The 53433-nt window shown below is 36.8% G+C and overlaps 3 protein-coding genes across 9 annotated transcripts in view; all 3 read right to left on the reverse strand.

Moving 5' to 3' along the window:
• Positions 1–1809: 1809 nt before the first annotated feature.
• On the reverse strand, positions 1810–30399 carry LOC107090016 (DNA repair-scaffolding protein-like; the record flags this gene model as incomplete). The annotated part of the gene is made up of 10 exons (XM_015383150.1): positions 30225–30399; positions 29855–30001; positions 29689–29752; positions 27278–27484; positions 24783–24925; positions 22116–22351; positions 20313–20422; positions 16986–17196; positions 3439–3643; positions 1810–2039 (listed from the first exon to the last, which is right to left on the reverse strand). Coding segments are annotated over exons 1-10 (1568 nt in total), but the record flags the coding sequence as incomplete, so codon positions are not given.
• Positions 30400–32945: 2546 nt separating this feature from the next.
• On the reverse strand, positions 32946–49310 carry mapre2 (microtubule associated protein RP/EB family member 2). Of its 2 annotated transcripts, none has more exons than XM_015383191.1 (7): positions 49210–49310; positions 38954–39081; positions 38411–38556; positions 38110–38326; positions 37326–37471; positions 35182–35340; positions 32946–34274 (listed from the first exon to the last, which is right to left on the reverse strand). In XM_015383191.1, the coding sequence occupies exons 2-7, from the start codon at positions 39072–39074 to the stop codon at positions 34176–34178; spliced, it is 888 nt and encodes a 295-aa protein (XP_015238677.1). In that variant the 5' UTR covers positions 39075–39081; positions 49210–49310; the 3' UTR covers positions 32946–34175. The 2 variants fall into 2 exon arrangements, with proteins under 2 accessions (XP_015238677.1, XP_015238676.1); XM_015383190.1 differs by lacking the exon at positions 49210–49310 and adding an exon at positions 42891–43161.
• A 3452-nt stretch (positions 49311–52762) lies between these two features.
• dtna (dystrobrevin alpha) overlaps positions 52763–53433 on the reverse strand; it is a 27427-nt gene continuing 26756 nt past the window's right edge. For all 6 annotated transcript variants that reach the window (XM_015383182.1, XM_015383180.1, XM_015383184.1 and 3 more), the window contains one exon: positions 52763–53198. The gene's annotated coding sequence lies outside the window, so the exon portion shown is untranslated. The remainder of the gene's footprint in view (positions 53199–53433) is intronic.

Below are 53433 nucleotides of genomic sequence, written 5' to 3' on the forward strand. Positions count from 1 at the left end.
GAAAGGAATGTATTTGGGCATTTGGGCAAAGCCTTTTTAACTTTTCTATTTTTTTGCAAGGAAATGTCTCCTTAATAAATACAGACTTCCAAGAGATGATATGAGCTGTTTGAATCGTTTGAACATTAAAGAAAGAAGGATCAGCTCTGGTTTTATTTTGCAACCAAATAAAGAAAGCATTGTTCTAAAGTAAGCCCCTACAATCATGAACATTTATAAAGTCATCTTACCACAAACAGGGTAGAAAAAACTATGACAAAATGTAGCTCAGTTTCCAAATATTCCAGTTCATGTTTAAATAAACACATGCTTGGATTTCTCTCGCACGGCGCTAGGTTTGCTTAACCGCTTTCTTGAATACGTGATTCCAACTTTGTTATTCCACAACTGTCAATTTAGGTCCAATTAAAAAGTGGAGGCTTAGAGTGATGTGTGGTGGTTTTATTTTTGTAGCAATGTAGCATTCTTCCATGCAAAATTTTCAGATCACCTATAAATATATGTATGTATTACAGCAGCTCTAGAATGTGGAGAGTTGAAAGGGACAAAATCAAATAAACAAATATATCATTAAATAAACAAATGAACAATTAAATCAATTAATTACCTATTATTCATTAGTAGTAGTATTTTGCATCTTCAAAAAGTCTCTGTATTTATTCAGGGTGAGGACATCTCTTATCTACTGCTCTCTTTATCTTTTCAAGATTTAAGCAATAATAAAAAGTTTCCCTTCATCCTGGGCTTTTTTTTCTTTCTTTTTTTACATACAGCTTAGTGTTTTTGGCCAAACCTGACTTGAATTTATCCACCATGACAAAAACCGTGACTCGTTTATTCTGGCTGCAGCATGTGGAAGGACCAACCTGTACACCAGAGATCAGCTGCAACTATTGACATTTGTAAACACCAATTAAAAACTTATAAACTTGGGCTGAATTGTTTTGACTTCATTCATTTGATCTTATTTTTATATTATTAACTTTATCTGTTCATGATTTTTTAAGTAAGTTTAAGTTTGTTTTATTCCATTTCACTACAATCTCAAAAAACCTATTTTGGAAAACAAATGTGTGGCACTATTAGATATTTCTGACTAATTCATTGTAAGTTAATACTTCATCTTTACTATCTTCTGACAAATAAATGTAAATGCTTTCCCTCACTTATGTAATTCATACTGTTAGCCTTATAGCTGTCTAGTAATATTTTACTTTTACCCAAGATTTTTTAATTGTTCTTTGATGTTTTGCTTCTTTTTTATCATATCTTAAGTCACTGTGTTACATGTGATTATATAAGAAGAGCTCGATCAGTAGTCGAATGGACTGAAATGAATAAAAAAAGAAACAATGGGACTCCATTTAAGCAAGACTAGTTCACAAGTTTGCTGGTGCACAAAACTGTATGAACGTACTGCTCTATTTCCTGAGAAATCGGCAGGAACAATAAGAGAAAGACTGGATTCAATTAAAAATGTTTGTGTCCTTTGTCAAGGAATGCCATATGGCTGGAGACAGCAAGAGCACTCTGTGGGGCCTGCTCCTCCGTGAACAATAGCTCGACCACTGAGACACATCATGTCACGAAGGACAAACATATGGGGTCTGAAAAAAAAAGTCAGCATGCACATCCAACCCAAAAAATAAATTTAATTGCAGCAAATGATTAAAATAGAAGAATATGGGGGGGGTGTGTGTATCGTTTTTGGCACAAACGATAACACCAATCCACCAACCCCCCCCCAACCCCCACGCACACAAACACACACACACTTGGATCACTAATTATCGGGCTGTTTAGCAGTACCTGGTTTTTCCTTTCTCTGCTGGAGGAGGAGCAGTGGAGGACCGAAGGGAGGCTTTGTGCTTGCGAAAGGACAGAGGAGAACAATCTGCCATAGGGATGGAGTAAACTCTTTGGACAACCACATCCACATCCTGATCCACATGGCCAGCCTGGCCAAGTCCTTCAATGGCCTCCAGAAGAGAGAGACAGTGTCTTGTCCTAAAACTGCAGAGAACATTCGATCCTTCAAGCTGTAAGCGAAAAGAACCAGAATAACATAAAATGAACACGTTAGATTTATCTCTGGCATATTTATTTGTAAAAAAGCTTCATTGCATCTCAAAGTGAATATTTATGCCAGTTCCTCTTCTTAAATTCATGTCCTGCTAATTTGTAGGTATTGCTTGTGCTACACATTTGAATAAGCATAAATAAAATAAAATATGTTTACTTAACAGACTCTTTAGTGTGACTACATGGAGTAATCCAATTGTTTTTGTTCCTTTAGTTTTCTCCTGCATTCTAAAGAACAGGGGACATAGCTCCACTTGGTCTCTATCTAGACACCCTTAAAAGACAACTGCTAAATTTGTACATCACATGTAGCTGCAGAATGCCACGGTTATACGGCTGGACTGATGGTTTGTGCGTTTTTATCATCATCATCTATCCCATCAACCTCTCTTGCAGGTCTAGTAGATGACTGCTTATACTCTGGCTCTAAATGAGCTATTTTTCTTCTGTTAACTGGAGACTCTTTCTTTCCACTATGCCCTCATGCATGCTAAGGAAGAAGGATTGCTGCAAAGTCAGCGGGTCACTGCAATCAGCTGGACCTCTTAGATAAAAATTACCATTTGAATTGCCTAAAAAAACCTAAACTTATTTTACTATAAAAGTTATTCAAATTGGACAGTATGTTATAGAATCTTAAACTTAATAAAAGAATGGATTAGACTGCAACAAGCTGATCTGATGTTTTAATAATATTGGACATGCCTGTTTATGCAATTGCTGGGAAATCTAAATTCAAGTCAGTTGACACTTTACAAAAGGAAAACTTTTGTTTTCCTTTTGCAAATCTTGACAAATGAGGAGGTAGGATTGATAGTAGCAGCTAAAACACTTCTTAAAAGATGCCATAAAAATAATCCAGTATTTATACTTGCTTTAATATTTCAAGTACATAAAAGTACAAGTAAATTCATCATATATGACACCTCTAGAGTACACAAGGAGAACACATTTAATCGTGCTGACTAAAGTGCTCCACCATGGGTATTTGTAATTCTTTATGCTCATTATTGTTAAGACATTGCGATGAACCCTGAGGCAATGAACCACAATCTGTAAATTTACAGCTGTAATTTTGTAAATATGAGCTCATAAATATTACTAACATGAGCCTTTTGAACTCTTGTTCTTGTGCACAATAACCAAACCTGAGCAGAACCTCGGGGTTTTTAGCCAAACTGCTGCAAACATAGTATACAGCTGCTGTCATTACATGTTCCAAGTGATCAATTCTCTGCCTGCTTCAACTTTTTTTCCATTAATTGATGCTTAATAAATCGGTTTATTAACCATTTAGACGTTTGTCAATTTAGAGCTTTAAATATATTTCTTGTTTGAGGGTCAATGTATTCATACCTGCGTTGCATTGCTTTCATCTTTGGGCTTGCATTCATCCAGTAGTCCAAATATTTTCCCCAAAAAATAAGGGGCATGTCTCTCAGCAGAGAGCCAAATCTTTGTTGAGGAACTATTATCTGGCTTGGAAGCAGAGGAGACCTTCTGGCTAAAGTGTGTGTTCAGGATAAGCGGACAGCTGAAGCCTTCAATAGACAGACTCTGCCTGAAAAGAGAAAATGATCAGAGATGCTGTATAGATTCTTAAACACGGTGCCTTAACAATGGTTTCAGCTTCTAAAAATTTCCACATATTTCAAAATATTTTGCTGGGAAATTTTATACAAATGTAACATTGCTTCAATACATTTAAATATAAAAATCAAATTTCTCCCCAAACCACTGAAGTTGGTGCCTTCTAGAACTGCTTTCCATCTAGACCAATTTTGTGTATGTAGAGTGATTTTCTATCTTATTCTTCTTTGCCAAAGCAGCTATTAAGATTGGATCGTGAGGGTCTATAAACATCAATATTCAGGCATTCCCACTGATTCTCTGTTAGATCTTGACCTTGAGCTACAAATGACAAATGAGCATTTTATTCATCGTAGCTAATGCTGGTAGTTGATACTGCTCTGGGATCCGATTTTCAAAAGCAGGATTAAGAAATCCAGAATCTCTGATGAAACAAGGATTAAAGATTAAAAGAATATTTTGCAGACTGGTAGTATCTGGATAAAAAATTGACTACAACGTACAAATGACTTAGAAGGTGCCTGCACACATGTTTGATCCTCCTCCTTATTTTTGGTTTTAAATAAGGCTCAGGTGTCTGGCACTGGAGGGGACCCACCATTCCCAGAATCAGGCCAGCAGAAAAGTTGGCCCTCAATTCAAACAAAGAAAGGTCTCATTTAGAAGAGATCCATGGAGGTATAGGTTCTGGAGTCATGGACTCCAGGCTAATTTGCCCCAATGTCACTGAAGATGGAGAAAGCAGAATTTGCATAGTTGTGTCCCAACTTAGTGTTGGTATTTTTTGTAATGTGCCAATGCGCTCCAGAAGGTAATTTATCTGCATGTTTGTGCAGTCTACTACAAGTATAGCATTAGGGGATCCTGAATTTAAAACAAACAAACAAACAAACAAAAAAAAACAATCAAAACAACTGAACCGGGCCGTGCTAAACTGGTACTAGTTCATCAGTAGGGCTCGGCGTGGTTCAGCTCTGGCTCAGTTCTGAGATAACAAAGAGTGCATGAGCAGACTGTGTCCTCTCCTTATAGTCAGCCTCTGTAATCATGAAATTTCAGACATTTATAAAAATACCAACTTCCGTACTGTGCCACACGATTTTCAGCGATGATTCTGCTTAAGTGTGATGAAACTCAACATCCGTCATTGTTTCCTGCATCTGTAAACCCTGATTTAACTATCACTTGTCGTTTCCACTTCCCAAAAGCCGACTCTGTCAAGTAAATTCACCAAAGGCTGCCTTCTTCGCCTGACTCCGCAAGCTTCCTGAATGTTATGGGCACCACCATGTTGATTTTCTTGTTTACCTCTAGAAAGCAGCAGTACCCTAGATGGACACTAGGAGGCGAGGAACCATGCTAGTATGATGTGTACTGTAAATGGTCTTAAGGAACAGGGCTTGGCACGGTTAACTGATCCTAGCTCGGCACGGATCGTTTTTCAGAGGGTGGTATAAATGGGGCTATAGTCTTATTAATGTCAATATTTAATATTGTAGAATCGCTCCTTGAGGTAGGTGAACCTTCTGTGGCCAATAAGGTTATAAAGATTTGCGTATATCCTTTTAAGGTCAAATGCAAACCACTGCCTGGTTCTGCTGGAGGTTTCTTCCTGCTAAAAGGGAGTTTTTCCTCTCCACTGTCGCTACACGCATGCTTAGTGTGAGGGATTGCATTCGAGTCAATGAGTCGATGCAATCAACTGGTTTTCCGTAGATGGAAAACTTTGAATCAATTTGACTGTATGATCTGGTGAACTGTAAAGTGCCTTGAGATTACATGTGTTGTAAATTGGCGCTACATAAATAAATTGAATTGAAATTCCATTGAATTTAAGGTAAAGCAAATATTAGCTTTGCTAAGATTCTTAGTATCTACTACTACACACAGATCACCTGTGTAATGTCAAAGGCATGCCCCCTCTGACCACAGCCTCCACGTGTGGCTGATGCAATCCACAGAAAAGCGAGTGGAACCTGTCTCCTCAGCTACTATGCAATTCAGACATTGACGCGGCATTGTAAAGGAAGACCCACAGGTGTGTATGTACTTTTATGGCCTCACTTTATAGAAAACATCTTTGCTTCTTTATCAGATGTTTTTCCTAATCCCCTCGACAAAAGCAATAGTCTATCAAAGAGCTTTCTGTCAAACCTAGTCTTAAAAAGAAAAAAGAAAATAATCAGTTACAATGACCACGTGGTTAATGGTATAGCCCACCATAATAATGCTTCAATTATTAAAGTACTTCACTGAATGCCTTCACATATCAGGGGTATTTTAAAATTTGCTGAAATAAAAAGACCAAAAAATGGGATCAATGACAAAACTTGTTGATGTGTGATCAATGTGACACTGACTGAACAGATAAGGCAGCAGGGTTAAGTAGGTTGATTATCTGATGGTCTGGAGCAGGCCAGCCTCACAGAATAACCAGCCCTGGTAATTAAGGTCTGCAATCTTGGTTTTGTAAAAAAAAAAAAAAAAAAAAGGCTGCAGATGGAAGGTAAACATCTGCTACAGTCTGAGTTGTTTTTAATCATCTTTAAAGTTTTCAGATTCCTCTGCATTTATAACAATCCACCCATCCTATGAACTATTTGGACCAACTCCTCCATCCTTGCTAAAGAAACACGTGCTGCCACAGCGTCATGTCAAGGGTAACAGGCAGTGTTCATTTTATAACAACAATGAGTTTTGTAAATAGGCCAATGTTTCCAGGTTTGATCTCAGATTCAGGAAAAAAAGTTTTAATGTCAAGTAACTTTCCATTCATACAAGGAATTTGCTTTGGTGATGAGATGCTACATATAGAAAAACGAACATAGAGTTGACATATATAGATTTGGAGTGCAAGTTCTATGCAAGCTCACATGCAACATAACTTCTAAGTCATAACTTACTCTCTCAAAAAGTTGTTGTACTCTGGGTTTGGATGATGGATCTCATAGTGCTAAATAAAATGCCCAAACCTTAGAATACTAGCAAGTAAACCTGCTTTAAATATCTCCACGACTTTTCCACTGCTCTTTCTGTTTTGTTCTTTGACAAAACTCAGACCCCTTCATACAACACCTGTATTAAGACTATATACAGGTGGATTGGTTTATATTTAGGGTAATCCAAATAAATCGGAGCAAATGTATGCTACAATCCTTTTTTTCTGAAAAGCAATAAATATCTAAAAAAAAAAAAAAAAAAAACAGTAAATCAAAACCGGAGATGCATCGACCCAATAACTGGATCGACTATCAGTTCTGATATCAGATAATGGGGATCCAATCCAGTCTACTTTACATGGAACTGTTATTTCTCTGTTTTTGCTGCTTACGCGTTAACAAATAATATAATATACATTTATATCTATATTATTTTTTTGTTACCTTTTATTTCTTTTACATTTGCGCCAAGGCTAAAGCGTTCACTAATATGGCAAGATATATGGTTAATTAATTCAATAGTTTAAGCGGTTCGGTATTAGATATTGGCCGATACATTCAGCCTAGTAGGAGTCGGTATCTGATTGGAGTGGAAATAACTGGATCGGTGCTCTAATCTCTAATCAAAACACTGCATTAGTATACGATATATAGAGCGGTTTAGTTTTTATATGAAAGTTCTAATATCAAGAGAAAAAAAAAAAATCAAAACATTAATGGCCTTGTGTGAAAAAGTGATTAGCAACAAAAAAAACCTTGATTAAGAGATTGCTATAACTTAAGTGTTTTACAGCGCTGTGGAGGAATTAATCCAGAATGGAAGGTTTTCTACCTCCAATCTCTTGTCTTGAACAGCCTTTTTAATGTCATGCCGCAACATCTTTGTAGGATTCAGATCAGGACTTTGACTAGGCCAACCAGATAACTTTATTTTCCCTCAGCCATTCAGAGGTAGACTTGGTGGTGGGTTTTAGATCACTGCCCTGCTGCTGAATCCATAATTCCTACCAGCTTGAGGTCACATACAGATGGTCGGATATTCATCTTTAGGATTTTTTGTTAGACAGCAGAATTAATGGTTCCAGTTATCACAGCAAGCCTTCCCTTTCCAGAAGAAGCAAAAGAAAAAAAAAAAGAAAAGAAAAGAAAAAATCCCCAGACCGTCAGACTACCACCACTATATTCTGCAGTTGGTGTGATGTATGATGTTCTTTCTCAGAAATGAGGGGTTACTTTTACGGCAGATGTGAGAGAGGCCTTTCCAAAAGTTCCGCTTTTGTTTCATCAGCCAACAGAACACTTTCCCAAACGTCTCATGGATCAACAAAAAGTTTTCTGGGAGTGCAACAGCGATGCAGGGGTGAAGCGCTTGGTCCATGTACAGAGGCTTTGGTCCTTGATATGGCCATCACAGGTTCGATTCCCAGCCTGGTGACCTTTGCTGCAGGTCTTTCTCTATTCCAATTTCCTACTTTCAAAAATGAAGGCTATTAGAGCCTGGAACTAATCTTAAAAAAAAATTCCTGTAAAAAATTAACATGAGCCTTAATATTACTGTTTTAGTGTCTTGGAACTCTTTTATTCCCAGTCTCTTTCTTATGATGGAAGCATTCTTTGAATGTTGTTTTGAGGTCTTTGCTGCCTTTCTTGGGGCATTTTGGCCAGCTGGTCAATCCTAGAAAGGCTCACAGCTGTTCATGATTGATAGATTTGAATCCCTTTCTTTCTCATTTGCTTCTGAATCTCTTTGGATCTCATTGTGATGTCAGGCTTAGAGGATCTTTTGCTGTAGGCCTACTTCGCCTTTTCCGGAAGATCTTATTTAGTCGATTTGATGATTGATCAAAGGTGTGGCTTTAATACGGTGAACTCAGGTGTTATAAACCATAGTTATGTTTTAACAAGGGGGCTTGTTTTAACAACAGTCAATTAATCCCTTTTACAAATGGCCATGTAGCTTTGTACTCATTATAATAAAGCAATTCATTTAAAAACTGAATGTTGCGTTTACTTCTGTTGTCTTTGTGTGATATTTAAACTGGTTACATAAACACTTCAGTGTGAGAAATAAAGAATGAAAAAACACTTTCTTACACAACTGAAGCAGCTTTTAAAATGAAATAAATGTAACCAGCTTCAACATGTTGAGCAAGAAAAACAAATTCTGCAAAAAAATTATGTTAAAAAAGAAAAGAAAATCTCTGAATTACATAGAATAGACTGCTCCATGAACCAAGGGGGCTGACAGCTTGAGACAGTTTGAATGTCAAACGTGGGTTCGGTCCCAGCCACCTCCACAGGACTGTTTAAGTGTGCACCACTACAGATAAGCTCACCTTCATCAATGCATGTTGCAAACACAAAAGACATCTTTCAACAAGACAAAACAAAAAAAAGCACTTTTCAAATGTGATGTCGTCTGTGGAAAAACACGTTTTGGTTCCAAGCAAGAATAAGCTAAAAGATGCTGATGGAAAAAACAGAGTGGAATGTAAGATTTGGTGCAAGCTTTTATATTGAAAGGAAATGTTTCAGATTCGTTACAAAGCTCCCGCACCTAAGTGACACCTATACTTGGAATTGGAGCAGGAGAATAACGGTCATTCAGTTCTCCCACATGCTCCACGGATAATGATGGGATGATGGTTTACCACTGACTCAGAGCCAAAAGTGCACTTTGTGACTGAAACTACGGGCATGTTGAGGCGTGTTAAAGACGCATGCTGATTGTAGATGACGAGAAATTGGATACGCAGATGAGTGGGAAAAATGAGTTGACGTCGTGGGAATTTTTTTTACCCACCCCCAAACAGGCAGGCAGAGGATTTTTTTTTTTTTGTTTCCCATAATTTTGACAAAACTCACATCAAAGAACCATAGTTCAAAGAAATCAAATAAACTCCAGGTACTGCAGAACCTGACCTGCAAAGGGGAGAACACAATGGCCTTTTTGCTCAAAAAAAAAAAATCGAGAAATCATCAATATTTATTCATGATAAATATTGCACAAAAAAAAACAGATGCAACTAATGATTATTTTTGCTATATCTATTAATCTGTAGATTATTTTGTCGATATGTAATCAGATAGCAAAAGGTTTCTTAAAGAAGATTTTTTGCAGAATTAAATAAAATAGGTGAAACTACGGTAGAACTTTTCCCCTTGAGGAGTTCTGGGTAGAGCATACTAAAAATAATTTAGCTTTATTCATCTCACATTGGAGAAATTTACCTCTGCATTTAAGCCATCCCCTTGGGGAGCAGAGGGCTGCCATTGTGTGGCACCCGGGAAACAGTGTGGGGTTAAGGGTTTTGCTCATAGACCCAGAAGGGAGGCTGTGGGGATTAAATCGGGTACTTGCAACCTTCTCAGAGCACAAGCACACTGCTCTAACCACTTGGCCAACACTCCCCAGCATCGACGGACAAAAAAGTATTTTTATCTTAATAACTGCTCAGAGTGGGTGGCTCTGTCAGCTAGAGGCATGTTTTCGAGTCTTTATAAGATTAATCGATTACTAAATTAGTTGATGATTATTTTAATAATTGATTATTTACAATTTATCCAATTAATTGTTCCAGCATTAAACAAAACTACAAAAAAATTGTGTCAAATTTAGGGTTTAAAGTTCCAGGTCCTAACTGAGTTATGGCATGTTTTCAACATAGCCTGAAATGTTTTAAAAATAAAACAGGTCTTCCAACGTCATTATTTATTAAACAAAGATGACGCCAAAGTGGGAAAAGCCGAGCTGACTACGTTCGTTCTGTGTCCATGGGATTTATAAAACAAAGTATCAGACACTTGCTGCCACTCACAAGCACTTCGTGAACTGATCTTCAGGCAGGGTAAAAGCAGGTGTTGGCGGTTCATGTAAACACAACAGTAAAACAGCAAAACATGAGCAATGAGCTCAGATATTCATCTGCAATCTGGGAAGGGTTTTAAGGACCCATCCAAACAAGTTAATCCCAAGATGTTATTGTCAATTATTCATAAGTCCAAAGGGTTTGAAACACGTGGCAACTCTCTAGAGTTCAATACTCAAATACTTTCACATTTTCAGTTCATGTTCACAAGGCCTCATTTTGTATGTTAAATTATTAATAAAAGTACAACTAAAACACTCAGCAATCATGCTCCATAATTGGAGAGCCTAATGTGGGAAAGTCTCTTCTATCTAAAACGAATATGGTGGGATGATAGTCTTAAAAAGTTGTCTTTATTGAACCATGAGACATCTAGAACTAGAGGGCTTGACTCAGCCATGACCCCCTCTGTAAACCAACTGAAGCCCACATTTAAATGTAAAACTAACAGCCAACGGTTGGCTGAGGTGAGTTCAATGCTAGAAAGAAGAGTGGGCTAAAAGTCCTCCATGGAAACGGTGTGAAACAAACCCCAACTAAATAAACCCTTTAAGATTAAATGGATAGAAATTAAGAGTTAATGCCAAGTTTTTTTTTTTACTAGCGGCATATGTTACAACTAAGAACATAATTAATCTCACAAACTAAAAGTTTTTAGGAGAACTACATATATAGCTTTTATCAACCTTGTAAAAGGATTGCAGCACACAGTCTTACTCACTGTAGATGGCACTAACAGATTTGGCCTTGTTACAGTCGCTGGCACTTTATGCCCTCAAGCGAGACAATTACTACCAACAATATTATGTGCTTGACACATTTTGTACAAGTTGCTTTTAAGTATGTGGGACAAACACCTGGATGACTCATTCAGTGTTATTATAGAAATGTTTTTCTCATATGATCATAAAAAAATAACAAGCGCAACGTGTTCTTTTTTTTTTTTTTTTTTTTTTTTTTTACAGTACAGGCTCTTCATTAAAATAAGGATTCTATGCTTTTGTTACATATGAGGTTAAAAACAATTTGACCTAAAAATTTTCTAAAATTATATAAAACACTTTACATGACAAATCAAAAAGAATATTTTTTGGTACATCATGCAATTGCAGAACAAGTAATTACAATAGGCCCCAAGTAAAAAGATAATAAAAAATCTTTTAGATCATATGCTGTGTCAGTGAGGAAAATAAAAATTTGATCACCCTGCTATTTTGCAAGTTCTGCCACTTTGAAATCATGGAGGGGTCAGAAATTGTCATTGTAGGTTAATGTCCAATGTGAGAGACATTTTCACAATTTATTATTTTTTTTAAACTATTTATTTGTATGATACAGCTGCAAATAAGTATTTTAAAAACTGAGAAAATGAATGTTAATAATTGGTACACTAGCCTTTCTTTGCAATTTCAGAGGTCAATTGCAAATAGTTTTTCACAAGGTTTGAACACTCTGCAGGAGGGATTTTGGCCCACTCCTCAACACAGATCTTCTCTAGATCAGTCAGGTTTCTGGGCTATCACTGAGAAACGAGTTTGAGCCCTCTCCAAAGATTGTCTATTGGGTTTAAGTTTGGAGACTGGCTAGGCCATGCCAGAACCTTGATATGTTTCTAACTGAACCACTCCTTGGTTATCCTGGCTGTGTGCTAATCATTCTTCCTCCACAGTTAGTGGAATTCTGACCAAAAAGTTCTGATTTGGTCTCATTAGACCACATGACTTTCTCCCATGACTCCTCTGGATCATCCAAATGTCATTGACAGACTTCAGATGGGTCTTGACATGTGCTGGTTTAAGCAGGGGAACCTTTGTGCCATGCATGATTTCAAACCATGACGTCTTAATCTATTATCAACAGTAACCTTGCAAACGGTGGTCCCAGCTCTTTTCAGGTCATTGACCAGCTCCTCCCGTGTAGTTCTGGGCAGATTTCTCACCTTTCTTAAAATTATTGAGACCCCATGAGGTGAGATCTTGCATGGAGCCCCAATCTAAGGGAGATTGACAGTCATGTTTAGCTTCTTCCATTTTCTAATAATTGCTCCAACAGTGGACATTTTTTCACCAAGCTGCTTGGCAATTTCCCAATAGTCCTTCCCAGCCTTGTACAATTTTGTTTCTAGTGTCTTTGGGAAGCTCTTTGGTCTCGGCCATGTCAGTAGTTGGATTCTTACCGATTGTATGGGGTGGACAGGTGTCGTTATGCAGCTAACGACCTCAAACAGGTGCCTCTCATTTAGGATAATAAATGGAGTGGAGGTGGACTTTTGAAGGTAGACTAAGGCCCCGTCCACACGAAAAAGCTGCATCATACAGATAATTTCAGGCCCCTCTATGATTTCAAAGTGGGAGTACTTGCAAAATAGGGGGGTGTTTAAGTACTTATTTTTCTAACTGTAAATATTACCTCCTGTTAAGTTTCATAAGCAGCAGATTTTCATTGCAATCGTTCCTTCTGGGTGACCACCACTGCTGTTCAGGTCGCACTTATTCATTTTGAGATTACTATAGTGGTCAGTCATTGAAATTGTGTATTGGGCTTTTATTAATCTTTTTGTTTTATTTTCTCCTTTTTACTAGTGGCATATGGACCTTAAAATGTAACTAAGTAAAATAATTTTATAAATAATCATTACAACCTAAACAAAAAAAATCCCTAAAAATGTTTTAATTCAAAACATGGATAAAAATCATCCCCTTATAGTAATGCAAGTTAATATAATTTGTTGAATTAACTTCTCAATTTTACAGCAGAAAACATTCAGCTGTAAAAAAGCAACAATAGAATTGTGCTCTAAACATTAAATGTACAGTTTGTCCCTTACATAAATTGAAATAATGCTACCCAATGTACTTTATTGCTCCATAACCAATGAGTCATTCTCTTAATTTTGTTATTTTTATAGTCACACTGAACAACTGTGCAAGATAAACCATAATAAGAGAACATATTCAAACTGCAGGTGATGTAAAACCTTCTTAACAACTCTCAGCAGTTTTCAGTGATGCACTTAAAGGAAGTCATTGTAAAATAATTTCCGGTCAATTAAGTAATACATGAGTAACTATTTTACTGCTGCCAAACTTTACATTGGCTTGCTTCTCTCATAAAGTCCTAAAACAAACATTCATGCTACAACACAGTCAGGATGTGACGCTTATCAGACCAACATCTCAGCTAAGATTGTTAGTCATAAAACATTGTTTTTAATCTTTTCAGAGCAGAACGTGCTGTTCATGAGAACCGCCACAAACCTGACAGGAAGTGTTGAGCCATTGTCAACAGGTGAGTGGGCAGCTGTCATCATCAGACAGGTAGCTCGGTTAAGGAGTGGCCCTGGCTGCTGCCGTCACAGTTAGTCGGTGAATAATGCCTGCAGGTATTTCCGCTCAGGGCTCGGCCCACTCACAAGAAGGCGCGGGCGATGAGAGGAGCCAACCTTCTCTGCAGGAATGATGTGGGAGGTTAACCCTCCATGTGACACAGGAAACTGATAGGAAGAATTTTACAAGATGTGCTGATGCTTTCATCTCTGGTTTTTTTCCATTTTGGCCTGTTCTGCGACTATGAAAGGTGGACTAATAGACATCAGGATATTTTAAGCTAGACAGCAGATTTTTTTGGCTTATGAAGCACTCCTGAAAATCACTTTTTCTTTAAACAAAATGTTAATTTATTCAAAAATAGAAACCTAAGGTTTAAGGTATATATTGCTTCAACAAAAAAAAAATGGCAACTGACAAAATGCTCAATGCAAAATTGCATAAAAAAGTTATTTGAGTTCTTTCCTTTTACTATGAGTTTTTACTCTACAACAAATAAGTTGCAGGCACAGAGAGGCGTTTAAGTCAGAGATACTTTCAAACCACCATGTGTTTTCAATCTCAGCGCTCTGGCTCTTTTCACTCTCCAACTCCCAAATGCTCCAGAAAATAATCCAACTGTGTTTTTTCTCCAGTTTTCTGGAAATGACCTAACTACTGCCAGGAAGAGGAATGTGAAGAATTCCCTGGAGCTGGGAGTGACGTCAGAACACTGAGGAGGCCCCTTTGCATCCGCCAGCCTGGATATTCCAGAGTACACTCAAACCCAAACTCCCAACAGCTGGAGTCAACTGCTGCCTTGCTCCAGCTCCAAAAACACTCCCTGAAAACACCTCCACCCCCCACCACCATCTGAGAGACAGCTCCCCACATCTGTACTTCGTGTTCTTACTAGTATGGCTTAGAATAGTAAAGTATATCACAATTAAAAGACAATAAGCAGTTCAAAATAACTTTTTCTAACAAGAAATTGAGTAGTATTTGAAAACACCTCAGAGAGATGTTTTTTTTGTTTTTTTATTTTCTTTTTTTACTTCTTGAGGTATTTTAAGTTTTGCATTGAGTAACTTTTTTCTGTGTATTCTTTGAGCACTGGCCAAGAAATCATTTAGAAAGAAAACACACACTGATTCTGTAACCAACTCTCACCCTCCCCTATTTCTGTAGCTATTTTAGAAACACAATTCATCTTAGTTAGTAAAGCAAAAGCTAAAACAAGAAATTACTTTGGCTGCAGGTGCAAAGTTTTTAACTGTCTGATATAATTGATAATTTTATATTTTAATTGAAAGCACATCAAATCCCAAGATAAAACATTTGGATTTTAAAATTTGGTGTGATATTTTTACCTCCCACATTTGGAAGAGAAGAACTTTGAAAAGAAAACCCAAATAACTGTCTATAGAATTGCAATAATTGCTCACACATATATAACATATCAAATCCACTAAGCGACTATTCACTGGAAAAAAATATCATTAAACATTTCCTTGTAAATCATTTCCAAAAGCTTAAGCCTGACTAATTTTCTGGGAAGCTGTTCAGTGACAGAATTGAGCACAACCATAGAATTTTTCCTGCCCTCTCTGATTGGTTACACCTTTATCTGTTTGTGTAGTTACATTTACAGATATCTATTAACTTCACTGAATGTTAACGCAAGTAAAACCGAACTCTCCAAAAAGGGAAATAAAGGCTTTATCTGCAGGACCAACGTTTACAGAAACAATATAGTGTGTATTGCAAAGTTAACTGTTTTGATTTCCCTTCTATGTAGGTGAGGATGTTCTACAGCGTGGAAACAAAATCAGAAAACATAGGGGGTCCTTGATGGGAATAATGAATGGGTATGAAAGGAAGGAAGGAAGTTCAACAGCTGGGAGCTGGTGCAGAAACATTAGCCTGCTAAATGACTAAAGCATGGGCAATGTAAACAATACAAAGGAGATAAACATAATCTTTCAAACTGAGCCTCAACTCCTCAACATGAGCAAGCATTTAGTACAGATCTCAGATAGCATTAGAATCCTGGAAAACTGCAGATCTCTGATGACCTCATCTGGCTGACTGACACCACATGGATCGAGTAACAGGCCGAGTAGAGGCTGCACTTTATGAGGAAAGTGAAACAAGCATTGTCCCCCAACCTGCATCCGGAACACATTCTAGAAATTCAGCTGCAATAGAGCAAAGAAGAAAGCCCAGGGCATAGCAGCAGCTGCAGAAATATGGCCATTAAGGGTCATGCAAATTTTTTTTTAAAACTAATATTACGATTTTATGTTGAATTTCTTCTGCTGTAACCGCAAAAATGTTCATGTTTGGGTACAAAGTGCCACTATGTTCATGGTTTCAGATTTAAGAGCCCATTTACTTCTAGCTTCCCTTCCTGCTGCAGCCAGGCTTTGAACCTGGGTCTTTTTGTTACAGTCAAATAGTTTAAATGTCACATGTTTAAGTCAAGCTTTCTCTTGGATGAACTTAACCTGATCTTTTTGCCCACAAATAATAAATTCATTTGAACAAAATGGAAGAATTAAGAAGTGGTGCCTCTCTGGTATTGGAAAAGAAAAAATAAATTGATTAAATATGTCAAATTTTCAAAATAACTTGCAGCCCTAGTTTCATCTGTGTTTTAGTTTGCCTTTTAATATTTTCTCTCTTTTTTGTGTCCTGTTTTGCCTGTTATGGTAATATCTGTCCCAGAGCTAGATGATAGCCCAACAGCTTTGCTTTTACAAGCAGACCATGACTGTTGCCCTAAGGTTCCACTTGGTACTTGCATATGAAACTCATGAAAATGATTTAGGGAGAAAGATTGTATACAATGGAGATTTAAATGATGGAGGTGAGAAAGATAGAGGGGATAAGAATTAAGGGGAGAGAGAAAGAGTGTGTGAAAAGAGGGAAAAATCAAACAAAGCAAAGCTAAGTATCTATTTAATGAGCTTCGTCTTAAAAGTCTATTAGATCAAAGACAAACTGTCAAGTTTAGTTATTAAAAATCAGTTGAGAATAACAACACTCCTGCAAAGACAGATTACGCTCGATTATTCAAATTTGGGCACTCAGCACATTTCAACATTCACAGTTGACACTGCAAAATGTGAAACTGCTGATGTTTTAAATAGCAAAGCCCAAACAATAGATAGACGTGACTTTATGGTGTTAACTCTCACCAAGGAGGGAATATGTGGATGACATCTCCTGGTGCAGGAATCAGCTGAGCTGCTGTCTCTCTGTTGAATAACACCAACATCCGAGTCGTTTCCCCGGAGACGGCGTTTCCATACTGGTGGCCATCTCTGGGGGGCTCACAGTGGGCCAGTTGCATGCTACACTCTTCATGGACCTCCAGCACCTCGAGCACAAGCACACCAGGCCGGTCCACTGGAGAGCACAGCAACAAAAACACAGATGTTGAGTGAATGTTAGGTGGTGTGTGTATCTGTGTACAGAGTGTACCAAGGCTCTCTGAGTCTCCTGCTCCTGCGGGATTCAATTAGGTTTTACAACAAGAATTTGCATTCAGAATAAGAAAAATCTGCACTTCATAACTGGTTGAATTGGAAAAGAAACAGAAAATCCCAGAAGGAGTTGGTTTAAATATATTTGGTATTTTACCACATTGCTTTGTGTGTTTTAGCCTAAATTGAGAGAGTGTAAAGAGATAAACAGGTGGGGCAAACTGTGGTAAAGCCCTACAGGCATGCAATAAGTCAAACTAAGACAAGAAAGCAATTGTCTGTAAACTTGACAGCTCCAAGTAAAAAAAAAAAAAAAAAACTAACGGCAGAGGGAGGGGGTAGCAGAACATTGCATTGTGTGGATATGCTAATGGCCAGAGGGGGAATTTAAAATAATAGTCATAAATCACACCAGAGAGACTGCTGCAGCAACTGCAGTTACTTTTTTACACGCACCTTCCCTAACAGGACAAATACTGTACATATTAACACTAAAGCTAGGTTTAAAATGACAAGATTTTCCAGAAGAGTCACTGTTCTTAGACCAAAGGCTTTTAAAGCTCTTAAACTGATTTATATTAGCCATTCTCTGTGGAAGTGGATGGGGATGATCCCTTTTCACGTTTTAGGTAACACTATATATTTTTATTTTTTTCCCCAGCTTTTATTGTCATTACACTGTCACAAGTAAAGAGCAACGAAATTAACCCTCTGCATTTAACCCATCCCCTTGGGGAGCAGTGGGCTGCCATTGTGCGACGCCTGAGCAGCAGTGTGGGGTTAAGGCTCTTTTGCTTAGGGACCCAGAGGGTCAGTCCCCAGGAGTGGGGCTCGTATTCAGAACTTTGCCTCATTCTCAGTATTTCTTTTCCCTCCAAACAGTTTTTTTCCAGAAATGCACTTTACCTGGCTCCTCTTTAAATCAACTCTGATTAGCTTTTTCTTCGAATCCTGCCATTAAGACCACATTTGTCGGCCAATTACGTTGCAGTGTGGTGCCGTGCCCTGTTTGGATTTGAAAACTACTTTGTATGTGGCGGACAAATGCAGTGCAGTTGAAAGGACAGATCTGGTTATATCCTTTCTAGCCTAAGGTATCCCATGAATTATTGCAATTCCTAGCAAAGCGGCTGCTCCATCCTCAGAGGAAAATGCAACGAACATTGGTGATAATAGTGGAAGTGCAAATATGTGCATATTTTTGTCTTAAATTGATGAAAATTGTTCATTTAAATGGGTGGTGAGTGAGATATGTCGCAGGTAATATTGGTTTATTGAAAGGTTTTATGTCTTTGTCAGCCAAATAGGTTTGGTACCTCTGCAGATGCTTCTCGAAAATTAAATGTGCACACAGAACAGGAGTTAGAAGTTCTGTATTGATTCTTTGCCTGCTTTGTGCATCAACTTACATTGTTATTGAGCGACAGAGCTTCCTCTGAGCTAGTGGCGGTGACAGCCGTAGAAGGCTGGACCTGTTCGAATCTATAGCCTTTGGTGGATCCGGTATACCTGGACTGAGTTCTTCAGAGGACGTAACCACCGAATTTGAACACACCCGTGATTTCCCATCACTGCTGAACTCCCTACAGCAGCCATCCTCAATTCCAGTCCAGGGGGTTTCCTGCTTCTTATAGCTGTGTCTCTGCTTTTTCATTGTGTGTTCATTTTCTGTGTAAAATAATCAGGTCATCAGCAGGACTCTGGAGAACCTGACTGAAACTGAGTAATTTAGACATTTATTCAGGTGTGGAAGGTGAGACACATCTAAACGGGGCAACACAACAGAGAACTGGAATCGAGAACCTCTGCTCTATAGCATTATGCTGCCATCACAATGCTTTACCATAAATAACATGCAGTGCTCATTTTTTGTCACACAAAGAATGCTTCATGAAGGCTAGAAAGCTTCATTCTAATCTCTGAGTAACTTCTTCAAAATTGTTGCAGCAAACTGGTTTCTTCTTTCCAATACAGCAGAGATCTGTGGAATGCGCCACTAATAGCTGATCTTTCAACAGGTGGTTGACTTTTCTGTCAATTTTCAAAGGAAAATACAAGACTAAATAAAATTACCGGTAGTGCTCCTTAAGATATTAAAATCTTGAAGTACTGGTTTAAAATCTAAAGTACTTTAAACTTTAAGGGTAGTATTAATGTAAAAAGAATGTCCAACTGTTTAGGGAGCATGAAGAGTTCTGCAAGACACAGTGCCTAAGCCTTTATGTTACATAGAGACACAATAAATTATGAAATACTCTTATTTATGTGTGTATGCAACTCTGCATATGCTAAAACACAAGCATTTTACAGCAACTATAAACAGATATTCTCTACCAAGATGGTCCAGCTGGGTTAAATTGCTGTTTTTGTTAAATATGAGTCAGTGAGTGAGTCAGATGAAAGCGATCAAACTGTAAAAAAAAAAAAGAAAAAAGAAAGTGTTATATGCAGAAGTTTATATTCTAAATCGTCCTGTTAGCCAAGTGACTTCAGCTGTGTGAAAGCTCCACAAAAACAGATTAAATCAAATGCTGATAATGCTTCGAAATGAGGTCAGGTAAAAGTAAACCAACACATATTTCATCCTCTGTGACTGCCCACGAACTCAAAGTTGTATCCGAGGGGCTGTTTTGTTTTTCCATAGTCAACTGTCACCTTAGAGTAAGCCTGTGTCCTAAAATGAGGAGGTACTTAAGAACCTGAACACACTAGTGGTTTAGTATACCACGGAAAGGAAAAAGGAAAAAAAAAAAACATGAACTAGGCAAGCAGTTTCCTGTCACCTACATAGTGAGTTCACAGCTTAGAGTCACAGTAATCAAACTGCAGCCAGTGCTTCCTTCAAGCGGCCCCTCCATATTATCACATTTGAGGAAGGAAAAAGAAGAAGTGTTCACATAAAAAAATTAAAAAATTCAAAGTGACGGACTTCATTGTACTCAGGAATCAGAGTTCAGTACTGAACTTATTAAGAGACATACACCTTCAAGATCCTGATGAGATTTGTTTGACTATGCAGGTTTGTTTGACACGGTTCACCTGTTGTGGTTGTTGCTGTTGAGGACTCAGAGATGGACTTGTGCCTCCAGAAACTGATAGCTGACCTCTGCCTGCACTGGAGTATGTTCAGCCTCTCTGCCAGACCTCCACTGTGGAACACACACACACATAGGGAGATGATGTAATGTGATAAAACTTGCACAGAACATATGACCTAACCAATGCTAGAGTAGATCTGCTTGTTTCAAAGTTAAATAAAAGCCTTTCTGATGTAGGCAAATAAGTCTGCAGATAGCCATCTGTCAGATTGTAGGGCTTAAACGACATTTAGCACCCACATGATGACACCAGGTGTCCCTTTCATCATCCCTTCTGCAGTGGAAACATCGCAATCAAAGTTTGACTTTCACCTGGCAGAAAGCAACATGTCTCGCCTTTCTTTGTAGAATTTGCTTGTTCCTATCATGAAGCAATACACTGTAGCAGTTTATACAGTAAATGGCTTTGTTTAAGGTGATATCATTATTTTCATTTCCTTAATATATTCTGTTGATTATACGAGTTAAATCAAAACAAACAGCTCATAACTGTGAAGCAGAAGGTAGATAGTGGTTTAAAGTTTTTCCCCTCAATATTAAAATCAAAACATGTGACTTCCTTTGCATTAAGCCCTCTTTACTTTTACTTTCTTAAAAACCGTTCTAACCACTTGCCTTCAGAAATCTAACAAGCAATCAGAGTAAATCTGCAGGCAATCTAAAGTGAACAGATAATATAGTGGCTATGTGAGGGCTTCAAGAGTTTAGTATAAATGAAGTCATCACAGACAGGTCAGAGGTCACCCAAACCCGACAGGCTGGAAGGGCAGAGCTTTAAACCCAGAAGCAGCCAAGAGGCTCATATTTACTCTGGAGGAACAGCAGAGATCCACACCTAAGATGAAGGAATTCTTTAATAACTAATAAAAAAAAAAGGAAAAAAAAAAAGGAAAAGCTTCACAAGTCTGCTTTCTAAAATAAAGAATGGTAAGCAGAAAGCCATTGTAAAGGTAATAAGGAAATCTGTATTTTGCCTTTAACCACAAGCCATAAAAAAGACAGAAAATCTTTGACCTAGAGACCCAGAGAAAGGTATGTGTAGCACTGCGTATACACTATGCCCGCCATGAAACGCAGCTGTGCTGTGGGGGTTCTTCACTTCAACTGGAACAGGAAAGCGGGTCATAACTGATTGGGCGACGGATGGACCTAAATAATGGGCAATCCTAGGAGAAAACCAGTTCTAGTGTGAAAAAGCTTCACATTGCTGTTCAAAAGGATTACCTTTCTGCAGAAAAAAAAAACTAAAAATACATGGAATGGTTTAGATCAGCCTGTATTGGTCTGTTCGTTTAGGCTGTCAAAGTCAAGATAAAATTAAAGATAAAAATTAAGAAACTGGAGCAAAACCTAAAAACTCCCATTTAAAGAAATCATTAATACAATCTATGCTAAGGGGAACAGGCCAAAGGTTTTGTCATTAGACATGCAAAGCTGATAGAGACATGCCCCAAAGACCTGAAGATATAATGGCAAAGAAAAAAGAAGAAAAAAAAAGTTTTAGATTTCTTTCACTTCACAATGGTGCTTTGTGTTTATTACATAATTCCCACAGCAACACAAGTCTGTGGCTGCAAGGCGACAAAACATGAAAAAAAATTCTAACCAATATTTCTTCCACTTTGTGAATATTTTAGATTCTTCAAACTTTCAGAGACATCAAACCGAGTCTGACAGAAATCACATCAGAGTCATATTCACATTGTAGAATATCTTATAAAACAATAAAACACACAAGTCACACCTTTTAAACTTCCTTCTCTTTTTGGTAGAGTCTTCTGGGGTCTTGGATTGCCTTTCAGCAGTTTTTTGAGGTGTCTGCAGCATTGCCTGCGCAGATCTTAGCCAGTCATGGACAGACCTTTTGCTGCCCTCTCCAGTTTGGAGAGGAAAGACCTCAGAGTCCAGTTTGCTTGATGGGAGCGTGCCACGAACATCATCTCCATCAGAAACATAACCAGAGATCTCTGGCTCTGTCATCTAAGAATAGAATACAGGATGTGAAATTCTTCATGACTCAGCAAAGCAAAATGAACTGCATTAAACAGTTTATACAGACATGTTTCGGCTGATAGTAGGGCTTACATCGAAAAACATCTTCAAATACAGAAGAGGTGGATATGGTACACTGAAATACTGACAAATCCTGAAGATAACAAAACAAACTTCTTTTTTTTTTTGCTGCATCACTGCTTGGCACACCTGAGGAAATCTGTTCACATGGAAAAATCCACAAGCACCTGAGTTCCTGTCATGTGCAGACAAGACCAGCATACCAGGCAATGTCAGCCAATCTGTTCTCTTATTTGAATCAACTTGACCCTGGTGGGCAAAGTGCCAGCAGACGTCACACTCTAACCAGCTACAGGGAAGAAGGAACAAGATGTTCCTGGCCTAAGCTCAAAAATGTTTTCACCCAGCACTGAAAGCATTGTAAGTGCACAGCTCCACTTGCAGGCTTTTTTAAATACTAGAACAAACAGCAGTAAAACTACACTTGTAGTTCCTATGCTCTGGGTGGATGGAAGGGGGAGGATTTTGACCTCTTTGTATGCAGCGGTTTTAGGAGTCAGAACCATCAAAAAGCTTAATCTGGGAAGCAGCCTCCCTTGTAAAATTCCCTTCACATGCCAAGTCTCCTGCATGGCTCCGCTTGTCTGCTTTCAGCAGCAAATACAATAGCAACAAGTGTGACCGGCGAACACAGCCACTAAGAGCCATCAACTTTGTCCTGTATTAGGATCTTCCCTCTTTGTTTCCTGTCGGATCCAGCTTGATTTTCTAATCTTTCATGCACAAGGAATTCTATCTTAAAAAAGGTGCAGGTCAGTTTGTGCATAATTGTGCCGCAAATTAAATCAATATACATTTTCCATTTGTTAAACATGCTAAAACGGTTTAATATACACACTTAAAAAGGGTCTACATATGAATAACTAGAACCTTAAAGAGTCCATGCTCTGACCACAAACCTCCTGTGAGGTGATCTTTTTGACCCCGTAAAGCTGATAGCAGCAAACGAAAATTGTGACGAGAGGAAGTAGCTAAGGTCTGCGGGAGCGATGTTAATCTGTTGACGGCTTCCTCTTAACATGCAGCCTCCAGACTAAAAAAAATTAGCACAAGTTACAGGGGTGCATGAGTTCATTTATTTATTGTCAACAGGCCTAAAGCAGCTAATCCAGCAATCGCTGATAAAACATAAAAAAATAAACGTAATTAAACTAACTACAAAAAGGAAGTAATCAACCAAAATGTTCCAAACTAAATATAAGTAAAGGCTAAAATTAGATCAGGTTGAACCATCAATAGGTGAGTGTTTGCTTAAACCTGAGTCCGAACCATGTCCACTCCTTGTAAATTCCCTCCATGCCAGCCCTGCCTTTAACAAACATCTCCTGTGAATGATTTCTGAGAAAAACAAATCAGCTCCAATCTTCAATCCTACAAAGAGGGACTTTGGTAAAACTTAAATGTTTTTGCTTAAAAAGAAATAATAATTTGGGCACAGAGAGAAAACTTCTTATTAATTAGACCTGAAGCAATCATTAGAGCATTGACGGGGGGGAATTAATCAGAGGTGACATTAAAGCATTGACAAAGAGTGTTACCATAACAAAATGATTATTTATTATTTAAATCAAAGGGTAACCTAACATAACGCAGACTTTTTTTTAAGGGCGAGCAGCTTAAGGTTTAGCGCTTCTTTAAATAGATAGCAGCATTTTAATCATATGAATCTTTGACTTTTAGATTTTTAAACATTTATACAAATAACTAATTTGAATGATTGTATGGTTAGAAAATATACTCCCTCCAAGCAAGATTTTTTTTTCTTTTCTTGCTACCTCAGCTGTTAAACTTTGACACATTATAACCTGGGCTATAAAGTTAACACTGTAGCCTCATGGTCTAATAAGAACATAAGACTCCACCTAGTGGTGTCACAACGGAACAATCGCCAACAAAGAAAGCCAACAAAACAGGACTGACATAAAAACTTCACCTGAACCAGAACAGGAAATTTAACTCTTTTACTTTGAAATTTACAGCATTTTACTCTTTATCTGCCAGTAAAGCTCAATGCAATCTGTCATAATATGTAACAGCAAAGGATATGCATTCAGTTCCCTTATGTGCTCTATTATACATCAGGATGCAAAAACATACTCGCATAAGTCCTGTTGTTGTTGGGGATGACTCTGTGACTAAAAACAGCTAGAGGAAGCTAAAGCAGGCTGTTAGCTCCATCTAGTGTCCTTTTGCACAAACGACAAATTTTAAAGTGATCAAATCTCGCCCATCAAAAATAGTGCTGTACTTTCCCAAATAGTGTGAACCTGTGAGCCTTATATATATAAAGGAATTTGAACTGCCTTATAATGTTAATTCTGATGTGTAATAACCTCACATGTTCAGAACTGAGAGGACAAAGAACGGGGTTTTCTTCAGGAGAGTCCGACCCACAGTCTGAAATGTGTTGCCCGCCGTCCTGTTCAGCATCTTCCTGGGACTGATCCGGATCGCTGTCTGTTTCTATAGCAGGAAGATCATCTGCAGAGACAAAAAGAAAGAGCTAACTTTTTACAAAGCTGCAAACAGTATTAAAAATCTTTATTAGTAGACACAGAGACAATCCTTCAGCTATTATCAAGGATCAACAATTTATTCAGTAAATCAGCTAGATGACAGAAAGTTCTAGAAAGACTGCTGCCTGCATAAATAAACAAACCAAGAAAAAAAAACATTTTCATTAAGAAGATGCAGCATTTACATGCTTTTTACCTTGCCTGGTACAAAGAATAGCTCCTTATTTCATCAGCATATTTCTTAAGTAATGATATGTAATGAAGCTATGATCATGTAGAAAGGATTACATGTTTATTGATGTCAAATAATTTGTTTTCATAGTGAAAATATTTTTTTTAGAATTATAACTGGATTGTACAGACCAGCAGATATTTAAAAATCTGGTGGATGATATTTAATGGGAATTTTATGCCAGAGACCCACACAAAGTAATACAGAATTTGAAAACTTAGGAAAGTAATAACCAGTTCTCTTTTTACTTTTTTTAAATTTCTAAAATGTAAAATGTGTGAAGTACTTTATAACAGAAGTCTCAGAGAGGCATGTTTCTACCAGCTTTGCTCACATAGAAAACCAAATCTATCCCCATTCCTTTTTGCTAAATTAGTGAAGCTTGTTTGTGTTGGGCAGAGAGCGTCTTATGAGCAATTTTAGATTATTGCCATATATTCAAAGGTGGATATATGTCTGGACTTTGAACGCTCCATTTCAAACCAGGAATATGCTCCGACTCATACAGCAGCTCTGTCACTCCTGGACTTTCTTTTGAAGGGAAGGCTATTTCAGTATTTTCAAGTTATTGCATCCATCCATCCTCTAACCATATCTTCATTATGTCTCGGAAGAACTGGATTCCCACAGCATTAAATTACACACTGGTCCACCCCATTCATTTGTTCTGTTTATTCTTAATGTATTAAAGGAAAAAGGAATACATGTGCAAACAATGCTTTTGATTTTTTGTTAAAAAACAATAAACATTTTTTCCAACCATTTTACAATTTTGCACTACTTTGTGTTGGTTTATAATATAACACGCAAAAAAAAATGAAATTTGTAGTTATTGCATGACAGCTTTGCAAAGTATTGCATAAAACTATGGATCCAAACTAGCTGTGATGTGGGCTTGCTTCAATCTGCAAAGTCATGATAAAAGAGAAAATATGAGCAAAGAAATTAGATTACTTTCTAAAAATTCTTTATTGCCACTTTATTCACTCGTGTAAAGTCGGGCACCACCCGGGAGAATTCGGAATTGTAACCGTTGGAACTGCCGCTTCCCTACGACTTTAAAAGGCCTTCCCTCTCAGGAGCGGGTACAAGGTTGTGCATGTGCTCCTTTTTTCTAAGTACAGAGAGCGGGTCTTTGTGAAAATCCTCCACAATACCTTTAATTAGGCTGGTGGATTTAACACCATTATGCAGCCTAAAACTCTCAAAACATTAAATCAAAACTCTTTGGAAAAATGCTATAGTTCTGTACACAATTCACAAACATTAGCAAACAAAAACATCTTACTTTTAACATAATGGTGCTTGACAAAGCAATCCAAGACTTTTCTAAAAGGCTGATTGCTTAGTTTGGCTAAAAAACGTCAGCTGATTTCAAAGGAGAGTCAAGGTTTCCACACACTGCTGTAATCAGCATGTTCCAGAAGTTTACGCTATTTTATAAACAGCCTTTCAAACTAGAATAAATGAAATGGAATGAGATGAAACTGTTAGAGCAAGTGTTAAAGATGAATTAAGTTTGAGGAAAATAATTGTAATGTTGGAGCGCATTACACGACTTTATTATTATTTTTTGTTTATTATTATTATTTAAAAAAAAACTTAATTTCTTTTTCTAGAAAATGACATATCAACTTTGTGCTGGTTCAGCACAAAGCTGGTATCATTACATTACATCCATGTATTGCTAAAGTTATCATAAACAAGTTACCTCCTCTTAATGGGTCAAAAGACGATTTGAATGCTTAAGTTCAGAAAAAATATTGTCAGACTTAAATCTTCATCAAGTCGATGCAGAATGCAATTTGAAGGTCAAAACATCTGATCTTGTGCAGTTTAAGTTAACACAGTGTATGGTTGGTACATCCATATTTTCCTTAAAACAGGGATTGTTTTACAGACTAAATTCCATCAAAAAGAAGACAGTAGAGACACATTACAACTTTTCTTTCTAAAATTCTTTCAAAAACAACTATGGCTCTCTTGACTAAAATATAATAGAAAAACACCTACAGTCTAAAAAGATGAAATGCAAATGTGTAAAAATTCCTCTGCCCAACAGGTCTAGGAAGCTCTTTGGCTTACCTTTGTCAGCAGTGAGCATTTTGAGAACAGCTGAGTAGGACTGAATCAGAGTGTTCGGTCTTCGTGGCCTTTGAGCTGGTGCTCGCTGTTGAGAAACAGCTTTGGAGTGATTGTGTACTCGATTCTCATCATCAGATGGTTCAGTATCACTAGAGCTCCAGGCGATATCCACTGGGTCCTCATCAAGGCTATAAGAACTGCTCTGCACTGGGAAATCAAAAAGATATAGGAAAAAAAAGTCAAAATACAGGAAACAGCAATATAACAACTAATAACTGGCAGAGAATCAGATTTTTTTTTTTTTAATTATTAATCTGATCAGATTTATATCTGATCAGACATCTGAGACAAAACCTTTGATACTTTAGATACACTCCAGTAAGACCAAGAAAAATGAAATATGTCAGGGTTTCTTACTTGTCAAATCATGTCAATACATGTCAAATCCCTTTACCCTCACATCTAATTATAAGAACACTTTATTTTCTTCCTGGAAAGCAGTAATGGAGTAAACAAACTATATAATGATCTGATACTGTTTAATTTACAGAGAGATCCTAACAATTTAATAGGTCAAACCTACTATTGAGCAGTTCAGTGTTGTTCTGTCTATCAAACATGGGTTATTTGCACTTCTTTTTTTAAAATGGGAATTGTAATGTATTATATGTTTTAATTCCATATTATAATGTATAATGTATTAAGGAGAGGGGCCAGGGTTTATTTTACAGGGGCACAGAACAAAAAGAATAACACAAAAAAAACAAACAGGGCAAGAGTACATCATTAAGTTTTCAAGAGATGAAAACTGTGATCTAATCTTGATAAGACTGTAGCTAAAAGTTAACTGCAGGTTTAAAAATAATTGTTCAAGTAAACCGCAAAATAAAAATATTCAGTTGGTCAAAACAGACACATCAGTAATGACTTTCTATGTCAGGGCATAACGATTTTACGAAAGGGATTTAGTGCTACACTGAAAAAACTGATGTAAAAGTTACATTTTTTAGTGTAGTGTAGTTTTTTAAGTGCATTTCCCTTTAGTTCAAGCAGGTAAATAAGATGATCTTCCATAGGAATCAGTATGTATGCTCTAAAAAATAAAATAATTAAAACATCATTAAGTTCTACTTACATCATGGATATTTTCAACTTAAATCATCATATACCGTTGGTACACTGTCAACCTAACCTGCTCAAATGCAAGGCTGTCAACTCTCACCCATTGGGAGTGAGACTCATCCATATCAGCGTCTTCACACACCCTCACTCTATATTCCCAATATCTCACACTAAAAAATGACAGACATTAAAACTCAACTTTGTTCCACTTATTTATTTATAAAAATACCATGGTGGACATCAAATTATTTGTTTTCTCTTTAACAGAACAACTCACTTATCCAGGAGTCATAGAGGAGGAACCAGAGGGATGTTCTCATTTTATAATTTCGTATCTTATTTTGTATTCCTTATTTTGGTCCATTGAATATGTTTACTTAATTTCCATCACATTTTCCAAACGAAACATCCACAGAAATGCTGTCTTGTGTCACTGTGAGTTTTTATAAAATCTACAGCCTCATGGAAAGTCTGAATTCTTTAGCTGTTTTGTCAACTGTAAGAAAAACTAATGACGCAATAAATGAAGATTTTTAATAGTTTGAATGATTTTCGATTCCACTGGTTCCTGTATTAGTGTCAGTAATCCAGTAATAACTTATTAGTTCCCCAGTGTTTATTTTACTTGAACTGCAGAGAATAATCAATAAATAAAGTGTGCAGAGAATAATCAATAAATAAAGTGTGCAGAGAATAATCAATAAATAAAGTTGTGAAATTCTTAGTTTACAGCATATTTAAGATGCAAGTATTTTAGTGGGGGCCTATACTTCTTTACTTCAATTCTCTAAAAATCAATAGAATATAAAATATAATATATATTGTAAGAAAATGTTTCCACATAACCATGGATCACTTGTTGTTCAGTAACATTTACTGTGCTATAAATATTTTGCCGCTTAGTTTCAGTTGAATGCTCTGAAAACCTCCAAACTCAGCCTTTTGATCGAAGCCTCACAGGGTTTCCTGTCCAAACTAATACAAAATTTAACCCCAAGGTTTGGTGAAAAGTTGGCAGCCCTGCAAATGGCAAATAGTTTCTCCAGTTGACTTATGTACCTTTTAATTTTTGTACTGTATGTTTTCAGCACTCTCGCCTCTAGTCAGCTGGAGATAGGCACCAGCACCCCTCGCGACCCCATTTGGGATTTAAGCGTGTAAGAAAATGGATGGATGGATGTTTTCAGTACAGGGGCCAGGACCAGTTCTACGGGGGTCACTGGCCCCTGCTGGCCCCTGTCTAGAAGCGCCCATGTCAGAGCAAAAGCTGTGGATTCTGGATGCATTACCTAAAGCAGGTCCATGTGCCAACTTCCTCACAACAGACAGCTTTTTCCCTGAAGACTTTAAGCTCTGCAACAAAAGTATAAAAACCACAGGGACAGACAGTTAGATAACAATCATGCTAACAAGGGAATATAGTCTGGTTAATGGATTGGTGGGAAGATTTGTCACCGGGCTGTCCAAAAAACTGTCCCCACAGGTTGCCCAGCTCCTGGCGGATAAGAGTGATGCAGTTTTCCTCTCTATTTTCTGGGGAGCACTTTCAACAGCATTCGGAAAGGAGAGACACTTCATGTCTTTGGAGGACAACCTTTTACGCTGGCAAAGATAGACAGAGATTAAACGACATAGCTGACAATACAAAACTTATTTGTGAACTTACTTTGTGTTTTCAGTATTTAATGAATAGTTTTATTAATAACTAAATACTAAATATGTTTTTACTACTTGGCAGGCAGGTAAACTCCTCTAACGTGTCAAGAGAAGCCGGTTGCTAAAGCAAGTGAAGCTCGGCTACCAAGCTAGTTAGCATCCTTCTTACCTTCCTAGAAGACATGGTAGCAAAATACTGTAGACCTGCAGCGTAGAAATCTTGTTTCTATACACGTCTTTTAGTATCGTGATTCTATAGCATATTTTTAAACAGTTTCTGATGTTTGCAGCCTGACAGGTGTGCGGAAGAAGCTAACAGAAAAGTTTAGTTGTTCCGTTAGCTCAACGGCTAATAAAAGTGTTTCATTTATGGGCAGCGTGTCCCGGAGGCGGGCGGAGTCTTCTTGAGTTGCACAACCAGGTCCTGGTTAATCCAAAGGTGGTCTGTTTACTGTAGCTTAATAGTAAATTGATTTAAGATGTAGATTTTATTAATTCCTTTCTTAAAATAAGATTTATTCTAAAAAATAAAACTTCCACTTTCTTTACTCTATGAGATAAACAGAATATTTCTATTGATGTGATTTTTTTCCCTCCATTTAATAACAGTTCAGTCTAGTAACCAATTTATTATAATGACTTTCTTGGAAATCATAGTAAAATCATTATTTATTAGGACACATTAAGTTAATGTTTTGCTTTTTGTTCCTACTGGGAGGACTTCTACATTATTTCATAATTTCACATGCATAGCCTACATGGTTTTAACATTTTATTCTTTTTTAAACATTTCAGAAGTCACACAGGTTCATGGTCAGCACAACTAAGTCAGTACTTGAACCATTTTCTGCTGCAGTTGCCTCTGCATGTTTTTTTGAGGTATGTCTTCCTACTTTGAACACCTAGACAATCATCTTTTTTCACATTTTGTTTCCAGGTCTTTCTTTGAATTATTTATGCAAATCAAAGATAATTAACCATAACTGCTTCCAACAAAGTCAACGTATTTTTTATCACTGCTGTTTTGTAGACAGTTGGTGTTTGTTATACATATAGACACTTTGCATATTTCTTTTAAATGTTCATTGTCAGTTGCACACTTCTTTCCATATTTTCACTATGATTTGTCTTAATGACTGATTACTGTGCAGAGTAAAATGTTTCTAGTTTTTTTTCCCCTACTTTAAAGTCTTATCATTTATTTCTATATTTCTTTTCCAGGTGTTTATCTGCATGGTTCCATGAGACTTTTTACTTTATTGTTGATGTGATTTTTCCATCGGAGTGACATTAAAGGTAAAGTAAATATGTTTAGGTCTGGAGTTAAACTGGGCCAATTTTAAACAAACACAACTATGCTTTCATAGAAACCCTTCCATCAGCTGTGCAGTTGAAGGGAGAAACTCCACCCCAGGCTCTTAAATGTTTGTTTTTTTAATAGCATTTAGCTTCATCTATCTTTACACCAGTAGTGATGAGTTTCTACATGGCATGATGGTGCCACCTACATATTTTGCTGTTTAGATGCCACTTTAGAACAAGTCGATGACGAAAAGTGCCATTTTGCTCTCATAGCAAGTCTCTACCTTGTACAGTTCTATCACAGAGGCTTGGACTGGTAATCTGTGATACTGGGGATTTGGGCCAGTCCTACTTTCAGCATGCGAGGGCTGGCCCTCCTTAAATCATACCGGCCCCGACATTTACTCTCTGTCCTACTTGTGACAGTAAATAAACTCAAGAAGCTCAACAAGTAATACAATGTTAACTACCTATATGATGCATGCAGTATATACGTATAGCCCTTCCTTGTCATGCACATGCTTGTGACGGTTGGCGTATGCTGTAATTTTGTATTTCTTCAAACTGTAAAATCGTTGCAACAAACTAAATTATAATAAAACTAAAACGCTTTCTTTAAACCAAACTACGATGTTCCTATTATATTTGGCAAATTAATGTGAAATGAATATTTTTCAAAAATATGTTGCGGTGCATGATGGGGTTTCACATATAAAGGCTAACGTTTCCCGCCTTACATGCATTGTTGCCAGGTTGGGATGTTTCCCAATCTGGCAGTAAGCGGGCCGGTGTAGATGGAAAAATGCCAGAGCTGAAAATCGTTCCCAGTCCAAGCCTGCTATGACATAACACTCCAAAAAAATATAAAGGAAATTTTGGTTTAAATTATAAAATATGGAAAGATTTAAAGGGTAAAATACTCAGATCAAACAAATACAGTAAATACCATATTTTCTGTACTACCGTATAAGGCACTTTGTTTTTTTTGCCCGCGCTTAAAACTATGCGGCTTATAAGAAGGTGCTGCTTTTCTGTGGATTTTTCCTAACCGCCAGAAGGGGAAGTCAAAAATGGAAATGAAAGAATAAGGGCTAATTTTCATTTATACCAAAAGAACATGCTAGCAGCTAGCACAACGGAGAACAAATATCCCCAATTAACCATTTTTTACATTTGCCACATTAAAGCTGTCAAAGCAATGAAGTGACTGAGCTCAACTCCAGCACAGCTGAAATAAAGAGCCAACAAAACGAAGCCCCATCTTTCAGTAGAACATCTTACTGCTGCTAGCCAACAAGCTTATCAGAGCTAGCATTATCCTTTGTCCCTACTCTAGGGGCTATATGTAGAGCTCCCCCTACAGGTTTAGTGGGAGACCGTACAGTAGATATTAGCAGCTTAGGTTGGCGCGGCCTATATATGTACGTTTACAATTCTTCAAAAAAAATGTAGTGGCTGCAGCTTCGGTTCACTCTTTAGTCTGCAAAATACAGTGATTGCAGCTGTGAGTAATGTCACGTTCTGTTTAAAGCTACAGGACACCTCTTCTGTGGACTCAAAATGTAATTTTATTACAGCACATCCACTCAAATTGTTATATCTTTCAGACAGCAAGTTCAACATACACAAGCTGACTTAACATATCTGTTTTTTATTAAATATGTAAAAAGCAGGTCAAGTTATTCACAAATAAAATGCAAACATGCAACACATTTCTGGGGGAATGCATAACGAATGGGACATGGAAGAAGAAAAAAACAAAAAACATTTAACCATTCATTAATTATTGACAGTACATGTTTACATTCCTTTTTCATTTACACAATAGTATAGAACTAAAGCATCATGTGTGCTGCTCAGCTCAATATTAGTAAATACAATATTAAGAAAGGGTACACAATGTACTAACTGGAATATAATGAGGCAACCTGCTCAGTGAACTGACTCATCTTTCTAAGACCTGTGGTTTAAAAAAGAAAAACTCTAAAAATACAAACTGAGCGCTGAGATTGAGAACCTAAAAAAGAGGCTGCTTTATCATAAGACTAATTCTAGTCAGGTTCTAGCTGTTCTGCTCCAATAAAACATCGTTCGACACACGGATTATCTGAAATCTTGTAATTGTGAGGACAGCTGTTGTGTCAAACAGTCACAAGTTGGCATTTTACTACATTTTATTCATAACTCTGTAACAGAATAGCCCTCCTTCATGAGGATGCAATGCAGAGTTTTGCTCTTTCTAAGGCTTAATAATAATAATAAATACGATGAGAATCTATGGACAGATTGTCCAGAACAGAGTCAATGTCAGTGCAACAAATGGGAGAAGGTTAAATAAGAGCTACTACGAGCCCTTCCAGGGCTTTGCTTATTGCATTCTTGTGGTTAATATTGATATGCAGAATGACACTGAAATAAAAAAAGTAAAATAGAGTTCAACACTTGTAATGACAGGTAGAGTTTACCTGCTTAAACTTCAGCATATTATCACATCTACTGCAGGAATTGAAAGGATTTTTCACCCACACAGTCTGTGAAAATTTCTGTGATGGTCTGAGCTTGTCTGCTAGCGGAGGTCATGGGCGCAGACCTGCCACAAAAGTTCACAAAAGAGTCACAGAAACACAGAACAGTGAGCAGAGAAACAAAAACTGAAAATTCAAAACCCTGTCATGGTACTTTTATCCAGAAGGTTGCTTCATGTGCTCATTCTTGGAGAGAACAACAAAAATAAACAGCGAGGAGAAATAAAAAAATCTTTGACAGTTCTCACATAATAAAAAGAGGAGTTTTTGATTGCGGTGGGGGACGATGGCAGTCAGTATTCGTCTTGTTCTTCTTGCGGATCTTGTGATGTTCCCTCAAGGGCTTGCTGGTCCGCTTCCTGCCCGTCACCCTCAGCCAGCTCCACCCGATCCTAAAAAAGGAGATGCTGAAGCTGAATAACTGTTTGATGCAACCTCATGCGACTTATCTCATCAAAAAGGACAAAAACGTTATCTGATTTTTTTTTACCTACCAAGAAGGAGCATCCTAAAAAAACGATTTCAACTTGTTATTTGGATTTCCATATTTCTCTAAACTCAGATTTTTAGATCCCTACTTTTTTTTTTTTTTTAGTTTCTACGGCACTAGTGGTCCGTTTTGTGGACAGTAAGCTGACAGGAAAGGGGATATGAGAGAGCGGGAGAGACATGCATGAAAGGACCACAGGCCAGATTCGCCCCCAGATGCCTACTTTTTAGCCATTTTTAAAGCATGAGTAAAAAATTTTAATTTTGTGGTAAGAGAAGAATGACTATCACTTTTGATTATGGTCAGATTTCAAATATGGTATAAAAATCTAAAGGCAGTAAAGAGATGAAATAGACATTTCAATATTTCACTAATACAATTGGAAATCACATTTGAAAAGCATTTTCTGAATGGAAATTTTTACTTATTTTGAAGACTGCAGGTCCAATCCAACCTGAATCTAAAGTTCTCTTATATTCAAAAAGCATTTTTCTGGGGAATTTATTTCTTAATGATTTTGCATTTAGCCGGGAAATCAAAAACAAAATGCGGTTGGATAAAACATTAATCAAGGTGTGATATGACAAATTAAAGGATTAATCACATTATTTAAAAATAAAATAAAATTTTTTATATATATATATATATATATATATACAAACTATTTCTTTTAGGCAAACCGTTCAAAGCCTGGAAAATCTACATAAAATTCCATAGTTTTCCACACTTTTCAAGACGGTATGAACCACCTATTTACAGGAAAAAACATGTTAAAACAGTAAAACAAAGTGGTCTACACTGAAGCTGACCTGTTCGTCTGAAGCATAGAGGACCTCCATTAGCCGCTCGACAAACGGACCGTTTTCTTCCCCCTGTTCCTGGCACAGCATCTCCACTTCTCGCAGCTTGCTGAAGTAGTAGTCCCGCTCTTTCTCAACCCCTTCCAGTGCCAACTTTAACGTGTTCATCTAAAAATAGACAAAAAAAATAAGGATGAAAACAGAAGTTTGAATCAGAAAGCAGAAGGACATCGATCAGCAGAGCTGCAATGAAAATTCTTAATTAATTAAAGAAGCACAAGCTTCACTAAAAAGTTGAAAAAAGAACAACAAAACAAATATTCCAAAACACTATATAGATTTGAATCAAAAAAAAGGTGTCTAATATTTAATATTTAATTTCACCACTGGCTTAATCAGATTAAATTAAGTTTGCAACTTGATAGGGTGATTGGAAACCCATAAAATACCCATCTCTGAATATCCTTCAGATAAAAAAGAACAACCAACTATTCATGTTGTAAAAGATTATGATGGATGGCCAGCTTGTTGGAAATGTATACTACAAAAAAATCATTAATAAAGCAGGTATGACACTGAGAGTGTCGCTTCCCCACAAAACTTAGGCTTTGACAACTTTTATTGTCATTTTGTATACACAGAGTGAATACAAAACTTCGTATTGTACAGCACTCATGACATTTCCATTTCTTAAAGTGCAGCAGTGATCAAATGTAAACTGTGTGGAAGAAAAAACCTGGTGCAAAAAAACACATTGATATGGAAGTTCAGAGCATTAAAGTCGCAGGGAAGCGGCTGTTCCAACTGTTGCATTTCCGAATTCTCCCGAGTGGTGCATAACTTTACACAACTGAATGAAGTGAATGAGATTTGTCGATTATCAAGGGGGCGGGATTGTTATGGCAGAAGGTTTGCAAGCAAGTTTGGTTGTGGCCGGTGTCTCAGAAGCATCTTGCTAACCAGTTAGCAACTTAGTGCTGGTAGGTTCCCAATGGTAAATTACATTGGGACCAAGTAGGACTTAGAAACGACACTGTCAAGGAACGCTATGGACAGCGGAAACATGCAGGAGGAGGAGATTTCTTTTTATGTCAGAGGTCGTGGATGAGTCTCCTCCGTCATGCATTTTTTATTTAGAGGAGGAAAGTCGGGATGAAGATGTTATGGAAGAGGATGCCAGGGTGGCAGAAGCTTGGTTTGGTATAGAAGGCTTACAGCCGTACATGTTTGAGCCTAGGGTTGTAAATAATAATCGTTTTGTATCGATGTATCGCTCCAACAGCTGACGATCCGATGCATCATTAGTCCGCAGGAGAATCGATTCCTGCTTTTTTTTCTCCCTCCGGTCTATTTTTATCCATTTGCTCCTGGACGTAATTCTCCCTCCCGTGCTCTGGTGTATTCTTGAGTATCGAAAATAATTGAATCGTTCGGTCAGGAAACCGATACTGAATCGAATCGCCATGATGGGTGTGATTTACACCCCTATTTGAGCCCTTGCCTCGCAACGCTGCCAGTTCTGTTAGCTCTACGCCTGCCGAAGACACAGACGTCCGTCCCAGTGTAAATAATAGCGCAAAGAAAATGATAAAGTTAATTATTCTTATTTCTTATTTCAACTGTTGCGTATATTAGCTGCGACATGCTATGACCAGAAAAATTTGATTGACAGATGACCGTTGATATATGATTGGCCGAATTAAGGTGTACAAGCTGACGTATAATTAACTGGCCTGCATAAGATAACAAAAAAAACAAACAAAGATTTTAAGACAGGATTTTCTTTTTAAATAGAAATTTTCTAACTTTTGGGACAATATTGTTTGATAAAGCCATTTATATACATGTTTAAGCCACAATGATTTGACATTTAGATATGACTTCCCTACGACTTTAAATATATATGGTGCAATTATAAAACTCTAATCACATCAAGTTTTACAGCAGGCCAGCATGTTTGTCAATTCTAGTCTGAATTAAGTCATTAAAAGGAACGATTTTGACAGAATTACCTTTCCTGAACAACCAAATATCCAATTCAGCATACGTATCAAACAACAGGAAAAAAGAAGTCTCTCTGAAGTTTTAGAGTATGAGAAACTAAGTAAACCTGACAAAAAAAGAGGGGTTGGGGTCTAGAGATGACCATGTACCTGCTCAGTAAGATGTGTGACCTGTGCTTCCAGTTCTTTCTCTCCTTTGGCAGGAGTTGATACAGCTGCAGGAATCTTTTTGGCTGAAGACGGTCTGGATGTTGGTGTTGAAGCCTTGGGGGTAGTGGAGCTAAACCTGGATGTTCCTGCAGCACATTTTGATCAAATTCCAGAGAAAAATCATTGTGATTAAAGAGACACTGAGGGAGATTTTGTTCAGTTAGTTTCCCCATCATTGTCAAACACAGAGAAGGTGAAAAATGAAGAACAAAACAAAAAAAGCTTTAGTAGGAACACAGTCACTGATTTTTATCATTTCCCTTCCAATTCACATGATGCGGTACAAATGTTGGTGTAATATATAAACTCTTAATCAATTACTCTGAAAGTTGTAGTTTTAATATGGCCAAATGTATAAATGTGGTATGAGTAATTTTGCAAGATACTGAATAAAAAAATAAAACTATGAACCCAGTTTATCTGGCTGGCCACTCAGAATCCTCTCCAGATAGCTTACAGACATCTTTTCCCTTGGCGAGATCAAAATGAAATTGGGCTAAACAAAACTGGGAACGGGTTTGATTACGATGTTATAAACAGAATCAAGCAAACAAATGTGTGAATGGAATAAAAGCTCCCAATAGTCTGGTTTAAATGAAGAATAAAACAAACAGGCTCAGGACTCTGTGCCCTGAGGTAAACATGAACAATCTTCCAGATGTTGATGTCTAAGTCCGCCAAATTAAAACTAGCTGACGGTTTTCATGTTGCAGCTAAAGTTTACCTGCAGTGGGGGAACTGGCTGCATGGTGAGACTTCTTGGGCAGGTTGAAGATCTGCTCGCCAGGATCAGGTGGGGGAATGGCATCCTGACCCTGTCTGGCTTCCACCGGGTCATACTCTTTACCATCGTAGTTGGCGTCAAAGAACTTCTTAAACCACTGGATGAAATCCAGGTTGTCCTGGAATCTGCCTTTCACCAGTTTCTCCACTGGAATGATCTATATAGTAGAAACACAGACGTAAAGCTTGTGTTAGAACAAGCCAGCGTCGGATCAGATTAAAGGGCCGTTCAGGAGACCCACCTTGTCCACATTCATCCTTTTGAAGGAGGCCTGCAGCAGTTTGAAATTGTGAATGTACTCATGCTCCAGTTTGGCTTGAAATTTGACCTTTTTCAGACTGATGCAGCCAGGGAAGAGCAGATCCATGAACTGGCAATAAGCAGCTCCTGAAGAAAGAATAAAAAGGTGAGATTTAGTAAATTCTTCCATCATACATCCACAGGCAGTCTGATATTTTTTATGCTATCAATTGAAAAAGATCAGGAGATCCCTTATTATGTAGGCCAAATCTCATCTAACACTCATTAGAAGACACATAAGACGTAATCAACCAATTAGCCTCCCCCTTAAGAAAAGGGTAGAATCTGTGTGTGTGTTTGAAATTGGATTACTCTGCCACAGCGGAACGAGGCTTCAGGTTTATTTTTAGCTAACTCTCAGATAGAAAGAGGTGAGCGTGTTTCCATAGTCTGCTTCCTTAAACAGCCCTCCATGCATTACACATCAAAGATTAAATCTGCACGTATCAAACAGCAGGACGCATGCAGGAGGAAAAGATCTTACCTGAGGAGAGCTGCTCCACTTTTGTGTAGTTTAGGCAGACAATATCATTCACCCAGGCAATGATGTCATGCCTGCTCATAGTCTCCTGGGTTATTGAGGTAGAATATACGTTGACCGCCATCCCCCAGCTGAAACAGAAAGCGGAATAAGTCTCAGTGACAAAAAGCAAAACAAACAAACAAACAAACAAACAAAAAAAGAGCCCTTAAAAGAAAAGAAAAAAACAAACAAACAAACAGGAGAAGCCTGTAGCTTGTTGTTTAAAATCAATTTACCGTAAATATTTGATGTTTCTTCCTATATGTGCAGGCTAACTTTCTGGCTGCTGGACGCGGCCGGCAGCAGCTGCCATTTATGCATCAAAGATGGGCTGCTTACACCGATCAGCAGATAAGCAAGAGTTTAAAAAGCTAGACTTTCAAACCCAATAAGAACTTAAATGATTTCACTCCCTCAGTTAGGAGCTTTGGATTAGATGCCAGAGCAATTAGATGTTTCTTTAAACATTTAGAGCCTAGAATGGAGCAGTTCTACCCCTCCCCCACCTGCCTTTTAACTAGATCAATAAGCTTTTTTTCAAATTGTTTGAACAGACTTTTTTTTGGCTATATGTGACAAAAATTTGACAATTTTGTAAATTCAAATATAAAAAACAATTAATAATATAATAAATATAATAAACGTTTTGTTAATTCAAACTTGGGACTTAAAAGTCTTTATATCAACCAATGCAAAAGACTATATGTAGATCATAGATTGTATTAGGTTGAAATTAATTGGATAGCTAACTATCCACCATTAGAAAATGGTGGGTAGTTAATTTGGATAGAAATACTATTAGTGCCGCGCATGAAATGTATAAACTATTCAATGGATGAAAATGCACTTCAAAGTTTCTCTTCTAGAAAATAATATAAAAATATTTTTTGGAAATCAACGAAGAAATATTTTTTTTTTCCAGTAGCAGACTACTTTTCTACATGTATCCCATTATCACAAAACAGGTTGTTGTTTTTTTTTTTTTAGGATAATAACCTTCAACCTAGTCTGGTTGCAAAACCTACCATATGGAGTCTAATCCTGCAGAGCAAACGGTTACAGACTAACAGTATCTGCAAACTCAAACTTTGATCCTTAATCTACAGATTAGAGAGTTAAACGAGCTGTCCAAATGATTACCAATCAGTGCAAAGAAATACAGCAGATAACTCAGAGACTTAAAGGAACATGCTTTAATCTGCTGATCATGAGCGCTGGAGGCAAAAAAGCAGTTTCCTAAGAGCTGCGGCGGTTCTGCAGGTCCATCAGCAGGAGAGAGAGTTACTCCAGTTCTGTTACATACTAATAAATCTTTACTTTAAAACTGTTGAATTGGTCTGACATTTAGGTAGAGCTAGAAATCTTTGAAACATCAAAAAAATAAATGTTTATTCTTACCAAACTCTTTATCCCCTGCACTTCTCATGAAAAGCAAAATTGGATGCATCTAATAAAAGCATCTTTTAATAAACAAATACAGGCAATTGGTCTGAATCTATGTAAGGAAAATGACTTTCTCACTGTATGCATATGAGTAAAAAGGGATTAAAATACTGTCTTGTTTAATCATTTAGAATATCATTTAAAAGTTCATTTATTTCAGTAACATCATACTTTTTTTGAAGCACATTCCAGATGTATTTATTACACACACACTGATGTTTTCAAGCCTTTATTTATGTTGTTTAGGATGACTTTACTTTGCTTAAACTAACTGAAAACATTATATTTAATATTTAAGTATTACATCAGTCAAATAAAAACAACCTTAATGTGAAATGTGGGTTTAATACCTATGCAAAGGTTGCTATGCAGATGTATTTTAAATGACACAAACGAGCCTCAGATCTGATGTGAAGCCTCAGAGACTCTGAATGTGACTACATGTTTTGATTCATTAGAACCTGCTGACAATTTGCATGAAGCAGAGGGAAAGTGACAGCTTGGTATACAAAGAGAAAACTGTAGGTTGCTGTGCAGTGACAACTTCCAGGAGCAAAAGTTTTTTGGTTTTGTTTTTTATTCTTAACCTTAGTAATATAGTATCTTAAACTAAAATACAACCATTTTAAGTATATAATATAAAATATAAGATGATAAGTAGTAATAAAGGGTTATTACTATAATTACTGCTGATATTTTTTTTTGTCATTATACCCTTAATCTAATTTTTAGGATTCTTCTTTATTCAAATAAAATGACATAAAAAAAAAGAATGTTACCATATGAATGGCAGTAAATCAGGGTGTTTAACTACAAATTTAATAATTTTTTGTATATCTGTCTATTTCGACAAGATTAAACCGTATATGGAATGGCACATTTCTTCATTTTTTGCAAATGTATAATAGAGTAAATAAAATGCTGTAATTGTTTGTTTTTATGTATTCTTTATGGATTCCTCTGTACCATGACCTGGCAGATTTTCAGGAAGGCTGAGAAATGTAGCTCTAAGCGTGAACTCATTGTTTTGTTTAACCACATTTTATTTTTAAAGAAAGTTTAATATTCAATGCAAGCAACTTATTAAGGTGTCATAATTGTTATTTTTTTCTATAGAGAACCTTTTACAAGCAGATCAGAGGTATGTAAAAATTGGTGATCAGAAATCAGACAAAAGAAACTGACTCCCTCCTGCATGTTTACCCTCATTAAAAGATTATGTAAAGTTAATAAAGCATTAATACTTGTGGTTATGTATCCTCAACAATTCATCAATTAAATATTTTGTATAGTCAACAATTCATCAATTAAATATTTTGTATTTCACAAGATTAGTCATGTCTATTCTTCACATTGGCCAAAATGTTTTTCCAAAAATACCCACGCAAAGAACCTGTGTAGTGTGGACCAACATAGAAACATTAACAAAAGTACGGCTGAAACTAACCATTACTTTGTAAAAAATGAATCTGTCTATTATTTTTTCACTTAATCGATTAATAATCGGGTAGTGAAATGGTTCCTTAAAGAAAACTTGAGGAGTTCCATAGAGCATATTGACAGACAAGAAAAAAAAATCTTTTAATTTTAAATGCAAAATTTTTACACATTTTTTTTTTTGGTATAATCACTGCTCTAAGTGGGTCACTCTGTCAGATAAACCTAGTCTCAACATGATCAATCGATTACCAATTTCAATAATCGATTAATAACAATTATTCTGATTATTTCAGCCCTAAACAAAACCCTCTCATATTTTTCCAATGGGTAATAACCCGTTAATACAGTAGTATTCATTAATAATAATCCTTTAAAAACAGAGAACCAAATAAAAGCTATAAATTGAGCTGTGGATGAGTAGAAGGTCTCCCAGGCCACAGGAAGGAAACTGTGCCAGCCTGTCATGTCAACAAAGCGCTGCTGTTAGCATGCTTTGTTAGCCACACAGAGCTAACCGGACAGATCCCTGAATCCTATACATCATATCTACACATGACTGTATCCGTTAACAGAAAAAACACCAAACATCCTTGAATCACAGCAGTAATGACTGATCGTCATGTATCGATGGGAATGTTCTAGCTTCTCTGGGAGGCTCCGTTTGATTCAACAAGCCGCTCCGGGTCAACCCTCCCGCTAAAAATGAATAAAAATGTTCCTGAACCGATGCAGAATAAAACATTGAAGCTTCCGCTGCTACCTGCGAGGGTTTAGGTATAATTCACTGAGCATAAATGTGTGCCTTTAGGCTGATATTGGAGTGTTTTGCGCCACTGTGAGCTAAGAGGATCTGACAGTGGGAGGAAAAAAATAGCGGAACGCTGCAAAGCAAAGAGGAGCCGCCGAGGAGGAGGAGGAGGCCGGGACAGAGCAGGGGTCTCGGGGTTTTTTTTTGGCTTCATTTTATGGCCATTTTCCTCTGACATTAAAGAAAAGCGGCATTGCACTGGTTTACCTGTAGGCGCGCTCTCCCCGCACAGTATTTTTCCTGTAAGGGATGATGTTGGTTCCGTTGTCCTGGACGATGTCGTTGTTATTCTCTCCATTTGGGGACAGGGCTTGGGTGGGACCGGGCATTTGGGTTTCTGAAATGTTGAACAGATACTCTGTTCTTGCTCTCCGGTCGGGTGTGGGAGGGAACGGAGGCGGCAGGGACGGTTGAAAAGCTGTGAAAGTGGCGCACCTCCAGAGCTCCCTGCTTCAGTCTGCTCCCAATCTCTGCCCTGGTGTTGACGTCAGCGCAACCTGAATCACGTGACCAGCAGAGCTGCTGCTGGGTCAGTGCGCCAACATGCGATAACTGCTCAATCTGTTTAGCGCTTTTCATTCAGGCCAATCTAATAGTTTCCGGTAATATCGAAAATTATATTTCATCTAATTAATTTAAAAAGTTAAACTCACTGCAAACCACTTCCGGTAGCTCTTAGGAACGTGGCTTGCAGCTTGAATTTTTCAATTCAGTTTATTTCTATGGTGTCAATTCACAACACATGTCATACCAAGGCACTTTACAGTTCATCAGATCATGCAGTCAAATTGATTCATAGTTTTCTATCTAAGGAAAACCAGTTGATTGCCTCGACTCACTGACTTGAATACAACCCCTAACACTAAGTATGCTTGTAGCAACAGTGGAGAGGAAAAACTCCCTTTTAACAGAAAGAAACCTCCAGCAGACCCAGGCTTAGTGTGAGCAGCCATCTGCCGAGGCTAGCTGGGGTTCAAGGAGAAAAAATTTAAAATTAAAGAGTTTCCCCTAAAAAAACTAATTAAGGAATGCAGCAGCCTATGCACTTATGCACTCTCCACTCTAGTTGCATAACAGGAAGGGACAGGTATCGTATGCATTTGGTGCTAATGAGAATAAATTCATATCACTTGTTTAACAACCGTGTAAGTACAGAGGCGTACACACTGTTGACAATAATCAAATGTAAGCTTATGACTGCCTTCCTGTTGCCAAATCACAATTTAGGAAAATCATCGCAGGTTAAACATACACGTGTGCTTATGTCTCTTATTTTGAAGGGTTGCTAATAGAAATGTGCCCCTGAGTCATATCACATTTATGTTAGAATGGAAAAAGGGAAGTTATCGGTTACAAATTATGATGATTTTGTGACCCTAATGTGAAGCACTTTGGTCACCTTTGCTGGATCTTTTAAATCAAGGTTCTTCAAAGTTTTCCAGGCCAAATACCCCCAAACTGATGGCGAGATGGAGCGGGGACCCCCTAATTATATACATTGTATGAATTTGTGGTATATCAAACTGGTCCTATAGTCACTCTATTACAGATGGTGTCATGTAAGGAAAGTAATTTCGCCCTGGGATTATTAAAGTATTTCTGATTCTGATTCCTGGTTTATGAGACAGGTGTTGTGAATGAAACGGTGTCCAGCTTGAAAGAGCTCCTGTGTGTCGCTGAATGTGTGCATTGATGACCGAAAGATATCTTCTACCTCCATTTATCTGTTTATTGCAATGTTTTCAGTTCATGTTCATGTGTATTTAAAGACATTTCATTTAGTAGAAAAAATTGCAGGGAAAAAAAAAAGTCAAATCAACCAAAACTTTCCCGACCCCCATGCAGTACCTCCGTTTTAAGTGTTGTACAAATCAATAAATGGATTAATTAAATGCTCCACAAGCTTCTGATCAACTTTAAAAAGCTAAATATACAGTAGAATTCTTTCAGTTATATTTCATAGCAATTACTATCAGTGCAACTGGTGTGACCAATGATTTTGTAAATAAAAATATAGAGACTTTTTTAATCGTACATATCTCTATCAGGGTTGCCAGTAAAGAGTCAGAACTTTAAGTAACAAATAGCAAGTAACTGTCAAAGTTATGATTAAATACAGAAGGGTAACATAGTATAATATAAGTATAATATAAACACAACCTACTATTATTAGAAAATAATAATATATCAAACCAATATCGTTAGTAAGCAAACAATATATAAAGATTGTTTTTTATGTTAAAATCTCACTGCATTCATCAGACAAATAATAGAAAACCAATGATGCCTCTGCAGCTGCAAACCACAAGACCTTTGACCTTTAGGTGCAGGACTCTCATGTCAGTGGTAAGTTTTCAAACACCATCCATAAAGTTTTTCTTTTTTTTTTTTCTATCAGTGTTTACCAATTATTCAAGAAAAAACCTCCATTAGAATTTGAAATCAATACAGCAATCGATCAAACATCACTCCCACTTTAAAGGTCAACTGATACAGAAGCCTGAATTTTTACTAATGTCAGCTTGTTGTTTTCTTTCTTTCCTAATTAATTAGATATAGACTACTAGCCTCTGACTTGTTAAATATGTTGCTAAGTGAAATATTTTAACCTAATCGTGAGACCGTGAAACTGATTTAGGGTTTATATTATTACAGAAAAAAAAAATCCACCTTCAAATCTGCACACATACTTAATCTTCCAGCGCCCCCTTCAGGCCATGGTTAGTATAACCAACAAGAAAACACCCAAACATAATTCAATGGGATAATTTGGGTTTACTTTTGTTTTCTTTTTTAAGTAAAGGAACATTTATTTGACATTTTTTTCACATTCAGCTCTTTGTGCTTGAACTTTATAACTTGATCTAAAGTAATTCTCTTCACTTTTCTACAAACCTGGATACAACACTTTGGTTTTCAAAACAGAAAAAAACATCAAACAAAAATCTTGTTTTTCCTTTGACATTTTTTACTGTAATGCTCCCTGATATTTTTTTTATATAATTTCCTTTATGTAAATTCCCTATTCGAATTGTCTGTTTGGTTTTCAGTATTTTATCCAGGTTCACTCTGTGGTTTGCATGTCACCAGAGTGGATGGATGTTTCAAATGGCTATTATTTCATTAATTTATCATCATTTAAATCTGCACTATTACTGAAAGAATTGCTCAATAATATTAATTAAGAAATATAAAAGGCAAGGCATGCATTAAACTGAGATACATCTATATCTTTTTTCCCCTGTATTTTGTTGGGATGCTTCTTAAATAAATGAAAGGTTTTAAAAGAATGTGGGACACGTATGCATGTCAATACTTTGTAGTTCCACTTTAAGTTATGTTGGAAAATATCTTCAAAAATCCATTTTTAGGTCTACTATCTACACACTGCTACTTGGATGTAGTTCTGGACTTTGACTGGGCCATTGTAAAAGACAATATGCTTTGATCTAAACTGTTCAATTATAGCTCTGTTTGTACGTTTATGGTCGTTATCCCAGTCAAAGGTGACTCCTAAATCCAGGTCATTTAGCTGCATCCATCTTCCACTCAGTTCTGATCAGCTTCTCTTTCCATTCTAAAAGGAAAAGTGTGTTTAGAGTAATTTACAGAGTGGCCTTAAAGAGCATGGTCTCCTCTGACCAGAGCATCTTCTTTCACAATTTATATCAACTAAAACTTTCACTATAACAGCTGATGTATGGGTATCTGCTGCTCCTGATACTCTTTTTGTAAGGCACATCTGGTTTGGGTGGGTCGGCAGATTCTTCGCGATTATGGATTGAAAAGAACTCATTTAGACAATTAAAGCTTGTTTAACATTTTATAAGCCAGCCCTGCTTTAAACATCTCCAAAAACTTAATTGTTGACCTTTTTGTTTATGTCTTCATCTTCATTAAACGGTGCGACCTCTACTGTTAATCTGTAACCTACATGAGGCCTTCACTGAACAGTTCTTTGTATAACTAATTAAAATAACACACAGATGGATTCTGTTTTTCTGTTTTATTTAGAGGCACATCATCCTTTCAAATTTGAATTTCTATAATATTCTGAAAATCACGGATACTTCTGCTCCAACTTTCTTGCTAAGCTCAACCTCATGCTGCTCCATCATTTACAGATTTCAATACAAATCATTGCAGATTGTTACTAAAAGTAAATGTAAGGAAGGCCAGCTCTGATTGGATACCCTCTGGACTCAGTGCAGGAGGTGGGAAACAAAAGGATCCTAACAAAATTAACTTCTCTGTTGGATAATGTCTCCCACCTAGGGATGGGAATCGAAATCCGGTTCCTGTTCAGAACCGGTTCTGTGTGTTCCAATTCCATGGCACCGTTTGGCAGCTCGCTTAACGGTTTTCTTAACGGTTTCAGGCAGCACCAGAGCCTAGCGCTGGGCAGCACGACTTACGTCACGTTTTTTACAAAAGTTATGCACACGGCATTAAGTAAGCAAGTACGACGTGACCAGGCTTAAGTCTAGGAAAGCAAAACAAAAGCGGACAAAGTGATCGAAAGATTGGCTTCATTGTAAGAAAGAGAAAGATGGCAACAAGGCGCTTTGCAATCATTGCAAAGTGGCAGTTACATCCACGGGAGGAAATAAATCCAACATGCAGAAACACCTACGCATACAACGTGGCATACATTTTAACAAATGCTGTGTTTTTGATGCTTTCGGACAAAAGCTAAAGTTACGACAATCATGGAATGCAACTCTGGTGGTAAGCAGCTAGTTTTATATCACTGGCTGTGCTTAATGTGGTTCCTAGTAAATTATATGCCATTTCTGGAAATAAACCATTTCCTACCTCTCTTTGGGGTTATTAAACATGCTATGAAGTTGCTCCGCAGTTCAGGGAGAGAGAGAAAGGTGACGCACTTTTATTTAAATCAGGAGGAGATGAGTTTATTTCCTGAAATTGTACAGTAATGCTCTTTCATTAAACGGATGCCTTCTCCTTTAGATTTAGAATACTGTGACGAGACGAGTAGCCTGACTGTCTCAGACTCTGGCAGCTCCCGTTCACTATCTTCTGTTTTCGCCGAGGCAGGCAGAAATAGAACGTCCCAGGAGAAGGTAGACGAATAACACTGTGCACTTACCAAGTTCATTGTTTTACAGAATCGATAAGAGAATCGATAAGAGAATCGAATCGTTTCACAGAATTGATGAGGGAATCGGAATTGTGAAAATCTTATCAATTCCCAAACCTACGTCCACCCCATGCATGAAGCTGTTGCAGAACTGGAGAGCTCCTTCAGTGACAGACTGCTGCACCTAAATGCACCAGGGAGCATTATCACAGATCCTTCCTCCCAGCAGCTGTAAGACTTTATAAACCACTGTTCCCAACAACCTCAAGAAGTTGTTATAATCATGCTGATTTTGCACAGTTTCTACCTTAGTCAGTTAAATAACACGCTGCTGTCATTTTGCATCTCTCTGATGTTGTTGCTATTTTCAAATATCCATTACTGTAAAAATCCACAGCCATATATTGATTATTTATTCTCCAAGTGCACAGTTTTACTATTGTAGAAACACTTTACAGTAAAGTATTTTTATTATTTATCTTTTAACTCCTCACTATAATGTTATTCTTATACATGTTTCTAAGGTCCATATTTGTGTGACCATTTTTCCTATAATCATTTTGCTGCTGTAAACACCAGAATTTCCTCATTCTGGGACAATAAAGAGATTTTCTATTCTATTCTATTTTTTTAAATATATTTTAAACAAAACACTGCAATAGAAGCTAGGAAAACAGACATTACTAAGAGGATGCCTTTTGTTTATGTCCAGTCATGGGACTGTAACAGGCTGGATGTTTTACAGTAAGCAGTATAACGATTTAATCTATTATCTCGATGTTCTGTAGTGCTCCAGCTAACTTCAGCTTCAGATTTATCTTGGACAAGACGCCTCGCTACCCAGAGTGAATCTGTTTGATTCAAGACACTCCTTATCTTCTGAAGAGTTTGCAGCTCTAATGTGTTAGCATTTCAATAAATGAACGAATAAATCAAAAATCTTTGCGATGCAACAGAGGATTTCGACATTTCTTAAAGCTGTAAGATCGTTCATTCACTGCTGTTATCTCTCAGTGGAAACATCGCTGCTGCTAATTGACGTGGTTTTTAAGGCAAACGTGTCACCGAGCAGCTAAAGTCAGTCTGCTGAGTAAGGCTAAACTCTGTCCTTTTTTTAATTAGCGACGTTTACAAAAAGCTAAAAAAATATATATATAATACTTTAACCGAGAGAATTAGATTTTCTTAAATGAGCCACGGAACATTTAAAGCAAAAGTGAGACATTTTGTTTAACTAACAGCCAAGTTACAGTATGCTAATGTTGCCTTCACTGACTGTCGACATATGCTCTGACCCTGTGGAACATCTCCGCGAGCACGAGCTCCTATAAAACCAGGCTGTGGATAAGAAAACAGGCGAATCATCCTGCGATTCAAGAAGAAACCAAAATTTCACATTTTCAGAATGGAACAAATCTGACTTACCGCTTAACTGTGATCCACAGATTACAATGTGTTAAAAAAGAAAGCTGTTTTCCGGCTGAGCAGCCCCACCCTCAACCGCTCGTAAACCCGAGAGCGCAGAGCTGAAAACTGATTGGACATCGTTTCATCGGCGTCACAGCTGATTGGTCAGCAAGTAACATCTGTTGTTGAATCCACCAATGGCGTTCTGATGCGTTGATCATTCACAACATATGACATGTCGGTAAGATGTATTACTGTATTATTCTAAAAAAAAAAAAAAAAAAAAAAATATATATATATATATATATATATATATATATATATAAAATGTTTACAAAACAAGAAAAGTCCAAGGGGAATATAAAGAAGTATTTAAATAGATCAACTTCCTTTTAAAAGATTTTACAATGTAAAGGTACAATATAAAGCTATAACAGAGCAAATTAAAATTACACTTTACGATAACTAATATTACAATTAGTTATATTTCAAATCAATAATAATAATCAATATAAAAACATTATTTAATTACTTATCTAATGCACAATATTAACGCAGGATCATCATATAACAACTACTAAAAGACAAATATCTGCAGGGAGATCTGAGAAATGCAAAAGAACATAAACGGAATAACCATGATTATTCAAAAAGCAATAATCAACATCAGAATAAGGTTATTATAATGAATAATAACAGTTTGTTATGTTGAGATAAAATAACTGTTTGCGTAATTATCCTAAGCTGATTATAAGGGTAACCATAGTTAGAAAGTTGCTCAAAATATCTGTTTTCAATTCTGATCTCCTTTGTTAGTTTGGTATCTGTGAGTTAAAGCACAAAAAGGGCCCCGATAATGTTTCGTGTTCTTGAAATGCACACACACACACACACACACCCCATAATATATATACATATATATAAATCTTGTCAACTGAAATAATGTTACTTTACATTAACTGATCATAAGAAAATAATTAAGTAAACCGGCTCTTCTAGATAAATCATGTAACTGAACAGTAGCACCCCCCTAAGTCACCAGTAGGGGGCAGTGTTGCTCTGTAATGTAAAGAAAGAAACTCGTACGTTTTTAGTTACGTTCCAGCTGCCATAGTGAGGCAACATATTGTTAAACCATATTATATATCAATGTGTTAAAAACCGCAGTGAAAAAAGATAATTGAGTATATTTTAAGTATTTAAACTTTTAATTTCCCTAAGTTCTTTACTTTGAAATATACAAATTCAATTGACATGGACAAAAAAATGAATTGCATATTTCATTGCTGCCCAATTCAAGGGGATAAAAATTCTATATATTCACAGAGCTATGAGATCCTGTTTCATATGACTGCATTTATGTTTCCTCACACGGTGAGACTTGGTGATGAATTATAGACAATAGGTTGAGGGCAGCCAACGGTGCATTTACGACAGATAATAAATGTGCTGAGCCAAACTGAGCCAATTGAAGTGTGCCATTCTGAAATGGAAAAGGAGAAAGGAGAGTTCATAGGCAAAAAATGTGATATTGTGTCAACACTTTATTATGCACCACCACCATGCAAAAATCACTGCTATGAACTTGCTTGAAAGATAAAAAAAAAAAAGGCTATATATATTTTACACATTTATGATCTCAGATGGGCCTACCACTTTTTCTAAGGTGACAGGTAAAAGTTTTTTTACACTCGCAGAGCATTGAGAATGTGTGTTTGTGTGCGACCCAGCCACATAGAGTAATCTCATTACTTGAGAAAGGGACTAATGTATGATTAATGCTTGACTAACTTTAATTGATCTAATAACACTGAGTTAATTTGGAAGCATTTTGAAGTAGCTCCTTCTACCCTGCAATCATTTGCTTAAACAATAACTTTAAGGTTTTTTTATATAAATCAATATGGATTGTTTTAGTGTTTGCTGCTGGTACCTGTTTTCATGAGTTAATAATAGCAACACATTCAATTGAAAGTCGCCTTTTAAGTCAGTCAAGGTGCCAGGTCACAGAAAAAAACTGTCAACCATATGCAGAACTCAGCTGATTGAGCTTTCTAAAGCTAAAACACAGCTAATGCCAAGCATAAGACCTCAAATCTGCAAGGAGTTAAAGGGGAGAAACAGTGGATGTAGGGCAAGTGAAATATGATTAACAAACAGCTTTGAATTCCTTTCTTTCCCAGTAAATTAGCCTTTGAATCATTCAAGAAATGGACAACGTGAAAATATTAGGCCTTCAATACATGGCTGAAGGTAAAATCCACCCAGTCCCATGTTTCTAACCATCGTTTAGACTTTTCAGTAAAATATATCCTATAGAAACAACAGCAACAGCAAAGCAGGAAATGATGCATCACTAATTTAAAAACAAAGTGTAGACCTGGAACAATGTATTTCAGCACTAGCCTAACGTTTCTGTGCTTCCCAATTAAACAAAAAAAAAAAAAAGTGAGTTATTTTTTAAGTTAATGCCAACAATGAGGTCATCATCTGTTATTTTAAACCTCCAAACAAAAGGCCATGTAAACCATGTCTGTCCAATCGACAAATCCAACCATCCAACAGAAGGATGATATTTATCTTTCATTATTCATAATTCAGCAAAAATGCTTTTAAGTTAGAATGAATAAAATAAAGTTTGGTTTAACTCAAACAATTCCAAGAAAACTTAACATAAACCTTTGATTCCACCCAGTTTAAAGATTTTTTTTTGTTGTTGTTGTCATGTTTCCGACTCAAAAAACCCCAAAAACATCCTTAAATATTAAAGTAACTTAGATATATATCTAATGAATCTTTGCAAAAGACACCCTCAGCAATCATGGACAGCCCTGGTATGGAGACTACTAGCATAAACTCAAGAAATACCATTGACAGAAAAATTTAAATGCAAATTTTAGCTGTGTTGTGATCCAAGAGACGTGGCTAAATTTATAGAAATAGTTTACCAGAAAAAAAACAACCAAAAAAAAACAAACAAACCAAATCCTTCTGTTCAATCCAACATCCAGGTTGGATTGAACAGAAGGATGCCAGATGATTTTAAGTCATGGTGCAAACAGGAATGGCAATAAATGCCAGGAAACAGAAGCCAGAATTATGGCACATTTGATTGTTTTAAATATATATATATATATTTTCTTCCTTGGAATTGCTTTTATTTTTTTAAATAAGAGGTCTGATATTCCATATTTCTTTAAGTAACATCTTTTTTATTACTTTTTATGTCTCTATGAAGGGTACAATTAATTGTGAAGGGGGATATTTGCACAACCTATCCAGAATTTAAATGGGTTTAAGCTCATTAAAGATATCCAACATTGCTGCAGTTTCAGCTAGATGCTTCATTGACAATAAACTGCAATGAGAAGTCATACAGTCAGCTAAGGCAGTGTGCATTCATGCTACCAATTCAACAAATAAAATAACAAACACACATGATCCACCTGTAAAAAATATAATGTAACAACAAAAGAAAAAGAACAGAAAGGCATTTAAAAGTAACAATAATATGAAATAGTGCTAAATTTGTTCACCATGGATAACTTATTTCAAAGTCGTTGTTTTTTTTCACTTAAACAAACCTTATGCCAAAAGCAGTCTCATGTTCCTGACTTAAAATCAGTTGATAAAATTACATTTCAGCTTTTATTCCTTGAGAGAAAAATATAAGATTGTGAAAGAAAGTAGTCATCCATCTTTTACTTACAGTGTATGGTTTCTAAACAAGTCAAATAAAAGCTCAAATAAAAGTCCAGAAGTAAGGGTGTTTTTATGGCACCTGTGGTGTAATAGAAAGCTCAGTTTTTAATCTCTTCACACCAGCTCACAGTATTACCTTTAAATATGTGCTTGGATAAAAAATAGATCTTTACAGAAATGTAGCATTTCTATGGTTGGATTTAGCACAGGTTGAATTCTTCATGTCTTCAGTGCAGCGTGTTTTTCTTTAGCCCAGTGTTGCTTCTCCAGTGTCCTCTACTGTTGTTGCTTTCTGTATTGCTTACCTGTGGAGAAATTATCATCTTTACGAAATAGTATAAAGAACTTTTTATGTAAGTTATTAAAAATATAAATTTTATATATATATATATATATATATATATATATATATATATATATATATATATATATATATATATGTATATATATACAGTATATATGTATAAAGCCCATACACGGAGTTAAAAAAAGTTTTTCTTACTTAAAGTGAGACATATCTATATCTATCTATCTATCTAT

This window comes from Cyprinodon variegatus, unplaced genomic scaffold, assembly GCF_000732505.1.
Source record: "Cyprinodon variegatus isolate N-32 unplaced genomic scaffold, C_variegatus-1.0 Scaffold277, whole genome shotgun sequence".
Lineage (NCBI taxonomy): Eukaryota > Metazoa > Chordata > Actinopteri > Cyprinodontiformes > Cyprinodontidae > Cyprinodon > Cyprinodon variegatus.

Coding starts and splice junctions, on each gene's coding strand:
- mapre2 (XM_015383190.1), bottom strand. CDS start 43,012: ATGCCCGGTCCCACCCAAGCCCTGTCCCCAAATGGAGAGAATAACAAC. Junction 37,472..38,109: donor AGCCAGTTCCCCCACTGCAG/GTAAACTTTAGC, acceptor AATGTGCTGCAG/GAACATCCAGGTTTAGCTCC. Junction 35,341..37,325: donor TCACACATCTTACTGAGCAG/GTACATGGTCAT, acceptor GTCTATTTTTAG/ATGAACACGTTAAAGTTGGC.